Genomic DNA, 71,801 nt, shown 5'->3' with positions numbered 1-71,801 from the left:
CTTGTGGTCCAGAGCCCCAGTGTCACCACAGGACTCTGGGGACAGGATTATCACAGAGACAATAAAACTGCTTGATGAGGTCAGGGCCACTGAGGACGAGAACAAGATGGGCAAATCAAGATGGACATTCTTGAGCCCATATGAGGCCCCAGGAGCTCCAAAGGACAGAAGGAAGGTGTGAGGGGTTGGAATACCCAAAGTTTTTTGTTTTTTTTTTTTTTAAACATCTTTATTGGAGTATAATTGCTTTACAATGGTCCAAAGTTTTGAGGAGAAGATTAAGTCAAAGAAATACTGCTTTGGGACTTCCCTGGTGGCACAGTGGTTAAGAATCTGCCTGCCAATGCAGGGGACACGGGTTCCAGCCCTGGTCTGGGAAGATCCCACATGCCACGGAGCAACTAAGCCCGCGCACCACAGCTACTGAAGCCCATGCGCTCTAGGGCCCACATGCCGCAACTACTGAGCCTGCATGCTGCAACTACTGAAGCCTGAGAGCCTAGAGCCCATGCTCTGCAACAAGAGAAGCCACCGCAACGAGAAGCCCGCGCACCGCAACGAAGAGTAGCTCCCGCTCGCCGCAACTAGAGAAAGCCCACGCGCGGCAATGAAGACCCAAAGTAGCCAAAAAAAAAAAAAGAGAAATACTGCTTTGTTGCAAATAAGATGACTCTACTGTACACACCTAACACCAGATGGTGGTTCTTGGGAAACACAGGTGTGTGTACATGACTGGACTTACTGAGCTTACAAGGAGGACACATTCATATCTGCACAGCTGGAAATCCCAGATGACTGCTCACGTCTTGAGGGGCTTCTTAGAGAGAAGTAGACGGCTGGCTCGTTGTGGGTCTGCTCATCAGCAAGGCTTGGAGAGGCATTTCGTTGCTTTTCCCATCCTGGGGTTTCTGGTCCTGATGGCACCTGGAATAACTAGCCTGATGCAGAAGTGAAAGCAGAACCTTCAGGAAGGCAGAGTAAATGGGTGTTGATGTGATCAGAGATTCTGTGGATTAAGGGAAAGTCCCAGGACTTAAAAACATTTCTTCCACATGAGCCTGTGCCAGATATCTGAGAACCTGCCGTTAGAGCCATGCTCTGTTGGTCTTTAACATTGTTGGTGGCACACTGGCGTATTTTTCTGGGTGAAGGGTTGCTTCTAGATACACTTGAGCTTATTTTTCCATTTAATTATTAAAATAGATACTGCAACCACATGGTGCAGACATTAAATACGTAACTTTTTAGTTCAGTTATATACATAAAATGTCACCCTCCTACTCCTGTCCTTCATCGTTCAGTTGCTGCCTATATCCTTGTACCACCACGTTATTAGTGTTCTGTGTATCCTTCTAGAGTTTCTTTTTGCACAGATGAGCAATATATCGATAAATAAATATTCTCACCTCCCCTTTTCACCCAAAAGTAACATATTATAAAACTTTGCTTTGTCTTCTTTTGGGGGTTTTGTTTGTTTAATTTTTTGTTTTATTTTTGTGTGTTGTTTTTAACTTAAAAATTTTTTACTTAAAAAATGATTGTCTTTGACACCCTTCCATATCAGAAGTTTTCTTATTATTTAAACAGTTGGATGGTATTCGATTGTATGAATATACCATCAGTTTTTTTTTCTTTTCTTTTTTTTCCATCATTTTTAAAGTAGTTCCTTATCACTGTAATTTAGGTTGTATAGAATATTTTGCTATTGCAAATAACTTGGCAAGAATTGAACCAGGAGAAACTTCTCACAAAGTTCACTTTGTACATGTTTAAGTATATCTGGAAAATAAATTCCCAGAAGTGGAAAAGGATATATAGATTCATAATTATGACAGATATTGTGTGTCTGAGTGTGTGTATGTGTGTGACTTTTTTGTTACTTATTTTGGAATCATTTTAGGTTTACAGAAAAGTTGCAAAGGTAACACTGAGTTCCCATTTACGCCTAACAATACTGTATGTTTTTTATACATGCATTAAAATTTTTTATGTAGTCAACTCTGTCCATCTTTTGCTTTGTATTTTCAACTTTTGCAGAAAAATAGTCCCTGATTTTTTAAGGTTATTTTTCGGTTTCTTCTTTTACATTGAATTATTTAATTCATCTGAATTTATTTTGGTATACCATATGGAGAGTGAGGTAGGGATATGATTCAATTTTTTCCTTCTTAAATGAAAATTTCCAAGTAGCCTAGCACCTTTCATTGACTGATTTTTCCCTTATCTCCTGGTATGCAATTTCTGCCTTTATTATATATGAAATTTTTATACACACTTGGGTTTATTTGTGGACTCTCTATTCTGTTACATTGATCTGGCCTTTAAGTACTGGTGCTTTGGGGACAATTTCATATTTTAATTAACTCATTTTTTCTCTTGGCTTTTTAGCTGATTTTGATAGGTAAGCCACTATATTTACATTATTTTTGTTAATAGTGGTAATTTTGTTTCCTTTTCAAAGAATATTTATTGCTCTTGCTTTTGTTCTTTGTTTTACTCCATTGGCTAGAACTGAGGAGGAAAAAGATGAGATCTAGTGCACAAACCAAGGGGCAGTTTGGTTCCTCTCCCCTCAGGAGGAGAGAGGAGCCCCTGTTTCCACTGGGGCAAGAGGGAAGGACAAACCGGCTCAGAAAAGTGGGAAATGGGAAGGTAGGGAGTTGAAGTCCTTCTCTTCTGACAGATGATGTCTCTGTGGATTAGGAGGCAGAGTTGTCTTCTTTTTTTTAATTATTTTTAATAGATCTTTATTGGAGTATAATTGCTTCACGGTACCATGTTAGTTTCTGTTGCACAACAAAGCAAATCAGCCATATGCATACACATGTCCCCATATCCCCTCCCTCTTGAGCCTCCCTCCCATGCTCCCTATCCCGCCTCTCTAGGTGGACACAAAGCACCGAGCTGATCTCCCTGTGCTATGCTGCTTCTTCCCACCAGCCAACTATTTTATATTCGGTAGTGTATATATGTCGATGCTACTCTCACTTCACCCTCCCACCCCATGTCATCAAGTCCATTCTCTATGTCTACCTCTTTATTCCTGCCCTGCAACTAAGTTCATCAGTACCATTTTTTTTGTTGTTTTTTTTTTAGATTCCATATATATGCATTAGCATACGGTATTTGTTTTTCTCTTTCTGACTTACTTCACTCTATATGACAGATTCTAGGTCCATCCACCTCACTACAAATAACTCAGTTTCATTTCTTTTTATGGCTGAGTAATATTCCATTGTATATATGTGGCAAATCTTCTTCATCCATTCATCTGTTGATGGACATCTAGGTTGGTTCCATGTCCTGGCTACTGTAAATAGTGCTGCAATGAACATTGTGGTGCATGCCTCTTTTTGAATTATGGTTTTCTCAGGGTATATGCCCAGCAGTGGGATTGCTGGGTCATATGGTAGTTCTATTTTTAGTTTCTTAAGGAACCTCCATACTGTTTTCCATAGTGGTTGTATCAATTTACATTCCCACCAACAGTGTGGGAGGCTTGGAGAGGCATGTAATATTGTGAAATGTTTGCTAAACATTTCTTGTGTTTTCTCAGTCCGTGCTTCCATTCTATTTCCAAGATTCTGGATTATCTTTACTATCATTACTCTGAATTCTTTTTCAGGTAGATTGCCTATTTCCTCTTCATTTATTTGGTCTTGTAGGTTTTTACCTTGCTCCTTCATCTGTGACATATTTTTTTCCCATCTCTTTTTTTTTTTTTTATGAGTAGGATTGTGTTCCTGTTTTACTGGTTGTTTGGCCTGAAGCTTCCAACACTGGAGTTTATAGGCTATTGGGTAGAGCTGGGTCTTGGTGCTAAGATGAGGAACTCTGTGAGACCTCACTCCAATGAATATTCCCTGGGGTCTGAGGTTCTCTGTTAGTTCAGTGGTTCGGACTCAGAGATCCCACTGTGGGAGCTTCCCCCGGACCCTGGGCTCAAGATCCCACAAGCCGCATGGGGTGGCAAAAAAAAAAAAAAAAAGAGAGAGAGAGAGAAAAATAACAAAGTAAAAAAATAAAATTAGACTAGGAAACTAACAGATATGTTAGAAACAATGTAAAAATAAAAAATATAGATGAATCAACAACTGGAAGGTACATCAGTACCACAATAGTAAAAAAGAGGAGAAGGAAAGGAAAAAAAAGAAAACAATAAAAAGTTGGGGGGGAAGGCCTTGGCTGTGGAGAGCAGGGCCTAAGCAAGGGTGAAATTTGGGTGGTGGGCGGGGCCAATGCTCAGGACCCACAGGGCTGGAAAAGGCCCTGGGGGCTGTGGGGGTGGGATTTAGGCTCAAGGAACAGAAGGGGCCCAGGCGTGCCTCCCACCCCTGGTCTCAGAGGACAGGGGACCTCACCTGGGAGCCTAGCAGGCTTCCTGGGCTCAAGTGGGCAGGGCAAACACCCTCCTCTCCTCTCCTGCTCCTCCGGTCTGGCGTCCCACCTGCCTCTCCTGATCTCTCCCCAGGGTTGTCTTCTTAAAGAGTGTGTATAGTGAAGTGGAGGAGGGAAATGAATGAATGAGCTACTTCCTCTGGGGAGAACTACAGGGGAATAAGTGTCCTCAGGATAACAACCAAGTTTTAGTTAATATGAGAAGGTAAAAGAAACATTGTGAGAAGAGGCTGGGAACTTAGGGTAGTGTGTTTTAAAGGGCACATGGAAATGTTTAGGAGTGAAAGGGGCAGCAGAAGTTTGGATCATGTAGAGAAGGCTCCAAGCATTATGGGCATGAGAGCATTGGTGAGGACAGGTGGTCATGGAAGCTTCCAGTTGGGACCTGACCAAGGATGACAGGGCTGTGAGGCATGGACATACTCGTGGGTACAAAGTATCTGAAAGGAGCCGTGTCAGAGTCCATGGTGCACAGGCAGGTGTGGAGCTGGGGAGAAGTGGCTACAATGGGAATTGATTATTCTTCTAAGGAGGTCCCAATCCAAGAGAGCAGACAAGGAACACGCTCTTCATCACATGTTAAAATTTAGCTGAAGATTTCCATTGCTAGCCAAAATAGAGTGTGCTCACTATAGCCTCTCTCTTCCACTGATTTCAACAAAAATTCTAGACTAAATAGAAAAAGCAAATACCTTAGGGCTCTGTGAAAATAAAGAATAGCAGGTAGATTGGGAAGGGAAGCCCAGACTTAAATGACAAGTATCACAGTGAGTTTCTTAGTTTTTTGTTTGTCTTTTTTTGTTTGTTTTTCTTCTGTATCTCCTGGCTTTGACCCTAGGGGGAGAGGTTGAGTTGCTGAACTGCACAGCAGGTACAGTCAGCAAAAATTCTGAGCAAAACCCCCTTTTTCTGGCCATAAGACTAGGTAAAAGTGCCCTTATGAGCCAGAAAGTGTGAAAGAAACGTCATTGTTTTCTCTATTTTTTCTCTCTTTTCTACACCACTGCAGTGACAGCAGTGGTATGGACACATAAAACTGGAGAAGAAAGCTCCTGTGATCCTAAAATCAGCACAAAAATGGTGGGGACAATTCTCAGTATTTTTTCTCTCTTTTCTCTTGCCACTTTGCCCCTAGGGTGGCCCCATCACATGGAACTGTGTGACAACATGGGGGTATACGAAAACTCTTAGAAAACCTATATTTCTTGTCAAAGGAAACAAGACAAGAAGCGCATCAAATTGGGGGGTGGGGTAATTTTATAGAGAAGAGAGCTGGAGAAGCAGCCACCATAATTCTGTGTAGGAACCAATACAAACCCCAAGCTCACTTTTGAACGGCACACATGTGGAACAGATCCAAAGAAGCATAGTGAAGACTTTGAGTAATGAACTATGATATAAAGACTGACTAAGTCCCAGACTAAACTCTGAGTGGCACATGCCTGGATAGATTCATCAAACTGATGTTGGATCTACCACCCCTAAGTAGGTAAAACGGAACCTGCAGTCTGAACATAATCAGGTTGATTGCCTGCTAAAACAAAAAATAAGTAAGTAAACATTCTCCAGAGGATTTTAACAGGACTCAGACTTTCACAACATACTATTCAAAGTGTTCAGGATACAATCTAAAATTATTCAACATGCCAACAATGAGGAAAATATGGCCAAGGCTCAAGAAAAGGCAATTTGCAGATGCCAACCCTGGGAATACCTAGATATTGGAATGATCAGACAGAGACATTAAAGCAATATTATAACCACACTCCATGAGATATGGATGTATACTTTTGACAAGAATATAAAGACAGACATTCTCATCAGAGAAAAAGAAACTACTTTTTAGTGTAGAACTAAAAGATATGATATCTGAAATAAAAAATTCACTCAATAGCAGAATGAAGATAACAAAGGAAAAAGTGAGTGAATCTGAAGGTAGATCAATAGTGATTTTCCAATCTGAAGAAGAGAGAAAAAACAAATTTTCAAACAAATAAATTTAGCTTTAGGAACTTGTGAGATGATATCAAAAGTTTAACATTCATGTCATTGGAGTCCCAAAATGAGAAGAGAGATATTGGTACAGAAACAATATTTGAAGAAATAAGGGTAAAAACTTTCCAAATTTTGTGGAAAATATAGATTTACAAATCAAAAATATCAGTGAACCTCAATCAAGAGAAACTCAATGAAAACCAGCAAATCATAACCAAATTGATAGAAAACACATGGTAAGAAAAAAATCTTGAAAACAGCCAGAGAAAAATGACATATTACTTACAAGAGACATTAGTCAAATAACTGCAGATTTCTCATCAGGCACCATGGAGGCCAGAAGACAATGGAACAGAACCTCTAACGATCTGAAAGAGCTGTCAACTCAGACTTTAAACCCATTGAATATAACCTTCAAGGCAAATAAAAGACATTTTCAGATTAAGGAAAAGTAAGAATTTGTTAGCAGAGGATCTGCTCTAAAAGAAATGCCAAAGGATGTTCTTCAGCCTAAAAGGAAATGATACTAAAGGGAAACTTAGAACTTCAGGAATGAGGAAAGATAAAGAACAACAGAAATTCTAAAACTCTGGATAAAAATCATGGGCTATTTTTCTTGTCTTAAGTTCTTGAAAATATGTGTTATCATTAAGAGCAAAAATTATTTCATATTGTTTAGTACCACTGGAATTCTCATACATTGCTGGTAAGAATACAAACAATATAGCCATTTTAGAGAGCTATTTGGCAGTTTCTTATAAAGATAAACATACACTTACCATATAATCCAGCAATCCCATTCCTAAATATTTACCTTAGAGAAATGAAAACTTCTGTTTATACAAAAACTTGAATGCAGATGCTTAGAGCAGTTTTATTCATCATCACCAAACTAGAAACAATCCAAATATCCTTCAATTGGTGAATGGATAAACAAACTGAATTACATCCACACAATAGAAAATAGTCTACAATTTGTATGACCTTCTGCAAAAGGCAAAACTATACAGATGGAGAACAGTTTGTCAAGGGTCAGGGGTTGAGGAAAAATTTGACTATAAAAGGGCAGCTCAAGGGAATTTGGGGGAGTGATGGAAATATTCTGTACCTTGATCATGGTGGTGATTACATGACTTTATACGTTTCTCAAAACTCAGAACTGAACACCAAACAAGTTCATTATTCTCGATGTAAATTTATAAATATATTTTTTTTAATTTAGCAGTCTGTTGTTTCTTCAATTTCACATGTCCCTTCCTTAGGTAAACATACATATTTCTAAAAGCTGAATGCAAATGGTACTCTTGTATATTTCAATATTTAAAAATTCACCAAGCAGGCTTACTTTTAAAAAGACTCTTAGTGTGCATTCTTTCGTGAGGTAAACTTAGTGCATCTGATATGCACTATCATCTACGTAAGCCAGAGTTTTGAATTTCATCATCTGCTTAAAGTGAGGTGACTCTGCAACTGTGATGATCTCCCAGGATATTCTTTTTTTCCCTGCAGTTCTAATCAAGAACATGTTGGTTAAGTTATTCTCACAGCCTTTCCAATACCACGACAGGAAGAAAAAAAAAAAGAGTCAGAGCAGTCCTAGGCAGTTCAAGTCCCCAGGACCGGCCACTGGAGAAACCCACATTCTCTGCCTTAGTGAAGAGGACACCAGGAGACAGGGCTCGGGTGCCTTCTTGCGCCAGGACTTGCCCTTTCTTAGACTGTGCTCACAGCTAAAAGTCACTGGGTCCTGAGCCCCTTTGAGCTGGATCACGGCCACATCCCTCCTCTCATCCTGCCAGCCCTGATGTCAAGTGCAAACAGCAACACCATGAGAAGGAGGAAGTCGCCTTTGTCTCAGCCTGGTGCTTAGTGATGTATGACAGAGATGACACCTGTTCAACAAACCAGGTAAACTTTGTGCACCTTGTTCTGGCTCCCTCCTCCTCCACAGTTAGCTCAGGTGCTCTGCTCATCAGTTTGCACATCCTGGTCACATTTCCTCAGGCCCCACTTTCCTGAGCTGTGTTTCAGGTTCAGTAGTCTTTCAAAAAATCACAGACAACTCTGCCTTTGCCCTTCTAGGATGGTGTTCCTCACTTTGCTCAGTAACTTCCTGGAAAAACAACGGATGCAAATATTATCAGTCACAGAGCATAATAGATGCCTAGGAATATAGGCATCCTCTATAACGCAAACCAGTGTGGCTTCTACAAACTGAAGTCTCCTTTTGCAAAGAAGCTAATCCACCCCTCTTGCCACACACACACACACACACACACACACCAGTTTCTCTGGCAACTAAATCCTTATTGGCATAGAGTGGAGGTTTTGTCAGGTGAGCAGTCTGAGCAGTCTAGCAGTCACTCTCCCGGGTTCCTAAAATTCCCTGTGCTTTAATGCAGCGACTCCGGGAGACGGAAGCTTGAACTTAATTGCTGGGTATCAAAACCAGTCCTGGGAGCTCCAAGCTCCTGACGAAGCATTTCCCCCTCTTTCTATAGCATACAGATGCTTCTGCTTATCTCCCAGCCTCATCCAGCACTCCCCACCTTTACAGAAGAAGGTAGTGCCATAACTCAACCCAAGGGAAGGATGTTCTTACATAAAACATGCATTTAGTAAATAAGAGGAAATAGACTGTAATATGAGTGTCCTCTCATATTACCAACATACACCAAGAGTTTTTCTTTTTCTGGGGCTCTCACTGCAACTGGAAAAGATCAATGGATATGGCTAGATTTTTAAAATAAAGTATAAGTCAAATTTAAATTGTTAATTTCCTTATTACTGAGAAGCCAAAGAGTATCCACTAATGAGAAAGGATCCACAGAACCCTTTTTCCAATCCATTCTTCATCCTCTGTCAGGCTCACCCTATGCTATCTGATCTAGCTGTTGAAGGAAAGTAACAGGTCAGAAGGACTGATAAACCCCCAGGCCCTGCCTCATCTGGCTGGCAAGCCAGCTCACCCTTAAGGATTCCACGCCTGCACCAGCCATAGGAGTAGAACTGTTTTAAGAACTTTACAGGCCTGTGTCCCTAAGTCTTCATCCCACATCAAATCAAAAAGCTTTAATTTACTCACATCCCACGTTAAATATAATTTCTACGTGGCTATATAAGAGCTAGAAGCAGTTAACTAACTGATATAATGTTTAATAGACATTTAATTAAATGTTCATTAATTTTGATTTTTCAGTTTTCTTTTCATATTTTGAAATCAATACATTTCTTTTTGGTTTCCAAGCATTCCCACTGTTCCCTGTAAAGCTGGTACTCCTAAGGCACTGAATCTATAGTGCTTAATGGATACAACGGTTTTGCACACGGGAACGCAGGAATGGTGTCTCTGGGCCAAATCCTTGCGACATCCAGCTCAAGATAATTTTACATGTTTGAAAAGAGAAGAAACTCAGGGCCCTAACACCCACTGGAAGTTGGTTTCATTTATATTATTCACTCAATCTTTACAACAGTCTTTTGAGGTTTTAATTATCATCCTCACATAACAGAGAGGAAAAATAGAGCACAAACCATCTTAGTGACTTGTCCAAGGTCCTACTGCTAGCAAGCGGGCTTTAGAACCCAGGTCTCAGGGCCCCAAAGTCCACAGTTTTCAGCTATGACCCCTGCAGGTACTGTGCAAGGTGTTAGAAACACAATGGTGAACCCAATCAGACTTGATCCCTTCCCTCATGGATCTAGAGACCTTACTCATACAAATGGTCTTCAACTTAGCCAACTTGCCTTGGGAGATTTTCCTTCAGGGTTGTTTCATGCATATATCTTGTATAGACCCAGCTTGAAACCTAGATCTTTGAGTAAAGCCTTCTCTGTACTCTCTCACTCCCAAGCAAAACAGCATATGGCATATAATAAGCATATGTCAAAATAGTTCATGCCTCCACTCTTGGGCGTAAGGCAAAGAAACACATGGGAAAAGTTCCCAAACTATGAAGGATCTGCAACACAATTATCAATTTAAAAAATTTAAAATGCTTGAGCATGCCTTGATACAGATCTGACTTACAGATACAAAAGGTTTAGTTCATGACTCCTAGAGGAACCCAAGGTAACTCAATATCCTTTGGAAATGCTGCCATTTGAAAAAATTGTGGTACTCTAAGAGTCCAGAGGCTGAGACAGATGTGGGTTTCCAGTTTGAGTGGTGAGAGATGAAGTGTGTCTCGGATATTAATGAAAATTAGATGCCACCTTGTGGCAAGAAATAGAAATTCAGCAAAATAAAAAAAAATGTGATTGCTCTGAGAATCAAATACTACTATAGAATTGTGTCCATAAGTAAGTGACACAGTCCATCCAAGTGGAGACAGTGTATTCACACATTAATCCTCAAAACACTTTTTTTCTCTAATTTATGACATCCTTACAGACATAATTCTTAATACACACACACACACACACACACACACACACACACACACACGACATTTACAAGCCTCCTGAACACCCCCCTCCTCCACTCTAATCTACAGGGCTGGTTGTCACCTCACCCTAAATCCAGTGCTGATTAACCCCTAAGGCATTCCAAACTCAGTGGGACTCCAGAAGTTTGCTAAAAACAATTAACAATGATAGTTGCTTGAGATGGGAATGCAAAAATAGTAGGAATGCAAAATGGGACAGCCACTTTGGAAAACAGTTTGGCAGCTTCTTACAAAACTAAAATAATCTTACCATATAATTCGGTAATCACTTTTCTTTCAACCCGAAGGAGTTGAAAACTATGTCCTCACAAAAACCTGCACATAGATGTTTATAACAGCTTTATTCATAACTGCCAAAACTTGGAAGCAACCAAGATGTCCTTCAGTAAGTGAATGGACTAAAAAAAAAAAAAAACAAACAAACTGTGGTACAACCAGGCAATGGAATATAATTCAGCGCTAAAAAGAAATGAGCCATCAAGCCATGAAAAGACATAGAGGAAACTTAAAATGCATATTACTATGTGAAAGAAGCCACTCTGAAAAGATGAAATACTGTATGATTCCAAATATATGACATTCTGGAAAAGTCAGAACTATGGAGAGAGCAAATCGATCAATGGTTACAGGGGTTAGGAGGAAGTAGGGATGAATAGCAGAGCACATAGGATTTTTAGAGCAGTGAAATGACCCTGCATGACACTATAATGGTGGACACATGTCATTACACATTTGTTCAAACCCATAAAGTGTACAACACCAAGAGTGAAACCCAAGGTAAACTATGATCTTTGAGTGATTATGATGTGTCAATGTAGGTTCATCAATAGTAACAAATGTACCACCCTGGTCAGGGATGTTGATAATGGAGGAGGCTATGCATGTGTAGGGTCAGAAGGTATATGGGAACTCTCTGTACCTCAATTTTACTGTGAACCAAAAACTGTTCTAAAAATTGAAGTATGTATTTTTTAAAAGTTTAGACATACAGACCCTACAATTTTTTAAAAGGCCACAGAAAAACCTCATTGTGTCTTCCTATAATTATGTACAATGTGAAAATGAGGGCCTTGCTGCTATCACGTTCCCCAAGCTGCAGGCTCTCAATGTGACCTATTTTGTTTCAGGCACTGGACCTGGAGTTCAACACAGACAACAGTCCTCACTCAGAATTTAGAATGACATAGGCAAATTATTTAATTACCATTGCATAGAGATGCAGCAATTAAAAACATGTTAAAGACAAGGATGTGAAATACATTTACATGCATCATTTTCCTATACCGAGTTCCTGGATTTTTATATTTTATTTGTAGAGTAGTTTAGGAAGTGAGAAGTAAATATCAGTAAAGCAAAATGATAATGAATGATTCCTTTTGGCAGGTACGCTAAAAGGCCTGTGAAGATTCTCCTTCTCATCTCATATAAAAGCATGTAATCATACTTTAATTACAGACTTAGAGACTGGATTGAGCCTGTAATAAACGAGCATAGACTATTGCAGTTGGAGTAACTATTACAGGTCATCTGACCCAACCCTTTCATTTTCCAGATGAGGAAACTAGACCAGAGAGATTAAAGGATATGTCCAAGGTCACTCAAGTTTACCCCACTAGTTAGTGACCACCAGGACTAGTGTCCAGGCCTTTGGACTGCACCCATCTGCTATGGTTTAATGGTTAAAATTAACCAGAGCAAATAAATTACTTCATTATATTAACAATAAAAAAATTATTCTCATGTTAGTATTCACTATAAGGTAATTATATGCTTTTCAAATTTGGCTTTTAGAAACTTGCTGATCTTAGAAACAAAAGAATTATAGAGGCCAAGGTGGAAATACAAGATAGCATCAACAAACAAAGATTTTTGACCTAAGTCAAATCAGCAAAAATAATCTCTTCAAAATAGGAAGCAGGATCAAATGAAGCATGACAGTAGGAATCTAAGAACATTTGCGAATGAGTGCTCTTGGCAACCCTAGCTCACTGGAACACCAAGAGGCTTAGAACCCCATGTTCCATGCTGTGTGAAGGGAGTTTGTCTATGATGAATAACAGGATCAGGGTTTGGTCCAGTATTTCCATCTAGAACACTCTTTGTTCCCCGCTGTTCTTCCCGGTACAGTTATCATCTCAGTGTCATTAATCATAATCTTCTTCATGTGTAATTTACCCAGATCTCATTCATATCATGAGTTTGAGGGGAAACATGAGAGGGAGACATACAATTGGTCCTCAGCCCCTGGCCCCTGCCTAAAGACTGTGAACTGACCATAGAGGTTCATTATTATGGACATAAAGTAATCCATAGATAAGACCACTGGAATTGCTAGAAAATAAGCAAGAACCAAAGGAAGCTGCTAGCACTTGGGTCTTATCAGCTTCCAGGCTGGTGATGTTCTTCTAGTCCTGGGCCAAGGACTTTCACTACTGAAAGTGGTTTCTACCAAAAGCAATCTACAGATTCAATGCAATCCCTATCAAATTACCAATGGCATTTTTCACAGAATTAGAACAAAAAGTTTTACAATTTATATGGAAACACAAAAAAACCCAAATAGCCAAAGCAATCTTGAGAAAGAAAAACGGAGCTGGAAGAATCAGGTTCCCTGACTTCAGACTATACTACAAAGCTACAGTAATCAAGACAGTATGGTACTGAAACAAAAACAGAAATATAGATCAATGGAAAAGGATAGAAAGCCCAGAGATAAACCCACACACCTATGGTCACCTAATCTATGACAAAGGAGGCATGAATATACAATGGAGAAAAAACTGTCTCTTCAATAAGTGGTGCTGGGAAAACTGGACAGCTACATGTAAAAGAATGAAGTTCTAACACTCCCTAACACCATACACAAAAATAAACTCAAAATGGATTAAAGACCTAAATATAAAGCCAGACACTATAAAACTCTTAGAGGAAAACATAGGCAGAACACTCTTTGACATAAACCGCAGCAAGATCTTTTTTTGATCCACCTCCCAGAGTAATGAAAATAAAAACAAAAATGAACAAATGGGATCTAATTAAACTTAAAAGCTTTTGCACAGCAAAGGAAACTATAAACAAAACAAAAAGACAGCCTTCAGAATGGGAGAAAATATTAGCAGACAAAGCAACTGACAAGGGATTAATCTCCAAAATATACAAACAGCTCATGCAGCTCAATATCAAAAAACAAATAACCCAATCAAAAAATGGGAGGAAGGGCTTCCCTGGTGACGCAGTGGTTGAGAATCTGCCTGCCAATGCAGGGGATGCGGGTTCGAGCCCTGGTCTGGGAAGATCCCACATGCCGCGGAGCAACTCGGCCCGTGAGCCACAATTACTGAGCCTGCGCGTCTGGAGCCTGTGCTCGGCAACGAGAGGCCGCGATAGTGAGAGGCCCGCGCACCGCGATGAAGAGTGGCCTCCGCACCGCGATGAAGAGTGGCCCCCACTTGCCACAACTAGAGAAAGCCCTCGCACAGAAGCGAAGACCCAACACAGCCATACATACATACATACATACATAAAAAGAATGTAAGCAGACAAGAATAGCATTAAAAAAATAAAAAAATTAAAAATTAAAAAATTTAAAAAAAAAAAAAATGGGAGGAAGATCTAAATAGGCATTTCTCCAAAGAAAACATACAAATAGCCAAGGGGAACATGAAAAGATGCTCAGCATTGTTAATTATTAGAGAAATGCAAATCAAAACTACAATGAGGTTATCACCTCACACCAGTCAGAACGGCCATCACCAAAAAGTCTACAAATAATAAATGCTGGAGAGGGTGTGGAGAAAACGTAACCCTCCTACACTGTTGGTGGGAATGTAAACTGGTACAGCCACTATGGAGAACAATATGAAGGTTCCTTAAAAAACTAAAAATAGACCTACCGTATGACCCAGCAATCCCACTCCTAGGCATATATCCAGAGAAAACCATAATTTGAAAGGATGCATGCACCCCGATGTTCATTGCAGTGCTATTTACAATAGCCAGGACATGGAAGCAACCTAAATGTCCATCGACAGAGGAATGGATAAAGAAGATGTGGTACATATATACAATAGAATATTACTCAGCCATAAAAATGAACAAAATAGTGTCATTTGCAGAGACCTGGGTGGACCTAGAGATTGTCATTCAGAGTGAAGTAAGTCAGAAATAGAAAAACAAATATCGTATAGTATTGCTTATATGTGAAATCTAGAAAAATGGTACAGATGAACTTATTGGCAAAGCAGAAATAGAGTCATAGATGTAGAGAACAAACTTATGGTTACCAAGCAGGGAAAGAGGGGTGGGACGAATTGGGAGATTGGGATTGACATATATACACTACTATATATAAAATAGATAACTAATGAGAACTTACTGTTTAGCACAGGGAACTCTACTCAATGATCTGTGGTGACCAAATGGGAAGGAAATCTAAAAAAGAGTGGCTATATGTATACGTATAACTGATTCACTTTGCTGTGCAGCAGAAACTAACACATTGTAAAGCAACTATACTCCAATTAAAAAAGTGGTTTCTATAAAGCGACACCCATTAAAACTTTGTGAAGCCCAGCACTGCAGAAAAAAAATGGCATATGGGTATCCATAATTATTTTCATTAAAATTTGTACATTATTTTATTCCAAACTTTACACAGATACAATCAGGCAAAGGGAGAAGATTTGCTGCAGTATTTCACTCACCTGATTGCATGAAGCTCAAAATATGAATGTTGAGATATATATTTGTCACCTGTCAACCCAAGCTAGAGGCATCCTCTAAGAGAATATTCTCACTATTCAGCAGAAGCCAGAATCTATATCTACACACCCATAAACAATAGGAGCAAAGGCTCCCAAGACCACTCTTCATTCATTCTTTTTTTTTTTTCCTTCGTTGACTATAGATTTATTGTTTTCCCAGTCCTGGCAAGTTAAATGTCTGAGTTTTAAAATTATGTATGTATGTATTTAAATTTTTATTTTTATTATGAAACAAAACAAAAGTACGCAGAATAATGTAATAGACATCCATGTATTCACTGTCAAAACTGAACGTATGTTAACAGTTTGCCTTATTTGTTTCACACTTTTTTAAAAAGATGAAAAAAATCACAAATATTTGGAAAGACATCCCTCATTCCTTCATTTCAATTTGCTTTTTTAAACTTAATTCTGTCTCTGAGATTTATCCATGTTAATCTACATGGCTCAAATGTTTTCATTTAAACTGTTGTATAGTATCCCAGTGTATGAGTAAATCAGTTTATTATTTATTCTCCCAACAAGCTCAATTTTTTGTGTTATTATCAAGGCTGAAGTGAATGTACTTGTATGTATCGCCTTATGCCCAAAGTGAGTTTCTTTAGTGTAGAACTCTAGGCGTGATATTGTTGGATTTCCAAGATGAAGATCTATACCTTTTCTGTTTGGTTTATTTCTAAATTTCATGTAGTCTTTGTTGCTAGTGTAAATATCTTTTAAAGACTGTATTTTTAGATTGGTAAAAAGGGAATAATAGGAATGTTGGAATAATAACTGATTTCTGTTTATTAATCTTGTATCTAACAACATTTCTCAACTCATTATTTTAACAGTTTATCTAATAGTTCTGACTTTTCTATGTGATTTTCATCTGTAAATAATTTTTATTTCTTAGCTCTATGTATACAGTTTTCTTATACTGTCTAGTACAAGAAACTCTGGTACAGTGTCTAATCGGAACAGTAGTAGAAGCATTCTTGTTTTGTTCCTGACTTTATGAGAATGTTTCTTACATTTAACCATTTGGTAAGATGTTGCTTATCAGTTCTTGGTATATTTCTTATACTGGGTTAAGACAGTCCTATCTTATTTTAAAAATACTTTGTATGATGAATGTTTGTTGAAACTTACCAAAAAGTTGGTACCATTGGGGATTCTTTTGACCATATGTTATTTTTCTCCTTTAATTTAATGTGCAGGAGATAGTTAATATAGCAGGCTTGAAGCTGCTATCTTTAAAAGGACCTGCTTGCAACGATGGCCTCTCGCTAAGGTGTGAGAACTTGACTGCTGAAACATTCTCTAACTGGTATAGATGTTTCACTGTGGCTAGGTTGTTTGTACACTGTGATTTATGGTGAGCACCTGATTTCTTTCTCGGAGGCTAGAATTTTGGTACTTGAGGGCAGAGAATGCCTGTGTGACCAGACCCCCAGTAAAAACCCTAATTTCTGAGTCTCAAATGGGCTTTTCCAAAAGGCTTCATTTTTCTTCCTGGAGAAAGAAGCACACTCAAGTGTGTCTCTTCCTGGGCTGGGAAGGGGAAGCATAGGAAGCCTGTGTATTGATTTCTCCAGACCTCACCTATATCTTTTTCCCTTACTGAACCATCTAGTTGTATATTCTTACTGTGTTGTTTATAATAAATCTTAGCTGTGATTACAACTGCCTCTGATTCCATCATCTCATCTTGGGGGACCCCTGAAACACTCAATAATGCAGTAATAATGTACACTGATAGATATTCTGTGTTAAACTGTTCTTACATTCTTGGAATAAATCCTGTTTCGGCATGATGTATTTTTTTATATCTATTTATTTATTTAAATTTTGGCTGCATTGGGTCTTAGTTGCGGCACGCAGGATCTTTCGTTGGGGCATGCGGGCTCTTCATTGCGGCGCGCGGGCTTCTCTCTAGTTGCTGCTCCCGGGCTTAGTTGCCCCGCCGCATGTGGGATCTTAGTTCTCCCCCCAGCAGTCAAACCTGCGTCCCCTGCATTGAAAAGTGGATTCTTAACCACTGGACCACCAAGGAAGTCCCTGGGCATGATGTATTTTTTAATTGCTTGATTCAGTTTGCTAATTTTCAGGTGAAATTTTGCATCTATATTTATAAGTGAGAACCGTCTGTAATATTCCTTTCTTTCACTTTCCTTCTCTAGTTTTGATATCATGGTCATATTGATCTCAGCACTTTGTAATTCTGGCTTATAAAACCACTTGAGTTGGGACTTCCCTGGTGGCGCAGTGGTTAAGAATCCACCTGGCAATGCAGGGGACACGGGTTCAATCCCTGGTCCGGGAAGATCCCACATGCCGCAGAGCAACTAAGCCTGTGCACCACAACTACTGAGCCTGCGCTCTAGAGCCCACAAGCCACAACTACTGAGCCCACGTGCCACAACTACTGAGGCTGCACGCCTAGAACCTGTGCCCTGCAACAAGAGAAGCCACAGCAATGAGAAGCCCGCGCGCCTCAACCAAGAGTAACCCCCGCTCACCACAACTAGAGAAAGCCTGCATGCAGCAACGAAGACCCAACACAGCCAAAAATAAATAAATAAATTTATTTTTAAAAAAAAGAACACTTGAGTTCGAAGAAAGGAGAAAAAAAGACGAAGAATTACTCTAACCAATATTAAGTTTCATTATATAGCTATAGTAGTAAATAATCTCTTTCTCTTTTTTATGTTTTATTCTTTGATTTATATTTTATGTTTTTATATTATTGTTTTGTTTTTAAATAGTTTTTTTTAATTTTCAATATTCCATTATCTGAATTTCTGGTGGATATATTCCAGTTGTTTGTTATGATTATTGACTTTCGCTTTCATTGGTTTGTAATTGTAGACTGCAAACTCATCTTTGGCAAGGCTTACCTTCCTAAATTGTTTTACCTATTTTACTGCTACTTCATACTTTTAGCTGTTTGTTGCGGGAGGATTTTCAGTTGATCTTAGTCTTCCACATTGCAGAAACCGGAAATCAAACCCAACATTATTTGCTTATCTGCTGTTGATGTTAGAGGTAACTTGGCAAGGCTGCTCACCTGATCGTCTGAGAGAGCACTGCTTGTTCTGCCAGCAGTTTTTGTGGGTTCTGATCCATCTGCTTCCACGTTAGGCCAGACCTTCGAGTCATGCATCCCCTGGCGAAACATGCTGTATTTTCCAAACCGCGAAACGGTTGGTCCTCCCACAGACACTGCCTTTCCTGGCCCAACACATCCCAAATAGTCAGGGCCACTTGGGCATTCCTGGGCAGGTCACAGGCAGCTTTAGCCATTCATTGCAGTTCCATCTCATACTAAATGCCTTGTAGGAGGGTCTCACTGGCAAGGCCAGAGGCTTCCCTTCTGCAAAAACTTGGCAAGTAACGTAGAGGTCAGAACATGTTTCTTGGTACAGTCCTGAAAACTTCAACACTGGGTCTTCTAAAACAGCTTTGTAACTCTTTTGTTCTCTCTTCCCTTCCAAACTTCCTATGTTAAACTGCACATTGATGTCCAGGTCACAACGGTAGATGTAGTGAAACTTCTCTGCTTCCCCCATGCCCCGCTCTACCCACCCCGGGCAACAGCAACACCTAAGGCTGAAAGCAGGGTGCTGGGCAGACTCCGGGACTGAACTCCTTCATTTATTCTTTTTAAACCACCTGTTCTCTTAAAGGAAGCCACCAAAAGCCAGGGTGACAATAACAAAGAACCCAGATGTCCACAATGCCTCTGTCGCTCTGGGTTTCATGTGCGTTCTGCTTTGTAGTAAGTGATTTCAGTAGTAAGTCCTTGATAACAGAAATTCACGAGAACTCTAAGGCAATGCCTGGACTTCAACTGCCTTGGGTCAGAGACCCAAACATCTCCAGTATGATCTTGATTTTATAGTTTTTCTTCTCACATAGGACTTTCAGATGACAGCAGACACAGGCTGGGCTATCCTTCCTAAGATGGCACTTGTGTCCTCTCAGAAGTGGTGCTGGTGGTTCTCCCCAGCTGTCCCACCTGCTATAGAAAGTGAAAGATCACGACTGCCACGTGTAAATAAAAACATGAGCAAAAATTTTCTTAAAGAAGCCATGTCAACAGGAAACTAAAGTGGAATTCTAAACCGTGGATATGCCATCGTATATCCACCCCTTCACAAAAGGGGGCTTACGTGTTCCCCAAAGTAAGGTTACTTTTAGGAGGAAAGGCTAGAGAAATGAGTTAGCTTGGAAGTATTCTCGAATTTTATCAATGTATTGGGGAGTCCACATTTTAAACAATGTATCTGACCCGGGACTCCTGATGAAACTTCCTTGGTTCCCACTAGAACACCAGGGTAGCTCGGATGCTCTATAAATCATTTAACTTCTTGATAGATATCCAGTTTGCTTCCAGATTTGACTTCCGTGAACAAGCCTGGGATGGGCATTTCTGATTACTTGCCTGATTATTACCTTAGGTGGCTACTGGAATATTCTGTCAGGTATATTAGGAATGGCGCTTGGAGGGCAAGCAGCTGAACCTGCGGGAGGTGGGATTTAGCAAGGAATCAGAAGAGGCAAGAGTAAAGGTGAGGGGAGACAAACCAGGGACAAAGAGGGCAAGAGCAGGGAGAGACAATCTGGGAATTTGTAAATGACTGTCACTGCTTTTACATCATACCTACCCCAGTCGAATGGATGACTCCTCCTCCTGAGAAAAAGCCTCACCTCTTGGCTATCTTCATAGTTTTCTGACCACTCCAGTCTCTCCTGGTCCCCATTTCTCTCCTCACTATTAAATGTAAGAATGGCACATGGTTCTTGCCCTCCCCTGTTCAGGAGATTAGACCTCAGGGTCTTATATGTCCATTAGCTGTTCTCTTTCTCTTTATTCCCTAAATCTGGCACTGGCATATGCAGGTTAGCCTATTCTTAAAGTCAATAAGCACTGGGGAGCCCTGGAAGGTTTTGAGCAAGTGAGTAACATGGTGAGTAGCATGGTAAGGGAGTAGCATGGTAAGGGAGTAGCATGGTAAGGGAGTAGCATGGTAAGGGAGTAGCATGGTAAGGGAGTACCATGGTAAGGGCATAGCATGGTAAGGGAGTAGCATGGTAAGGGAGTACCATGGTAAGGGAGTATCATGGTAAGGGAGTACCATGGTACGGGCGTACCATGGTAAGGGCGTATCATGGTAAGGGAGTAGCATGGTAAGGGAGTAGCATGGTAAGGGCATAGCATGGTAAGGGAGTAGCATGGTAAGGGAGTAGCATGGTAAGGGAGTAGCATGGTAAGGGAGTACCATGGTAAGGGAGTAGCATCGTAAGGGAGTAGCATGGTAAGGGAGTACCATGGTAAGGGAGTACCATGGTAAGGGAGTAGCATGGTAAGGGAGTACCATGGTAAGGGAGTATCATGGTAAGTGAGTAGCAGGGTAAGTGAGTAGCACGGTAAGGGGGTAAGGGAGTAATAACGTAAGTAACATGGTAAGCCTCCGGCAGGAGAGACCAAAGTCTCTTGGGGTTAGGAGAACAGTAGTTGAGATCTGGGAGATCTCCAGCCAGCACCTGAACACCTAGATCTGGAGCTCAGGAGAGAAGTGGGAGCGCTATCTCCCACATCTGGGAATCGTCTTTCCAGGGGGACCGGGTGAAGCTGTGAGGGCAGATCAGCACCAAGAGGGGTGGAGAGTCAGGAGTTCCAAAGGCAAAACCTTCCCAAGCAGCCATCCTTAGGAGGCCCGGAAAGCAACAAAGAAGGTAGTCAGGGTGTGGCCTGAAGAAGGGCAGGGAACGAACACCAAGGGGGGGTTGGGGGGTGAAGAGGCAGCTCTGGCCAAGGGCTCAGCCCATGTTGAGCATGCCCAGGGAGGAGGAGGACCGAGGGGAGCCCAGTGGCTCTAGAGACGAGGCACTTCCTCCACCACCTGCTTCTCCTCCCAGCCAGGTCTCCCTCCTGACACGGCCACTGCCCTCAGCCAGCCCATGCTCACCTTGCCCTGCAGCCACGCCCCACCCCAAGCGCCACTGTACACTCTCATCAGCCACGCTCATTCTGTTCCAGTCTCCCCTGCCTTCCCCTCAGTCACCCCTCTTCTGGGCAACTTCACTGTGACACAAATCGACCATCTCCCGGCCTCCTTGGTATCCCACCTCCACTCCATCCTGTTACTTCCGCCAGATGACTCTTCCTAAAGCTGAGCTCCAGTCATGGTGTCCTCCACTCAGAGACCCTTAATGACTCCCCATTAGCCACTGATTCAAGGTCAGATGACAGTCAAAGCTCATATTTGCAGCTCTGTGCCGGGGTTTCTCCTACAAGGCCCTCATGGCTCAACCCAGCTGTTCTCCCGAATGGTAATCTTTACTCTTAGGCCATGCATGCATTCTGCCTTAGACCAGAGCCAAGCCTTTATTTCTCTGTAAGCAGTAATAGCCCCCCTCCACCCCTCCCAGGGGCCATGTCTGTTTCTTGGACAGCCCTGGGCTTCTTATATTCTTCTCTGAGGTGTCTGTTGAATTTAGGTTACTCGGGCGGGCAGAAGTGGAGTCTCTCCCAGAAGAGGTGGGAACTGGAACAGAATGGAGAGCTTGGCCCGGGAGGAAAGGGAAGCCCTTCCCTTCATGGCTTTTCTGGGCTGGAATTTAAAGAGTGTGGATGGGCTGGAAAGGACTCCTAAGTGATGAAGACGGTCTCTGTCGTAGGAGGAGCCAGGAGCTCCAGCACTAGAGGGGACCCTGGGTCGAAGACGAAAAGTGCATCCAGCATCTCTTTCACTCAGTGAAACTTCAGCGAATATCACACACCAAGCCCCGTGCTACGTGCCGACAGTGGTGGATAGGTAAGCTGGCTCTTCAAAAAGAAAGAGCCCTGATTTATAGCACCGGCCTATTTCTGTGGTGTAAACATCCCTACCATTGTTGATTTCAAGCTACCAACGTGACATTACCAAATTCGAAGCTGGGAAAAAATGTGCCCAGTCAGCTCCGGGGAGCTGGTGCAGGACAGAACGGCACCCCACCGGTGGGGACAGAGCTGGGGATTGGATGGCTATTAAGTGCCTCATGGAGCCTGGTCTAAAGGAGTTACTGTTTTACATCCACGGCAGCCTCCACTACCATCTTTGTGGGCCTCGATTTGATGTCTTCCCTTACGTTCTTCTATTAGACTGTATGGCCTGAAAGGGTGGGAACCCCACTGACACTTGGCTCTTGTCCCCAGGGCGCCAGGCACGGTGTTCTGCTCGTGGGAGGCGCTCTGGATTTGCTGGCAGGTGGACTCCATGGGGCAGGGAGAGAAATCTGCTGAATGGGTACATACGCACTGGATGCCCCCCGGCCCGGAGTGGAGGCAATCAACAAGCCACAAGGCAGCTTTGAGAAGCACAGTGTTGGCCTTTGGTAAAAGTGCAAAGCAGGAAGTTTACCTACAGCCTTCTCCGCTCTCTGATCAGCACCGCTGCCCACCTCCTGGCACCACTGCCCATGGCTGGTTCTCAAGCCTGACCTCAACCCTGACTCCCCACCTTCACTAAAGTCTTTGGTGGTTATGCTGAAAGCAGGCGTTGTGACCTCTCAAACTATGATGAGTCAAGAGCTGTCCCTGGCTTTTCAAAGGGGTCCGAGACCCCCCCCCCCAGCCCCACTGTCAACTCCAGAATAGGTCTAGTTCCTGGTTTAAGCTGTGCTCTTTAGGAAGTATGTGTGGATTCTGGTCACCCTCGGGCTCTTCCGTGTAGAGGGACCCTGATTAAGCCTCCATGAGGGATGAGAGAGGGAAAACAGGCATGAGCGTGTCAGGCATCAGGGCTGGGCATCCCAGGTCCCGGCAGCCTCTCACACTCATGGTCCCACAAGGATAGAAGAGCTGCCACCCTCCCCACCAGAGCGAGCAAAGCCATGGAGGCTCCCAGCCCTGCCCCATCATCTCACGTGACCATCCCTGGGTTGGCCGAGGCGGCCACCTGCTTCCATTTTGATAAGGGGGCTGAGGGGCACTTTCCATCGAAGCCATAGATCCTGGTCCTTAATGCACCAGACTGCAGGAGGCACAAGCCCCATGAATTAGGTTCCTTTCCTCCCTCCACTTCCCTCTTATTTCAACATTCCCACCAAAGAGCCCACACCACTTCAAAGATCAAGGCTTTATTTTCTGTAGCTCCAGTGTCACAACTGTAGCAGCATATCAGAAATATCCCCACACATAAACACACATTTCTCTCCTTCTTCCAGGAACTGGTGACAATCAAGAGGCAGAAACCACGATATTTACGACAGGAATTTAAGAAAGGACACCGGCCCACCCTAGTAACATACATCGAGCGTCTCGCAGGTGGGAAGCAGCAGTACGTTTGTATTGAACAGGCACAATCACCCTTAAATAAAGTTAAATAAAACCTTAATGGCATAACGTGTTGCCAGTGCAGCCTTAGGGGGGACTTTGGAGGACAGCTCTTGGAACAAGACATCAGCATTTAAAAAAAAAAGATAAAGAAACCACACAAAAGGATGCAGGCCAGTATCTAGCGAGTTTCGATCCAAAGTTAAGAAAAAAATAGTCATGGATTGAAGATTTATCCCATTTGGAAAAAAATCAATTTTTTAATTCTAAAAAGTAAAACTCAGATGTATGAGAGGGGTTGGATCTCAAATCATGGTCTGGACAGAGGTTACTGTTATTGAGTATTGTACTCAAGTGGCATTGCTGGGCAGCAGATGACACCCCAATGACACCAAAGACACCAGTGACCAAGTTTGTGCCGTGACTGACTACATTAGGTTGGTCATCGCCAGGGGTCGGGGATGGGGAGAACATGTTCCTATTTCGTTCTTGGCCAAGTCGAAGTCACAGTCAACTGGGCTGCAGTCTGCATGGGGCAGCAAGACAAGCTTTGGAGCTCGGGGTGAGGCGGGGGGCGGTGGTTACCTCCCACAAAATTCATGACCACTTCTATTTGTTCAGCGCTTCACAACTTTCAAAGCTTTTTCAGATACATCTCTCGTTCAGCCTCTGGAAGACCCAGTGGGGAAGGCAAGACAGGTGGCATCACCCCCATTTCCCAGCCGATCCCTACACACTGGGAAAGGAAAGCCAGGATCAGACCTTCCGACTCTGAAATCTGGAGACTCTATCTCTCCTGACCCAAAGGAGTTCTCCCAGAGAAGTGAGCCGTTTCTTTCCTCAATACCATTGAAAACAAAATCCCATAAGAAATAAGGAATATTTTGCAGCAGTGTGGTGTATGTGAAGTGGACAAAAAGGAGTGGTTAGATAATTATTTTAGAATTCGATCTAGCTTTTCTTCCATTTGCAAAATGTAACACTGACGGGGTGTATGTTTAGAGAGGTGTCAACACTTCCCCCAGCAGTTTGGTCTCCATGGGCTTTTGGCATCTCTGAGTGGGGATGCAACTGCAACTGAGTGGGGAAGCTCGCTGCAACTGATTTCCACCGGGGGATGGGGGTGGGCTAACTCCGAGGTAGGACAGGTCAGCAGGCACGCCCCCCAGCCCAGAAGACCCTGCTCATCGGGGCACGTGTGGGAGCTGCCTGACGTGGGTCTCTGCTGTCCCTGACCTGCAAACTACTCCCAGAAGCACAGCACGCGAGGTTCTGAGATGCAAAAGTCCCAGCACCACCTGAGTTCATCCCAGGAGTCATGGCATCCAAAGGAGCCGGGTCTGAGCCTCGGTGAGAATGCACAACATGGACCGTGCCTAAGGCGAAGGCCGAAAGGCGAAGGGCAAATGGTCAAGGTCAGGACCAGGCCGGCCAGAATGAAAACACACACGTGCTTCCTGCTCATTTTGAAAGACAGCTCTAAAGGAAACTGTGAAGCCACTGGGTCTTCCCTCGGAGAGAGGCCTGGGAAGGCTTGGCTGTAGGAAACACGCTTGCATTTGCTCTCAGGGATAATCTGGCTCAGATAGGCCATTTCAGGAAACAAGGCATCGTGTTCTCAGCTGGCGCGGACCAAGCAAGGCCGAAGATGGTTCGAGAGGCATCCTGACTGAGCACGAGGGCCCGGGTCCCTTGCGCTGTGGGGCTGGGGAGCCTGGCCTGTCCCTGCGCGGTGAGAGGCTCTTAAGGGGGAAATTTGTGCCGGGCAGGTGTACAGACAAATGCCGTAGATATGCTTGCTGTGTTTTTTAAAACCCCTAAAACTGCACAGGGAAACATAGGAGATCAGGAGATTTAGTCAAACACACACACAGACAAGAATACCTGAAGTGCCTGGGTTAAAAGACTGTTGGAGAATTAAGTCCAAGGATCAAGGTAGGATTTATCACACTTGCCCGCCCAACAAGTGGCCAAGCGTTGGCATTTCAAGGGCTTTTAAGTGCTGGCCCCGCGAGGCATACATTCACGTCACCCACAAGGGAAGGAAATGGTTTCAGTAAGTGTTAAGACCAGCCACCCTAATTCCACTGGTGGCCACTGTGCTCCAGTGTGAGCCGTGCTGCCGCCCAGTACGTGTGTGCGCGCGCGGGCGAGCACACAGCAAGAAGAAAAGCCCCAGGGCCAGATCTTCGGTCCTGGAATTTCTAGGAAAAGACAAAGGGAAAAGGCACATGAAGGTGACTGATTAAGAAAAAAAAAAAAAAAGTAGCTAAAAGTATTACATCATTATTTTGACTTTTTTTGCAACGTACCATTTTCCCCTATGAAAAGAAAATTCAAAATATAAACCTTATATTTATTATTTTACATTCAAGTGGAACTTCCATCTGGGGGGGGGGGGGCTCAACACAATTTTAGACCACGTGGAGCGATGTATTACTTTGGTGCCTTTTGACTTAACCGGATGGAAGAATTCAGCTATTTTTTGTTTTTTTTTAAACAGCTTTATATTCCCAGCTGTAACACTTGCTTGTACACACACAGAGGCACACACGCAAATCCAAAAACTTCTACATAGAAAAATAAAGGATAAACATTATCCATCTATTTGATACTGTGTACTGGAACTTCTATATACATAATTTTTTTTTTCCTCTTTAATGTTTTCAGTCACTGCACATTTTCTTCCCTCCTGGGTGATCTACGTACGATTCTAGGGGAGGAGATGCTATACTGAAGCAGAAAAGCTACATCGCTCTCGGAGGCGGGGGGAGGAAGAGAGAAAGCACTTTCTCGCTCCCCTGCCAGTCTTTCAACACTTTCTACCACCTGGGATATCCCTGCGGACGGACGGCCATCGTGTAAGCGGCTGTCCCGTCCTCTCCTCTCTCTAAGGCGTCAGGGAGCAGATCCTGCCAACAGCCTGCCCTGATAATCTTGGTGTGAGGGCAGGGGAAGGGGAACAGTCAGGGAAAGCCTTTGCACAATCAAAGATTCTGGCATCACTTCCCACAGCCCGTTCCTTTAGTACGGAGTTCGATTCTCCAGCTTGTGCTTGGTGAGGAAGTACTTGAAGAACTCATAGACGGACCAGGAGATGGCAGTGGACGGCATCTGGTAGATGACGCGGGCCTGCACGCCCTTGAAGTAGCCGGGCAGGCCGTTGAGCTGGTACACCGTCCGGAAGGCGTTGGCCATGCCCGACAGCCGGCCGCTGACGTTGGCCAGGTGGAGGGCCACGTTCTCCTGAGTGTTGAGGAGGGTTTTACAAACGTCCAGAGGGGTGGTGGCGGCTGCAGCCAGGGCCCCGGCCAGCCCGCCTGAGATGATGTGGGACTGCGGGTTGTAGCCCCGGTACGGGTTGATCTGCTCCTGCAGGAGCTCGTAGGTGATGAAGTGGATAGACTGGAATGGAACGTTCATGGTCAGCTGCGTGGTGTAACTCCGGTAGAAGGCCCCCAAGCCCTCCGTCCCCCACACGGTCCGGATGCAGCTGAGGGCCGACCGGTGCGGCGAGTCGTACATCTGCAAGCGCTGCTTCACAACTGTGGGCGGGTCCCGGGTGGTTGGGCTTAGCCCCACCCCAGGTCGGAGTGAGATGGGAAGCCAAGCCATAAAGAGAAACAAGCAAGTTTAGACACATGGGTAACAGGGCACAGAGAGCTAGCACACACCCAGCCCCAGCCCGAGAAACCACCGAGGGCCAGCTCCAGGGCATCCCGTTTATAGACACATGCCTCCGGGATCCAGGGCCAGGAGGTGGCTGTTTCCTGACGTTTCTCCTGCCTGACTCTTGGTTGACGTGGCCCCCAAACCAGGCAGCCACTTCAGACGAGATTCCCCGAGCTGATCCCCCAGGCCCTAGCTGCCTCGGGCTTCACGCACGCTGAGGAATCTAGAGCCTGCTCCTGGCTCCTCTGCCCTCTTCCGTCCCAGTACGTCTATTGGACACGTGTCCCGTCTTTCATTCTCAGTGGTCTGTACCTCTGACAGTGTTTTTAGCTTCTGGGTCTCAGTGCTCTTGGAAGAGACACTAGAATGATATCGGCCCAAGTTCAATGGCAAACTCCAGTGAGGACCCTGGCTTTATTAATACAAAAGTAACTGGTGGGTCAAAGGACATGGGGCAAATACTTAGAATTGTAATTGTCCCCACGCATTGCAAGATAAACACAAACAGCGTGCTTTACTTTTACAGAAATAAAGTCCTTAAAACGACATAATGTCAAGGAGAAGAGGGTGGAGTTGAACCTCATTTTTCTCTCCTTCAAAAAAAGTAGAAATAAAATTCTTGCCTCGTTGACATGCGCTAACTTACTGCTCATTGACTATGAATTGCCTTAAACACACAGAAAAAGCAGCCCACCTCCCAATCTGACCCATACATCCCTGAAAGTCAGAACAAGTTTCCTATCTGCTAAGGCATGGGAGGCAGCTGAGAGCAAATAAATTGTAACCTTAAAAGACAAAACCAGACAAACTTATAACACAAGATTTAAAATGCTGTACTTTTTAACCTCTGATTCTCCCTTCTGGCAAGGGACCATTTTCAGAGAGAGGAGGAAAAGGGAGAGAGTCCTACATCTCACACAGAGAATAACCCAGCTGAAGGTATGCCCAGCACCGGGTCCAAAAGCTCCTCACTATTCAGACCCAGGTTGGCTGAGGACACGAGGATATTGAAAAAGCTGACAGAACTCGTCTGCACAGCTAAGAATTGCTTTATAATGCTCCCAAAATTCAAAAGGAAAAAAAAAAAAAGAAGGTTATGTGGGAGGAGACAGCTACAACAAAATGGTCAAATACTAATTTATGAAGTAGAGCGATACACACATGGGGGTTCACCATACTCTTCCCCCTACATTCGCCTGTTTGAAATTTTCCATAATAATTTCAAATTTCTTTTAAAAAAGCAAATTGAACATAAGCCCATAAGCCTCTGACAGGTTCCTTCTAAATTCGTCTATGGTTGATAATGGTGAACAAGGGCCCAGTGGGGTGTGTGTGTGTGCACATGTGTATGCATGCGAGCACACACAGGTTTCAGAGTAGTGCAAAAGCACACAAAAGAATTGCCAGGAGAGCCTGTTAAGCAGATATCCTGTCTCTACCCCCAGAGATTCTGGTTTAGTAGGTCTGGGGTGGAACCTGAGAGTCACCATGTTTAACATGCTCCCAGGAGACACTGATGCTACCGGTCTGTGGATCACACCCTGAGTAGCTCTGTTTAAGCGAACAGGAATCCCAGAGCTCAAATGCTCACGTGCCTTCTCGAGGCCTTTGAGAACATGGTACGAATTCTCCTGCTTATTCTGACTGGGGACCAGGAGTTCCCTTGCCCGACCTTCTGTCCCCACCCCCCAACTTTGCTCCTGCCCCTCTGCGCATCCCCTACTGCCACGCCCTGGGACCATGAAACATTACCTTCTGCTGGATTCATTACCGCATCGTGGAGCAGGGTGGCCATACTCCCAGCTATCCCTGCAAAACAAACTCCAGAAAATTACCCTCTGGGACCAGGGGTTCTGAGGAAGTTCCTGGAACCCTGGACCTTGCTTTCTAAGAAGCAAAACTCACTACCAACTCCACCCAGGTGAGCATTGACTCTTAAAACCCTAAAGTGATCATGGAAAATACTGGATAAAAATGAGGAAGGTAACACAGGCACCGTTACTCACATTTCAATCCTGCAGAAACTCATTTTCCCTAGGAAAAGGCTAGACCTGCCAACATTGGATGCTACCAGAAAACACACTTGGTGGCTTTTTCCACTATAGAGATTTTAATTCTCTCTCATCTCTGGCCTTTGCCTACAGATTAATCCACTCTGCCTTTAAGCTGGGGGCAATGGAAGGGGATGATATCATGTATACAGGCAGAGAAGGGGCAAGAAGAAGAGAAATCTTTAAGAAAATTCCTTAATAAAATCCAGGCATTTTTAAAAAGCAAATGGCCAAGGGAAAAGGGCGTCAGGGAGATCTGCATATGGCAGATTTCCAGGGTGAGTTTGCAAAGTGATGACGTGTCTCAGAAATGGCCGAGCCCATCTGAGGGTCTCCTCTGGCCTGGCTTCAAGAACCAGGAACTTCAAAAGCCAGATTCCAGCCTGGAATTTTGCTTTTGGCTCTGGGTTTCCTCCCTCTGTAGGTGACACTGCCCAGTAATTAAGATAACTGCTAAAAGGTGGGAAGAAAGAGGGACACAGGCTAATGCTTCAGAAATGCATATAAATCCCCCTTCCCTCCCTCCCTCCCACACGCTTAGGATCATCCCCAGAAAGGTCAAAACGCGACCAAAGCACACACCACAGTGAAGCAATAACAGTGCTGGGCAGAACTTGACATAAACTGGGCTCCGTTCAAACCGCCTTCAAGGGGCTCAGAGACCAAGGAGCTAAAAAGGCAGTTTCAGCAAAAGGAGGGCCCTGAGGCCACGAACTTGAGGACAGCATCAAGAGTGCAGATCTTGGTGACGGTCCGGACAAATGCAACTAGGGGCCGATTTTTAAAAAGCAAAACCAATGTCTGCAAACCAGCCAGGTCGGAGTCATTATTACCAGGGTTTGCTGGTGGGAGGGATGCTTTCTGGTTCTGAGTAGAACAAAAAAGAGAAGGGGTAGAAAGTTGTTGCCAGTCACATCTACCTCTCTGTTGCTGAAAAATAAATTTGTTAAAGTAAGTTCTCCTTATGCCACTAGCCAGAGTCTCACTCCAAACCCAAACAGAAACCAACAAAAGCCAAACCCACAGGAGGCGAAAATAACCACTTGGCAGGGCCCAGTAAGACAAGCCTATATAACAGTTGCCTGCGGCCAGCTCAGGCCACCCCCCACCCTCCTGGTTCCCTCAAAACAACAAAAGAAAACGATTTCAGCCCTTGCTTGCAGAGAGATGCAACAGACGGAAGAGAATGGGGGCGAAATTCCCAAATCCCAGAAGCTTAGGTGGGAAAGGTCCTCTGCGCAGGAGCAAATCCTTTGTCAGCCATAAAACTTCTTGACCTTTTAAAGCTTAGTTAGATCTTGACGTTGTAGAGACCTGTTGGGCCAGTTTTTAAATAGTCTCAAAGAAGCTGTCCACATAACTTTTTTTTTTTTTTTGGAATCCAGCATTCAAAAGTTTTGTTTCTATTCAGGGTTGTTTGTTTTTTTTGTTTTGTTTTGTTTTGTTTCTCCCCTAGATCTGATCATTAATTGCTTTTGAATTTTTTTTTTTTTTTTTTTTTTTAAAAAGCAAAAAGGCAAAACCCACTCAACAATGAAACACCTCTGTCACTGATTCTCCCTGGGCTTCAGAGAGCGAAGGAGGGGAATGAAAAAAAGCGCGTGCGCGTGTGTGTGTGCGTGTGTTTGGGTGTGTGTGCACACACAAATCTAGAGTCCTTGATTCATGAGCAAGCGTGGCGGAGATGAGGCATCAGGCTGCTGGGTCACAGGGAGGAGAACCCTGGGGAAGGGTCTGTTGAAGGAGAGACCTTTCTAACTCCAGACAAATGCTTGCAAATACCATTGGCTAGGTGGCTGTTCCCTTGGTGGTGGAAAACGGCATTTAAAGTCCTTTTCATGTTTTCATAGCAGGCAAAATACAGGGCATGGGCCGGCCCTGCGCCCATCATCATCACGTTGAGGCCTCGCAAGGGTCTCCAGAAGCCTTCAGTCCGTATGATTTTCTTGAGGGCTCCGTAGACACTTGTGTAATGGGCTTTGGGATCTGGATTCAAACTCTGCATTCGTGTCTGGGGGAGGGCGAGAAAAGAAAAGAGTGGGGTTAATGAGGCTGGTCAGGAGGGAAAGGAAGACCCAGGGAGAGAGTGAGAAAAAAACAGGCCATGTTTACAGATTCACAGGATTTCTGGGTGAAGAAAACTTTTATTCTTCTCCTTTCTGGAGTAATCCCCCATCCCTACACACACACACACACACACACACACACACACACACACACACGTTCACATGGATTTCATTATGCCCAGCAAAGGCGGTAAAAGATGAGGGGCAGGATTTGGAGTAGGAGCACCTGCCCGGCCACTGGCAAGCTGTGTGACTTCTGATGAATCCCTTAACCTCTCTGGGCCTCGGGATTTGGCACCAGAGACCAGTTTCCACGGATCGGGGGTAGAGGGGTGGGGGGGATGGTTTCGGGATGATTCAAGGGCATTACATTTATTGTGCACTTTATTTCTATTATTATTACATTGTAATATATAATGAAATAATTCTACAACTCACCATAATGCAGAGTCAGTGGGAGCCCTGAGCTTGTTTTCCTGTAACTAGATGGTCCCGTCTGGGGGGGATGAGACCGCCTCAGCTCCACCTCAGATCATCAGGCATTAGATTCTCATAAGGAGCGCACAACCTAGATCCCTCACACGTGCAGTTCACACATAGGGGGTCGCGCTCTTATGAGAATCTAATGCCACTGCTTATCTGACAGGAGGTGGAGCTCAGGTGGTAATGCGAGCGATGGGAAGTGGCTGTAAATACAGATGGAGCTTCACTCACTCACCTGCTGCTCACCTCCTGCTGTGTGGCCCAGGGGGAGGGGACCCCTGAAATAGAAGCATCATTATTATCCAGGGGTTCCCACTCCGGTTCTAAAGTCTTCTGTGCCCTCACTTATCTGAGACCTCTGTGTTGTGAAAGCTCCATTCAGCCCCAACCATAAATCTCCCTGGAATCCTCCAACCCCCACCCCCTCATCTCCTCTAAATACTTTTTACATTTCATCTATACAAGTTAGCACTGAAATATATGGTCTTGTTCTTAATTTCTTCCTATGTATAGTCTTGCCCCCTGGAGGCAAAGACCAGCTTTCCCCATCTCTGTCATCCCCATCACACTCCCCAGGCACTTGAGTAGGTGTGAAGGTGAATCTTATATGCCAACAACCCGGCGAGGCCACGGTACCCATGCTGGCTCCAATTATGGCCAAACACTAGTCTACATGTGGCTGTGAATGTATTTTATAGATGAGATTACCATTTAAAGCCAGTAGACTTTGAGTAAAGCAGATTACCCTCCATTGTGTGGGTGGGCCTCGTCTAATCAGGTGAAGGCCTGAAGAGGAAAAAAAACTAGTGTCCCCCGAGGAAGAAAGAATTCTGCCTCCAGTCTTTGGTTGTAACATAAACTCTTCCCTGGGTCTCCAGCTGGCCTGGCCTGCAGATTTTGTACTTGCCAGTCTCCACAATCATGTGAACCAATTCTCTCTCTCTCTCTCTCTCTCTCTCTCACACACACACACACACACACACACAAACATATACACATTATTGGCTCTGTTTCTCTGAAGAGCCCTGACCAGTACAGTAGATAAGAAATATTTGTGGGTAAAAGTACCACACTGGCTCAGTCCTGCAAAAGCAGCATTCCCTCCTCCACTCCCCTCCACCCAACACACAAATAGTCTAGAGCAGAGGGTCTCCAAACTTTGGTAGGAATACCCTTTTACCTCTAAACAAAATCATAAAGAAACTAATATATAAAATAAAAGAGCTTCTCTGACTGGAAATGGGACAAAAAGTTCTGTGCCCTCCTCTCACTCCTCAAGGCAGAAATCTCCCCCACCAGGAACCCCAGGGCTCAGAGGAACAGCATGAAAACCAAATTAGTGGTGGTTTTCAGACTTAGGATTTTACCAGTCAGTAAAACCACACAGAAAATGGGCACACCGTTGACAAATTTTCACTTTGCCAAGAAAGGACATAAAAATAATAACAATATAAGCAACAAGCACCACTGCCCTTTATTATAATCATCATTTCGTAAAAGAAAGAACTTTTTTTTTATTTTTTGGCCCTGCGGCGCGGCACGCGGAATCTTAGTTCCTTGACCAGGGATCGAACCCATGCCTCCTGAAGTGGAAACGTGGAGCCTTAACCACTGGACCCCCAGGGAAGTCCCAGGACACCTTTAATGCCTTAAAAAAAAAAAAAAAGGAAAGACTACTTCTGACTACAAAATTGGTCTTTAAGTTCAATTTAGCTTTATTAAATACTACTTTCCCCTCTTTTCTTCTACCACAGACTGGTGAAAATGCCCCCTGACTCAGCCAGAGGAAGCCGCCAGACACTTGGGTCCCACATTCCCAGGGGGGAATGGACAGGGTCAGTGTCCCTGTACCTTTTTGCTTAAGTGTTTTCTATTCTAACCCGTTTCAAAAGGATTTTAGGCAACTTGATAATGCAGGACACATTATAAGCAAACAAGACCAAAGGAAGAAGTGGGTGAGTGTGCCAAGCAGGAAGGTCGCTGACTCATGGCTACAAAACCTGTGCTTTGCTCCTAGGTGCACTGCTGGCCAGAGAAAATAAAGTACACGAAATGCAAAGTGCTCCCTTTGGAAGAGGCAAAACTGGTGCTCCAGGGACGGCAGAGGTTCTCTAGCACTAAATTCTAACGGATATTTGAAATTGCTCAAGCTTTAGAGCAAATGAAGCTTCATATTTCGCCTGGCTTTTTCTTATCACTGCCCCTGATAAAAATCAGGAGCCTGACGCAGGAGGTGGTACAACCAGGTGGCCCAGAAGGAAAGTTCTGCTATCAGACAGAACTGATTCCATCACTTACGGTGTGACCCTGGACAAGGCAGTTAACCTCTCTAAGCTTCAGCTTCCTCTTTTGAGAGAAGGAGTGAGAAAATTAAATGTCTATTACTATCCTTGCTGTTAATAACAATAAAGGATTCATCAAGAGGCTAAGTAATATGGTTCTAGCACATGGCCTTCCAGACCGTTCTAAGCTCCGTGGAGCAGGGGCTGTGTCTGTCTGAGTCACAGCACATCTCCAATGCCTATTACAGTGTCTAACTCACAGTGGGGGACCAATAAATATTTGTTGAATGAATGGATACGCAAACAAACACACATGCAACTTAGGATGCCGACTAGGGTGAAGCGGTACTATGTCCCTTATTCACCTCCCCTAAATATAAGCATGCTTTCCTGGAATTACCTGTCCCTCCCAGCACCCTTTATATCTAGAGCTTTCCTTATTGATGAAAAGTTCACATTTGGCTGCATTTCTCAAGCCCAGAGTGTGAGTCTCTGAGCCACAAGAGGAGCAGAGGCAGTCTGTCCCTGGGGGCCTACCTGGGGCCTGTCACTAAGAAGTGGCTCCTGCCAGGCCCATTCCCGGAGGAGAGACCCGCCTTGGGGAAGGTCTGCAGCAACTGCCTATGCTGCCTCCTCCCGGTTTCTGGCCTGGGGTGGCAAGACCAGCCTATGGAGGACAGCCTTCCTCGGTCCCAGCAGCCCCTTGCAAGCAGGGGTGTGGCAGTGCAAGAAAACACACAGGACTGGAGTGAGGAGCCGTGACACTGGATCCTGGCCCTCACTGGCTCTGACAGGGCCAAGTGGCCTTGGCCATGGCATCTCACCTCTCTGGTCCCCAGTGCCCTCAACTGTAAAGCAAAGGGGGGGATCAAAACAGCGGCTAATTATCAGAATCACTTGGGAAATGTCTAAAAATACCTGTCTGGGCACCACCCCAACACATATGGATTCAAAACTTTTTTTTTAATTGAAGTATAGTTGATTTACAATGTCGTGTTAGTTTCAGGTGTACAGCAAGGTGATTCAGTTCTCTCTATATATATATACACACACACATACACACATATATGTATATACGTGTATATGTATGTGTGTATCTATATCAATATATATATATATATATTCTTTTTCAGATTCTTTTCCCTTACAGGGAAAAGAATTTTATTTTCCTTATTACAAAATACTGGGTATAGTTCCCTGTGTTATACAGGAGGTCCCTGTTGGTTACCTATTTTATACATGGTAGTGTGTATATGTTACTCCCAAACTCCTAATTTACCCCACCTTTCCCCTTTGGTAACCATAACTTTTCTATGTCTGTGGGTCTATTACTGTTTTGTAAATAAGTTCATTGGTATCTTTTGTTAAAAATTTTTAGATTTCACATATAAGTGATATCATATGATTATTTGTCTTTCTCTGTCTGGCTTAGTTTTCTTTTTTAATTCCCCAGATGATCCTTATCTTCACTCACACTTTTGGAGAACTGCTAAATAAAGGCCCCTTCTAGGCCCTAACGCTTTCTAATGACGTTCTTCACCCGGCCTCGGCAGTAATCGATTCACCTTTGGTCACTTGAGGAGTGGTGAGGGCTGGCTGGGAGCGTGGTGTATGTGGAGAGGCAAAGGCAGGGAGTAGTGGGCACACGGTGCCAAGGCTTTAGAGCCGGCCAAGCCGACATCACTGGTCTGCATCATCCCAGCTCAGGGACCTCAAGCAGGTTCCTTAGTCTTGGGGTACGGAAAAACCCCCCAGAGAGCTGTTGGCAGACTGAGTGAGGTGACTTCAGGAAATGCCTGGCTTGGAGTGCAGTCAACGATAATCGTCCCCCCTTCCTACCTGCCCCCTATATATGTGAAGGCACGGCGGGCGGGGGGCGGAGGGCACGGGTGGTCTCTGCCTTACAAAGCTGCTCATGTCAGCCGGCTCACGGAGACTTACAAGGGAAATTTGGGGTTGATTTCTCACCTCCCCCCTCTTTATATGAGGGGTGAGGCAGTTGGAATAAATAAATTTTGAACCAAAACAGATCATCCTGTGGAAAAGGACAGCTGGACTTCAGTGGACTTCTCTGTCCTCGGGGAGGTGGGTTACTCAGTGGCAGGCCATAGTCAATGACCCACGCCCAGAACAGCAGCAAGTGGTCCATGAGCGCTGAGGACCCAGGAAGCCCCCTCTCAGCCCACGTCAACCACCACGGCCAGGCTTGGGGCCAGCGCCTCCTTGGTCCTGCAGCACCTTCATTTCCCCAATCTGCCTGCAGGGGGCACCCACTCGGGGTCGGGAGCCAGGAGACCAAGAGGAAATAAACAAGGAAAGTGTGAAGTAAGAGGAGAATGATACGGATTGTCAGAAGGGGCTCAGAAAAGGGAGCAGGAGTGACCCATCTGTACCATCATGTGAGGTCATGAAAGCATCCTCAGAAGGGAGCCTGAGAGAAGCTGAAGGTGGGCAGGTGAGAGTGAGGCTGCAGGGACCAGGGCTGGAGAGGAGATAATCAATATAGTCTCTTGTTTTTTTCTTTTTCTGTGACTCTGCCCATAAAATGTACAACTGAGGGCTGGGCATTTTCTATCTACCTGTGGACTAGAGAAGGAGAAAAAGTTAGGGGTGAGTGGGAACCACCCAAGTGTCCATCAATAGATGAACGGATAAGCAGAATGTGGTCCACCCGCACAGTGGAATATTATTCACCTTAAAAGAGAAGGAAATTCTGACTTGTGCTATGACGTGGGTGAACCCTGAGGACATGATGCTAAGTGAAATAAGCCAATCACAGAAAGACAAATAGTGTATGATTCCACTTATAAGAGGTCCTAGAGACCTCTAATTCAGAGAGACAGAAAGCAGAATGATGGTTGCCAGGAGCTGGGGGGAGCGGATATGGGGAGTTATTGTTTAAAGGGTAGGATTTGGGGTTTGCAAGATGTAGAGTTCTGGGACTTCCCTGGTGGTCCAGTGGTTAAGACTCTGTGCTTCCACTGCAGGGGGCACAATCCCTGGGCCTGGTCAGGGAACTAAAATCCTGCAAGCCACGCGGCCACAAAATTTTTTTTAAATTAAAAAAAAAAAAGATGTAGAGTTTTGTGGATGGATGGTGGTGATGGTTGCACAACAATATAAACATACTTAACGCCACTTAACAGGACATTTAAAAATGGTTAAGATGGTACATTTGATGTTATGTTTTTTTTACCACAATTTAAAAAAAAAGGTGTGAGGGTGGAGAGAAGGAAAAGAAAATGAATGAATGAAGATGCACAGAGAAAGAGCAGAAATTAAAATAAAAATAAAAAAACAAGAAAACGGAGACAGAATTTCACCAACTGCCATTTATGTCCTGAGTTTCAGTTCATACCTAGCTGTCCAGCTCCCATGTTTATAATAAATTCCTATTCTTTGCACTTTAATTCTCCCCTCTTGGAAATTCATAATGTACATTAGCACAATAAAGACTCAGGGGAGTCCTTCAGGAAAGCAGGCTGTTGAGCTTTGTTTCAAGGCACTTCTTCAGGGTTTGTCTTTGGCCATGGAAGCCTCATCTCCCTGAATAATCGGTTACGCCTCGCAGAACTCACTTGAGAAAACACAGCTGCAGCCAATGGCACGGACCCTGGAAGCAGGAAGTGCAGAGATCAGCTCTAGGAGTCAGAGGGACCCCCGGGGCAGCCCCTGCAGAGCATGGGCAGCAGGGAACAGCCTGGAAGACTAGGCCTGGTGGGGGGGCCGTGCGGGGGACAAATGAGCAGGACAAGCCCTGTGTGGCACGTGATGGAGCCTTTTACTCCACATCAACTCGCATAACTGCCGTTGTTCTCAAAGGGACGGGATGGAGGATAGTGCATGGGCCCCGAGATCAGGAGACCTGGGTCTCTGGCCTGGTTCTGCCACTCACTGCATCACCTAAGCAATCCTTCCCCCCCCAGCTCTAGAACAGTCATTCTACAGGAGGAATCCAAATTTTATTTTATTTTTTTTTAACATCTTTATTGGAGTATAATTGCTTTACAATGGTCTGTTAGTTTCTGCTTTATAACAAAGTGAATCAGTTATACATATACATATGTTCCCATATCTCTTCCCTCTTGCATCTCCCTCCCTCCCACCCTCCCTATCCCACCCCTCTAGGTGGTCACAAAGCACCGAGCTGATCTCCCTGTGCCATGCGGCTGCTTCCCACTAGCTATCTATTTTACGTTTGGTAGTGTATGTATGTCCATGCCACTCTCTCACTTTGTCCCAGCTTACCCTTCCCCCTCCCCATAACCTCAAGTCCATTCTCTACATCTGTGTCTTTAGTCCCGTCTTACCACTAGGTTCTTCATGACTTTTTTTTTTTCTTTAGATTCCATATATCTGAGTTAGCATACGGTATTTGTTTTTCTCTTTCTGACTTACTTCACTCCGTATGACAGACTCTAACTCCATCCACCTCACTTAAACCAACTCCATCAACTGCCAGCAAGACCAGAATGGAGGGGTCAAGCCCCTTCCTCAAATTCTCCCCTAAGAAGACAAAACAGGACAAGCCTACCTTGTAGGCCTGTACTCTCTCTTTCTTTTTTTCTTTCTTTTTTTTTTTTTTTTTGCCACGCCTGCAGTGGAAGCACAGACTCTCAACCACTAGACCACCAGGGAAGTCCTGGCCTGTTCTCTCTCACTGAGAGGGCGGGGAGGGAGTGGAAAATGTGTGTTCCGCCCCAGGTAAGCTCGAAGGATCGTATAACAGGAGCTGCAAGGGCTGGGCAGAGAGCACATCTAGCTTATTAGCACCTGCCTTTTCTGCTGGGAAACTGGAGCCCAGAATGGAAAAGGGACTTGCCCAAGGGCACATGGATAAGGAGTCACGGATCTGGGCCCACCAGAAAGAAGAGGGCAAGCTGAGTCTGGCAGGGAGTCCTCGGACCTCCCCGGGGATCCCGCAGAGGCCAAGCCAGCCTGGCCCCAGCCGCTGCAGCGTCACTTGGCCACTGTCCTCCCACTTGACCTGGACACGGCTGGGGATTCCCAATCTTTCTTTCCGAATTTCTCAAAAATAAAAACCAAGTAATAAGATAAAAAAAAAAAAAAAAAACTTCCCAGGACAAGTGGCACTTTCAAGACCAGAAAAAGATAATGTGAAATCTACTCATCCATCCATTCAAATGCATTTGCCACGCTCCTCCCCTGAGGCAGGTGTGATGCGGAGGGAGACGAGGGGGGGGGGCGTGCACGGGGCTCCCAGTTCACGGTGTGAATGAACAAACATCACAGCACGATGGGCAGCCACGGCTCCCACAGAGGGACCAAGGCTGCGCTGCAGAAGGTCGCCCAGGAATCTCTGCTCCAGCCTTCCTCCCAGAGAAAGGAAATAAGGTTCAAGCACCGAGAAAGTGCTAGGAAGATGCCAAACAATGTTAGCATCTGCCGCCCAGTGGCTGCTTCAGAATTAGAAGTCAAGTTGGCGAGTTTAATTCCCTCCCATCTGCCAACTGTTTCCAAGGAGCATGGACATCACTAAGTCGAACCACAGTAAAATGCCTGGGCTGGACTGCAGGGCCTGCCCCCAGCCCCCTCCCTATTTTCCAAACCCCATGGCCACCCACCCATGCGTGCAAGGCCTCCCCTGGCAGCCCATCCACGACACTGTGTGAAGCTGCACCGGGGTCTGTCTGCGATGATGCTGCAGCTCCCGTGCACAGCCGCCCAGAGGAGAGACGGCCGCCCAAGAGCCGGTGCACACGCAGGCCAGGAGGGAGAGGCTTTTTTTGGCACAGTGCTTTGTGGGGAAAGGATCGCCTTCCGGAGCAAAGCCACAGACCTCATCGAGGGCTTGGAAAGCCCTCATCGCACCTTCCAGAATCCTTAGGAGGGACATGCAACAGACGAAGAAACCCAAACCACATCAAGGGAGCCAACGCACAGTAAAACTTTCAGCACTCTGAGTTCAAAACGGCCAGCGTCCTGACTCAGACAGAACTTGCATCCTCATCGTGCTCATGACAGGGGATGGACTCCTGATGGTGCTTCCAACAATCACGCCCTGGCCCTTTGAAAGCACGTGCAGAAATCATAAAAAATGAGGCATGAGGCCAGCATCCAGCATCACCCCCGCACCACATTAACCAGGAACGGAGCAATGCAGAAAATCCTCCACGGGGAACCGGGCCGTTCGCAGGCACTCTGAGGCACATCAAAGTGTATTCCCAGGTTCAAAATTCCAAATCGTGTCTTTTTACATCTCCCAAGTTGGCAAAAGTATATCCATAAGGAGAATATACTGTGTCTCTGATTTTTAATCAAAAGGAAAATTTAAGAGCCAGCAAGAGAAAATGAGTCCTCAAAAGCAGTCCTTGCCTCTCCCCACCCTCAAAAAAGGGGGGTCTGTTGGGAGAATGACTGTACTTCAGGAGCAGGCAGCGGGGTGGTGCACGGGAGGACCAGGCATTTGCATTCTGAAAGCCCCTGTTGAGAACCCCTATATGAAAGCAGCCAAAGGGCCAGATCTTGGAAAACCAGGCCAGAAAAGGTGAACAGAAAAGAGATGAGAGGGGTGGGAACACACCTCCAGGTAAATCAGGCCTGTGTCAATGTCCCTGCCTTGCCTACAGAAAGCCCCAGACCTCCCAGCGTTTTCAGGTGGCCCCGATGTTGGGGGAGGGTGGGAGGAAGTGGGTTCACACATGGGAGAGCAAACCTTCAAGCCCGCTCTGCCTTTTCATTTATTTCCCATGGGGTCCAATGTTCACAAAAGTCAAATTTGCTCTTCTCATCAGACCAGCCACCCTCAGACATTCCTGATTACCTGCTGCCTCTGTGGTCTTGGGCCTGGACTGCAGAGGATCCCTGCCATCTGTCATTCACGCTCTCCGGATGCAATCCTGAAACCTTCAGGCCCATTAAGGGTGTGCTTAGGGGGCATTGCTATTTCTAGGGACAAAAGGACTAAGTGATGACATCACTTATATGTGGAATCTAAGAAACAGTACAAATGAACTTATTTACAAAACAGAAACAGACTCACAGACATAGAAAACAAACTTATGGTTACCAGAGGGGAAAGGGGAAAAGAGGGATAAATAAGCAGTATGGGATTAACAGATACACACTACTATATATCAAATAGATAAACAACAAGGACCTACTGTATAGCCCAGGGAACTATATTCAATATCTTGTAATAACCTATATAATGGAAAAGAATCTGAAAAAATATATATAAATATGTATATATATTGCTGTACACCTGAAACTAACACAATATTGTAAATCAACTATACTTCAATTTTTTTTTTTTTTTTAAAAAAAGGACTAAGTGAAGAGCTTCCACGATGTATTCAGTAGAAAACACATATTCCACCAAGACAACCCAAACCAAGTTCCTCGGCCTCCCAGGGAAGAAGCCACAGCACCAAACACCACTTCTCCTGGACACAGGCCACAGACCCCAGAGCATATCCAACCCAGAAAGGGTGGCAGAAGAGGGCCATTTGAGCTGCACCTGGAAAGGGGGACGGTATTTCAATTGGCAAGAAATGCAGCTGTCATTACAGTCCCTTCCACACTATTTGACTTTTTGACTAGGTGCACGCGTGACTTTGATTGAAAAAAAAAAAGCAAACCGAGCAGAGAAAGGAAGAGAACATTCGGGCTGAGGAGGATGTGAATGTGCTGGTGGGTCTGGGAAACAGAGGAGGGTCTGGCTGGAGGGCGTGTGTGCAGGGGATGCGGTAAGGTGTGGATGGAGGGGGAGGGCGGCTGAACTCCAGGAGGCCCCGTCTGAATAGGTTGCTAAGGTGTTTGGAATTTACTTTACAGTCAAGTGTTCTCCATGGTTACGCCCCGCACTTGACAAAGCAGCTACAAGCAAGCAAGACGGTAAGCAAGACGGCTGGGATCTCCTGCATCTGGGAGGAGGGACCAGGCCTGTGCAACAGAAGCCCTCCCCATGGGGTCCCATTGCGGGCCGGCGGCTGGCTCCCAAGCTGCAAGGTCACTGTAACAGCACAGCCACGGCGTCTGCCTTCCCACCCACAGGCAGGAGCTCATGGCCTTGCCTGTGGCTCCAAGGATGCCATTCCCACATTCCTTTATCATAGGAGCCAAACCTGCTCACTCCTCCCCTTCTCTAGAAAATTCTATAGCAGGAGGGAGGGATGAAAGAGTCTGTACCTGGCTCAGGCCCCAGGTACCTAGGACACAGAGTACCTGGTTGGTGGCCCGCCCAAAGGATTAAATTATCTCTGCTCTACAGGTGGGCAAATGCCCAAGATTCCAGGTAACAGGGTTGGAATGTCATAGGTGGGATTGGAGACCTCACTGGGAGACAGAGAGGGCGGGGAGAGCATGGGTGGAGGGGAAGCCTGGACCACTGGTCACTCTCCAGCAAGAGGAGCCAGGGCTGGACTCCTATGTTCAAGCCCCACATTTGGCATGAAGGACTATGTGGCCTTAGGCAAACCGCCTTACTTCTCTGAGCCCCAATGCCAATACTCACAAAATAAATATCATAAATAAATAAATATAATAAAATATTTATAATAATAATGTATTATATATAATATAATAAATAAAATAATTATAATAAAGTTAGAGAGCAGCTAACTATCCCCGTTTTACAAACAAGGAAACGGAGGCACAGGGGGATAAGCGACTTGCCCCAAGGTGACAGAGTACAGACAGGACCGGAAGCCACACGGTCTGGCTCCAGGACTGCGCCCTTAACCACCAGGTTACAGGACCTCTCATGAAAAGGTAGACTGGAAGGGTCACCTATGACCTCCAGCTTCTCCCTGGTCTCTGATGTGCCCTGCTTCTATGACTGTGCTAAGTCACGTGTACACCACCTCCTGTGCCGGACCTTTTAAAGAGGGAGTAGCCCTGATGCGTCAAAGTCACATAAATCCTTGCTGCTTAAGTCCATGCAGGTCCTGGGGAGGGGGGCGGGGGTGTCTATGTCCAGGTGGTACTTAGAGGCAGTCAGAGACCGGTCCCCTGGAGGTCACACAGCATCACTGTTTCCCAACTCTGGCCGTCAGCCTGGACGCTGGGCTCAAACAGAGCTGGGTAATAGAACCCGGTTCAATACCAACCCATCTCTGTCCTGGAAAAGAGCTTGAACCACTTGCCCACCCAGGTTGTGGGCAGGAAGGGCATCCTGACCAACGAACACCCCCGGCACTCCATCAGTATGCAAAGGCTGAGACTGAATACTCCAATGGTCAGGCTGCTTTCAAAGCAGAACTTCACTCACCTGGCCTCCCCGGGGCCTCCCCTGACTCAGCAGCTTTGTCTATGGCATTGGCTTAAAAACACCCCACCTACAAGTAAGGACAAGGCATCAGAGGCAGAACTGGAGAAACACCTCACTCTCCAAAGTGTTCTGTTTTCCTGGCATCTGGGGAAACTCGCTGAAGCATCACAGAACCGCACTGAAGAACAAGCTTAATACAAGGGTCCACATGGAAGCGCCCAGGGAACACACGAGGTCCCCCACCCCAGAGCACCAGCGCATCTCCTGCATGCAGGAGAAGCACAGTCCAGACAGCCCTGCTACCTACTTCAGCCCCCCAAGCTCCAGCAACATCTGTTTTGTTTTGCATGGGGTGGAGGGGCTCCTCCCTCTGGGCTTCTGTTTGATTTCAGAGTTTTCCCACCCATCCAGCCCTCCCCCAACTCTGCTTGGCTGATGAGGAAATGGTCGTATGACTTGCCCAAGCTCCCAGAGTTAGTCACCACTGCACTAAGACTGGACAGCACTCCGACTCCCGGACCCCGCCCACTTGACCATCCTTCAACCGCACTTTGTTAAAACTCCCAATCATGGAATCTCAAAGAAACCTCGTTCAATCACCCACCCACCCAATGCTCAGAGAGTCCCTGGGGCTTGAAGTTCATCCATTCACTCAACCATCCCATACTGAGCTCCTACAACATGCCAGACGCTGTTATTAGGACCTGGGGACACAAAGATGGCCCCGTCCTCAACCACGTCACTATTTTTGAGCTGTACACATTAAGTTACTAAAATTCTCTGCCCTTCAGTTCCCTCATCAGTGAAAACCCCTACCTCACGTGCTTCCTGCAATGAATAAGTGAGAAAACACAAGCACATCGACCACCTATCACCGTAGAGGAGGTGCTCGGTAAATGTTAGCATCACTGCAATATTTTGTAGAAGGGCTCCAGCAAGTATGACCCCTAAACTGCCACCTGTGTTAATACAAATGGCTTTGAAATATCATGAAGAACTACCACCAAAACTAGCTTAATCTTGCCTAGAAGGTGAGGGTATTTTTCCCTGCTTGCTCATAAATGGCTGTTTGGCACAAAGGATCTCATTACATGTTTGGACTGAATCATTAGACTACAGAATAGGATAGGCCATAAACCACACAACAGAGCTCAGGGTCCTGGGAGGAAGCTACCAGCCACAGGGCACTGGGGACTCCAGGCCACAATTCCTACAATCTCATAATAAAGGGACAGGAATGGAACCCCAGCCTGTTTCCTTACCTGGAAATGGGGCTCATCATAGCAGCCACCTCCTAGCCTCTGTGACGATTAAAGGAAATAATGAATGAAAAGCCCTTTGCCTTGGGTCTGGCATCCAGCTGCTGGTGCTTCTATTGATCCTTTTTATGGGGGTGAGGGGGAGATAAATAGTAAATTCCTAGGAAGATGTCATGTCATTTTATCTTAATTCGTTCATAAGACGCTCATTTCCTTGAGGAGGATGCCCCCAGGATCCACCCTGGTTGGCAGCAAGGCCCCTGCAATCACTGCATATTTGGACTAGACGACCTGAGTGATTGTCAGCACTGCCCAGCAGCCCTTTAGTTCGCTGACCCTCTTAAGAGAAGAGAAACTGAGGCCCAGGGAGGTGAGGGATCTGCACAAAACAGCCCCTGAGGGTCTCCATCCCTCCCACCCACCCCACTTCCACAGTCACCTTTCTCTGCTCCCCATTTCTAAATGAATGGAGCCGGCTGCTTACATTAATCCTGATTATGTAACCATCAGGGGAGCTAGAGAGGTGGGGGGGAAAATCTAGTGTCAATTTACACTGGTGCAAAGGGTCCAGATGAAAGCGCTGCAGAAAGTTCACTAAGAGTTCAGGGCACTTCTGGAGACTTTTACCTGGTGCTTAAGTCCAGGGCCAGGGCCAGGCAGAGCCCTTAAGTGCCAAGGTTCCCTGAAACGGCTGATTGGCACCCATTCCCGTGCAGTCACCACAGTGGTAGCGAAGGCCCTCCCCAACTCTCAGGGAACCACCACACTCGGAACTGCAGGGAAACAGCCAGCTGGGGCCAAACTGAGCTACAGGCCCAGGCACGGGGCGCCCTGCATGGGGTCTGCTCCCTCTCCCGCGTTCCACCCGTGGGTGTGGGCCGGCTCGCAGGTCCCTCGGATTCTGGGGATAAATCCAAGTGTGTCTCACTTTCCCAAACGGGGGATCTGGGGGATCCCCCCAAGATGTGCACCTAAATGTGAGCATGACAGAACAGAGAAAGCCCTGTTCCAAGCGTCAGAAGACCTCAACTCCCATCCAGCTTGGCTACCAAATCCCTGAGGAACTCCTAGCAATCGGTTCGCCTAGCTGGGCATCAACATGAATTTCCACCAGCAGGTAAACCGAGAGGCGGAAGATTTCCTGCGTTTTGTTCACCCATCTATTACAATTGCAAATATTTGTCCAATGAATAAATGGAGTTAATAGATTATCTCTAAGGAGGTCCTTTTTGGCCTCTAACATTCTAAATCTATAAAACCAGTAAAGAGTCTTTTAAAAAACAAAACGCATGGAGGGGAGTGTTTTATTTGGGGGGGGGGAGGTGAATCTACATTACTAAGCATTAGGACTACCCGCAGCTTAAAAACACCTGTATTAAAAAAAAAAAAAAGAATTCCAGCAGAGATTAGAACCCTTGTGTGTTGCTGGTATGCGTGTAAAATGGTGCAGCCCCTATGGAAAACAGTATGGAAGTTCCAAAAAAAATTAAAAATAGAATTATTACACGATCCAGCAATCCCACTGCTGGGTATACATCCAAAAGAACTGAAAGCAGAGTCCCAAAGAGATATTTGTACACCCATGTTCACAGCAGCATTCGTCACAATAGCCAAGGGGTGGAAGCAACCCAAGTGTCCATCCATGGATGAATGAATAAACAAAAGGTGCTATTATCCATGCAATGGAATATTATTCTGCCTCAACAAGGAAGGAAATTCTGACACATGCTACAACATGGACGAACCTTGAAGACATTAAGCTAAGTGAAATAAGCCGATCACAAAAAGACAAATACTGTATGATTCCACTTACATGAGGTATCTGAAATAGTCAAATGCAAAGTGACAGAAAGTAGAATGGTGGTTGCTAGGGGACTGGGGACAATGGGGAGATGCTGTTTAATGGGGACAGAGTTTCAGTTTGCAAAGATGAGAAAAGTTCTGGAGATGGATGGTGGTGACGGTTATATTATACAATAATGTCGATATACCACACTACCGAACTGTACACTGAAAAAAGGGTAAGATGGCAAGTTTTATGTTACGTGTATTTTAACCACAATTCTTAAACAATCCTCAATCTAATCAACAGCTCACTCCATACGTACTTCTGAAATCATAGTCTGAAATCCTGTCACAATCCAATGGTTCCCTGAGGTTTCTTTGCACAGCTGGGAGAGCAATTTTTGTTTTTCTTGTCTGTTTTTGGCGAAGGCGACCAGAGGCTCAAATGCACAGCATAATCGCCTGGACATAGCAACATCCCTGGCTCCAGGGCCTGCCTTGGAAGGAAGTACCTGGAAGTTCAGCCCAGGGGCTCTTGGACGGAAGGCAAAGCTTTGATGTAAGGCAGAAGGGCTTAAGATGCAGAGCTGGGATGCTTACCCTTTTCCACATGCTGGCCCCCGGCCCCAATGATGCAGTGTGTCCCTGTCTAATACACCCTTGGCCTGTGTCAGCCCAAAAGAGATCATGCCAGGAAGCAGTACCCCACCTGCTCAGGTGTGGAGGTAGCTGTCGAAAACCAGCCAAATGTTTGTATGTGAGAGACTGGGTGACGATGCCGGTGTTTCCAAGGCCCTACCTTGCCATCAGAGCCAGGGAGCTGAGGGTGACAGCCCTCCTGGATCCACCCTGGACAGGCTCAGGGAGCCAGGCACCTCGCAAGTCCCGTGCACGGTTCCCAAGTCAAGTGCGGTCCTGCCAGCTTCTGCAAGACTGGCTTCCACGCCCTCCAGAGAAGCCACACCTTCTAAAGCAAGCCCCACTATTAGCCTGTTATCCACAGGAAAAAAAGCCTTTTCAAAGCTGCCCTGTCACCAGCCTTCTCTGGCTCATTCCTCTACTTATAATTATATCAGGTGATGCGTCTGCATGCCTGTCTCCCATTAAAGTCTGACAGAAACATGAAGGAAGGGGCAGCCTCATCTGTTGTGATCTCAGCGCCCCAGCACTGTGCTTTGACACTCCATAACGATAGTCAAGGACTCAGAGTACGCTGCATTTCATCCACAGACGTACACAAAGCAGGCACGTTAAGCCCCAGATGTACTCTCCTCCCCAAACAGCTATCTGCTTACTGAGGATCTATGTCCCACAGTGTGATGCATCTCACATTTTCTGGGGTCTAACACACAGGATAAGAGCCCAGGATATAAGCCCTAGGACAGCCAGGCTCCAGAGTTCAGGGAACACTAGAGGGCTAAGCATGGGCCCCGGGTAAATTTCCCAGATGTTCCCGAAGCCAGATTTCCCACAAATGCTGCTGTCAAATCATCTCCAAAATGCTGGGTGATTTACGTGTAGGCGGGGCCAGGTCACAGCTGGAGGGGATGTTCTCCTGCTTTCTTCATAGACCAGACAATAACAGAGAAAGATGACAAAATACCAGAAACACCAGGCTTGATGTTCTAAGGGTCTCAGGGGAAAGACACCAAAGGTAACATCCTGAAGACTCGCCTTTCAGCCTCCAAAATCCACTTACACGTATAATACAACTTTTTGCATGTACAAATTATTTCCTAAGTTTTGGGGGAGCTATCTGTAAGTTTCCCTGGATGCCTAAGAGAATGGCAGGAACCTTCAATCCTGGGTGAGATTTCATGCGGATGAAAACCCTTATCCTGGAAACAGAGCTCAAGTGTATGATTTAAACCAAAGTCAACTGATGAGAAGGGTTTCCAGGGGGAGAGAAGGAGATGGGTGCCGGGGATGAGAGTGAGTGGCCAGACCGCAGGAGTCTCATGTTGGTAAAACAGGGTCATTCTACCAACAAATTCTCCCTACGACAAAAACAGGGCACTGCTAGGGGCGCTGGGGATGATGGGGCAGGCAGCGAGTCTTTGCCTTCAAGGAGGTTACAGTCTAGTAGGGGAGGGGAAGAGCAAACCAAAACTCATACAAATAGGGACTTCCCTGGTGGTCCAGCGGTGAAAATTCCGTACTTCCAATGCAGGGGGCCCGGGTTCGATCCCTGATCAGGGAACTAGATCCCGCATGCCGCAACTAAGAGCCCACATGTCGCAACTAAAGATACTGCATGTTGCAACTAAAAAACAAAAAAAAGATCCCGCACGCCTCAATGAAGATCCCACGAAGATCCCACATGCTGCAACTAAAGACCCAGTGCAGCCAAATAAATAAATAAATATATAATTTTTTTTTTTTTAAAGTCATACAAATAAAAAATTCCAAACTCTAAATGTCCTGACGCAAGGGAGAAGGCGAAGATGCTGAGACGGTAAAGGCAGGGGACCTAGTTTAGATCTGGGGCGGGGTTCTGGAAGTGACTTTGAAGCAGGGACCGGAAGCCTGGGGGGAGCCACGCAGGTGAAGCACGGGAGAAGGGGGCCACCTGGGGGCACGGGTAGTGGCAGGTGGGATGTGAACAGAGGCCCCGAGAAAGGTGTTGTCATTGCAGCCAGCTGGGTACCAGGAGCACAGCACAGAGCCCATGTGGAGCCCTGAAAAGAGGACAGTGCTTTGACCCTCCATGGGACGTTTCAGTCTCTTTGGTCCTGACCTCAGCACAAGCCACGGGGAGTGATGGGGCTCCCATCACCGTGCGGGGAATGGCTGTAGCAAGCCTCTCAATGTGGCAATGCTGGGTGACCGTGGCCGTGCCGGCTGACCCCTCGATGACTCAGCTTCCTGGTAGTGAGCTCATGAAAGGTCCTCGGCAGGAAGGACTCAGAGAGCTATAAACAGAGCCTTCCAGAAGCATCTGCTACACGGCTCTCCTTGATTCTAGGGTGGGGCTGTGGCCATCCAGCATTTCTGGAATTGTGTGAATGAATCGTTTGCAGTCTTTCAGTGCTGTAGTTGGAGGTTTCAAGTAATTTAAATAAATGATCATTTCTCGGCAGGTACTCTGGGAAACGGGGGCCCCAAATGGTAGTTGGGCATCTAGCTCTTTTCCTCCTTGGGCATTCTAGCCCTGGGAGAATTCCAGGGCTGGGGGCCGTGGGCAGGGGTGGTCTTCCTAGCTTCTTCCTTCAAGTAGAAGTGCTTCCAAGTCTATAGGTTACATTCCAAGTCAAAAGACAGTGCCCAGAGTTATAGAGCCCATGCAAATAAGGAGTGGAAATATTAGAACTGGAAGCTTCCTAAGAAACTATATAGTTTTAGTTCCATCTTGCCATTCCACAGATGAAGAAACTGAGACTCAGATTAAGTGAAGTGTTTTCCCAGGGTCACTCAGTTGGTGGGCTTTTGGTCGTCAGGAGCTAATTGTAACTCACCCTGAAATGCAAATTAAATGTTCTGTGTGTGTATCCAGAGAAAGGATCCGTTTTGCCTTGTTTCTCCTCATTTCATCCCCTGCCCTCCACGTTCAAGTTCTGGGTTGACAAAGCTTCTTCCTGTCTCTTAAACTCAGAGAGGATCAGAAATCTGTTTCCAACTTAAAAGCAACTTCTAGTAAAAGCCCAGCTTTGTAGTTAACTTTCATTTTTTAGGGTCAGAAAGAGAATTTCAGAAACTTTCTTGTGATTAGATTATCAGAAAATTCAAAAGAACCTTGGAAGAGACATTCACGGGAAGGTTAAAATGAGAATTCTTACCCCAGGTCAGGGGAAGCATCAACTGGCCGGCCCAATCTCAGGAGCCTGTGGAGGGAACAGTGCTAATTCCAAGGATAAACAGAACCACCTACAACTGTACCCACACAGACCCCATTGTGACAAACTGCAGTGTTAACTCCTTCTCTACCTCCTTCTGAAACTTGAAAGACTTTTCTGGAGGCAAAGAAGGAACTAGGAGTCACTCCAATTTGTCCATGTATTCCTCATTGTTAGTCTATTGTTTTTACAATGAAAAGTCATTTCTAAAGCTGATTTAAATCATCTTGCTTTATGTATTTTTAAAAATTGAACTATAGTTGATTTACAACTTTGTGTTAGTTTCAGGTGTACAGCAAAGTGATTCAGATAGATAGATAGATATATACACACCCACAATTCTTTTTTTCAGATTCTTTTCCATTATAGGTTATTACAAGATATTGACTATAGTTCCCTGTGCTATATAGTAGGTCCCTGTTGTTTATCTGTTTTATATACAGCAGTGTGCAGCTGTTAATCCCAAACTCCTAATTTATCCCTCCCCCACCCCGTTTCCCCTTTGGTAACCGTGAGATTGTTTTCTACATCTATGAGTCTGTTTCTGTTTTGTAAATAAGTTCATTTGTGTCCTTTTTTTAGATTCCACATGTAAGTGACATCATATGATACATGTCTTTCTCTGTCTGACTTAATGATGGTGATATTCTCAGTGCTCTAAGGACTAACTATAAATCTTTAGTCATTTTTGAAATAAATTTAACGCTTCACATTTCCTGGCATAAATACACGTTCATTAATTCAATGATTGTCTGAGAAGCCAAGATTTAAGGAAAAACAATTTTTAAACACAATTACACTAAAAGAGAACTCTCTAGTCTCTCTTTCATATTTTAGATTTTTAACCCTTTCACTGACAACTCCTATCCCAACAGGGCATTTTCTATGGCGTAACGTCCACCAGATCAATCCTTTGCTTCTATCCCGACTGTTTCTCCTGGGAAACAGTTCAGCATTGTCTATCGACACTGAAAAAGGCCCACACACGTCCTCCTTCAAAACACCCAGAAGATTTAGTAACAAAGACCTCCTGTGCCAGGGGAATCCGCAGACACAGAAAGGGAGGGCTGGCCTTGGGGTCGGTTGGTTCTTGCCCATGTCCACTGGACCAGCGTTTTGGAGAAACAGGACTCAGTTTTTAGAAGCTGTGAAATCCAGGAGCTTCTGTCTAAACCTGAACTAGTACAGGTACCAGGAGGAAAACCCTCAAGAGCCCAGCTTCCAGCCTTTATCAGAATCACTGGAGGTTGATGGATAAGCCCCGGGAACTGAACCCTCTGCATTTATAGGAGGATCCACCGGACAGAGAAGGGCTCAAAGGAAAGAGAGGGCAGGAAAAAAATGTCCAGCTATTCAGCTGCCTTTAAAAAGCAACAAGGAATGAGACAGGAATCTGAGTGTCAAGAACAGGGGGCCCTGTATGGGGCTCCAGGTCAACCTCTGTCCTTCAGAAAGCAAAGTGGTCATCTACACTGTTTGTCATGTCTCTCAGGTCACCCTACAAACTGTGACCTGGGCTGAAAAGGTTACTCAGGCAAACCCTAAACCTCGACAAGTCACGTGACTATTTAATTTTTAGCCACTTGTCCGGCCGCTGCTCCAGCTGGCATTTGCCAGTCATGTCGCCCATCAATTACAAACCAATTATGAGCAGAAATGCCTTTGACGTGACAGCTTTCCTCCCTTCTTCTGTGTTTTCACCCTCCTCTGGTCCTCAGCTCTGCAGTGAAAGTTCTCATCCAGGGACGAGGCTGGGCTTCCTGGATGCCACCAGGCAGTCACTCGGAGGCCAAACGGTGAATTAAAACTTCAGAACAGGGTGGGGAGAGAAGAAGAATTTCAGAATGCGGGGCAGGTCCCACGTGGAGGCCCCAGTGTGACCCCAAACCACAAAAACTTTCTCAGCTGATTCTGTGATCAGAAGCCTCAGAGCAGAAGCCCGAAACCAGAGTGTCAGGGGAGGGGTACAGGTGTCCTGCTGATGGCCGGGCACCTTGGGGACAGGCCATGACATTCTAGGGGACAGGGGATCGTACAGCCCTGTTCTAACATCTACTTCTCCTTCAGTCTAGATACAGATATGTTGAGACATTATTTCTTCGAGGGACCCTTTCCTGACTGCTCCTGAGGTTCGCTTTCCATGAGAAAAGGCTCATCGCCCCCTCCGGAAATGATTCATTGATAGCTCTGTCCTCCTGGCAGACAGGGGACTGCTGTGGGGCGACCTCAGAGGTGTCGAGCCCCCCAGCTCCCAGTGCCCAGCACATGTGGTCACACCCACATGCTCCCACGCCTGAATTAATTTAATTATTCAATGAAGTCCAGGGGATGAAGCTGCACTTTTACAAATGCCTTTTAACTCTTTCTCGGTAGAGATGTTTCTATGAATCATGCTAATGCAAGCCAACATTTAGCAAACAAGCCGTGGAAACAGTGACTAAGGAAGGAGACTTGGTTCTATAGTCAATGACACACCCCAGGTTCGTCCTTCCACCCTCACACTCATGTACACACACACCAGCATCCTCTTTCCTTTAGAAAGGCTTCCCGGGACTTCCCCGGCAGCCCAGTGGGTAAGACTCCACACTCCCAGTGCAGGGGGCCTGGGTTCGATCCCTGGTCGGGGAACTAGATCCTGCATGCATGCCACAACTAAGAGTCCGCACGCTGCAACTACAAGATCCAGCATGCCGCAAGGAAGATCCTGTGTGCCGCAAGGAAGAGACGGTGCAGCATGAATGAATGAATGAATAAATAAATACTTAAAAAAAAGAAAGGCTTCCCCCCGTTTCTCCACTCTGACTTCTTAGATCTGATCATCTGCCAACCACCCACTCCTTTAATCCAGGCTGGAGACAGCCCCAGGACACCCATGGGACCGCCTCTATTCCAGGGGAGCAGAGTACCCCGCTGCAAGCCAGAGGCAGGGCCCTGCATGTTCCCATCCCCAGCAAGCCAGCCAGCAAGCTTCCTGCAGGCTGCCAGCGCCCACTCTCCACCTCCACCTTCCACACTGGCTGCCAGGCCCAGGGCAAAGCAACGAGCAAGCAAAACCCTCCGTGTCGGCAGCGCGAGTAAAGGAGGACCAGGGACCCCGAGACAAAGGCATCTGTGTCCTACCTCCTTCCCCTCTTACTTTTCACAGTCAGTGGCCATGAACAGCCAAGGCAAACAAAGATGGGAGGGACCAAGGTAGGTAAGAGCATCAGCAGATACACAGAGACACACTTCAGGATGACCAGCCACCTTCCTTGGTCCCCAGCCTCACATGCCTGCCACTCAAAGAGGCAGACTCACCTGAAAAGTGAAATGGAGCCTCTAAGGTGATAACCCCATGGAGATGAACGGGGCCCTCACTCCCTGAGGTGATAACCCCATGGAGATGAATGGGGCCCTCACTCCCCGAAGTCGGCCTTAATCACTAACCTTAATCACGGTAGCCAGCCGTATGCGGCCCCGCTCGTCACTGGTCCTACATCATCAATTTTAAATGTATTTCTGAGCACGCCCAAGAGTATAATTGGCTCTTCGTCATTACCCAGCTAAAGAGGCGGCAGCAGCCAGCCACCCTGGTCTTTATTCAACAGATGGGAGACACTGTGTGTAAGGAGAGAGGTTAAGTGCCCAAGGCCATGCAGCTGTAGCAAATCCTGCAGTGGCTGGAACCAGAGCCTGTATTTTCCATTCCAACGAGCTAACCCTACCCCTTTAACAGGATCCCAGTTTGATAATAAATACCACAACCTGGCACCTGCAGAGAGCTTTATACTTTTTAAATGGTATAAAGGTTTGTTCACTGCAAACCGGGCTGTATTTTCTTACTAGATGTATTAAGTAGACCTGAAACGGAGGCACGACAGGCATTGTTACTCTGCCCTATTTAAGATGAGAAAACTGCAGCCCTAGCAGACCGAGGAACTATGAGGTAGTGCTCTTCCCAACAAGTCATTTTCCGGCTGTGTTCTGGAAAGGAATACTCAGGCCAGTCCAAATTCAAATTACTATATTGAGTCCAACGTTGGCACACTGCTGAAATGAGAGCTGCAACTTGCTCCAGAGAGAGATGCCAGACAGAGCCAAAAATATCCTATGGCAATAACCATTTGTCATCATCCGCTTGCCCTGCATACTAGAGTAGTTGACCCAGGAACTCCTACCTATACGTTAGAGCCCCGTGTTCCATGCCACACTTTGATTTCCTGCTGGTGCTCCCTCAACTCCAATTCCTCCCTCCCAAGAATGCAGCTGAGGCCCCATCATCTCCTCTCAGAACCCAGCTCAAGGGCTCTGCCATTATTAACATCTGAGTCTGCACCCCAGCACCTCACTTGCTTGCTCCTACCTGATTCCTTTCCTCAACTCTGGTACAGCAGAAAAAGGCCCAAGTTTCAGGGCATATTATTGTTCTGAAGCTCAGTTTTCTCATCTATGAAATGAGAAACTGCACATGCCTTTTCCTATCTTCAAAGGAGAGCTAAGAGGATCAAGGGACAGAATATAGGTTGAAACAATACAAAAATACTGCAATATACAATTACAATAGCAACATACAAGCACAACCAGGCATTCAAGAAATAACACTTTCAGAAATATTACGAGCTAATATTAAGGGAGTGCTTTCCATGTCCGTGATGCTATTCTTAACACTCTAGGTGTATCATAATTAATTCTCATAGCAACACGCTGAGGTGCATACTATTTTATCCCCATTTCACAGATGAGAAAAATAAGGCACAGAGTTTTCAGTAATTTGTCCAGGCACCAGCCTAGGGAGTCTAGCCCCAGAGCCCATGCTGTTAACTTGAATGGCTCTTAATCATTAAGCATATTGCCTCTGATACGATCTGTCATTAGCTGGGCCTGTCAAGGTTTACAAAAGCCGCCCGCAAACATGATCCCACCTGAGCTTCTCAACAGCCCTGTCAAGTAGGTAAACAGATGATATTAGTCTAGGTGACTAATAACAGTCTATGAGACAAGGAGACACTGGCCCAGAGAAATAACTCGTCCAGGTTTCAAAGCTGGTGAATGGCAGGACTGAGACTTAAATACATGGGCCAGCCCCACCCCCTCCTAGTTCAGTGCCCTTTCTAGGGGCTTCAACACCAGCACCAGTCTGACAGACACGCCCCCCTTCCCAGCCCCTGCCCAAGGCAGCATCTCCAGGGAACAAAGGCTGTCGCTACAATGAGAGATCCATCAGGGGCTTTTGCCACCAGACCTCAGGGTACCGTGGCTTTCTGGGTCTCTCACAGGATGTGTGTGATGGCTCTGGAGGCTGGTGGCCTCAGAGGACGTCCTCTCCATGACACGAAGCGGCAGTCCCTCCACCTGATCCACGGTGGCCAGACATTTCCTAAACCTGTTATGCAACTCTTGCTTCAACCAAGCTGCTGCTGGGATTTCTCTCTATTTCAACATGTTTTGTTTTCTCTTCAGAGAAAGCACGAATGTGAAACCAAAACGCCTCTAAGTGACCAGACAACGGCCCTTCCCGGCAGTCTGGGATTACTGGGAAGGTACAGTGAGGGGGTTCTCAAAGGTACCTTCTGTGAGCCAATTTCAGCTTCCAGAATGACTAACAACCGCAGGGGTGAGGAAGAGGATGGTGGGGGGTGGGTGGGCAAGGAGGAACAGTACAACTGAAGGCCAGTGTCTCCCACGGGGACAGGAGCCAATGCAAGAATGCCAGGCAAAGACATCCCAGCGACACTCCCAATCTGGCTCCAGACCTTCAAGATGGCAGCCTGAGCCCTCCAGACTCCACACCCCAGCCCTCATGCCCATCTGAAAGCAAATATCAAGTTGGGCCATTCATCTCCTCAAAGGCAGCCAGCTGGTCCCATCACCTAAGCTCAGGGTCTAATTATAGGGAGCAGGCTTGGAAATAGGGGCCAGGACTTATTTTTGTTGCCCGGGGTAGGAGGGGCCCTCAGTTAAGTGTGGAATGAATGAAGTGGGTGGCCAGATGAATTAATAGCCTCATCAGGTTTTAACTGAGGCTTATGGGTTCTACCTCAAGAAAGGGACAGGCAAAAGGGCTGAGAAAGTCTCTTTGTGACCAAGATACAGTAGAGATTGCAAACAACGCTAAGCAAAACAAAATAAAAACTAGCATTTGTTTCATAGCAGGTTTTAAAGCACGTTTTCCCCCACATCTTTTTTAAAACAACTGATTCATTCAACCAAGAGTCACGGAAAACCTCTACGTATCCCCGGTGGCTAAGTCAGAGCGGGGAGAAGGTCTAGGTCTTTGCATGCCATGCGAGGTAGTCCAGGTTTTATTCTGAAGGCAACGGGGACAGCTAGGGGAGTGTCAGGTGCGGGGAGACACCAATGGATGTGAACTGAGACAATGGGCTGCCCCTCTACCCCCTCAGGCCCCTTGCAGGCTCTGCAGCACCGTGGAGAACCGGCTGGACTTTCCATTCCAATCAGCTAACCTTACCGCTTTAACACGATCCTGGTTTGATAGTAAATACCATGGCCTGGCACCTGCAGAGAGCTTCATGCTTTTTAAACTGTGTTCACTGCAAACCTAGCTGCACTTTCTTCCAAGATCCAGTAAATAGATCTGAAAGGTGGGCAGGATGGGTATTGCTACTCTTCCCTATTTAAGGAGAGAAAACTGGGAGTGTGCAGGACTAGCTAGGAAGGATTTGTGGGAATTCATTCAACAAATATCAATACTTAACTGAGCACCTACTGTGTGCCGGGTACTGTTTCTGGCAATGGGAACACACCAGAGAACAAAGGAGTCAAACACTCCTGCCCGCTGGGAGCTGACATTCCAATGAAGGGAGACCATAAACAATGTAAATAACATTACAAATATGAAGAAAATAGTAAACAATGTAAATAATAAATATGAGGGAATTCCTTGGCAGTCCAGTGGTTGAGACTCTGCATTTCCATTGCAGGGGGCACAGGTTCGATCCCTGGTCAGGGAACTAAGATCCCACAAGCTGGGTGGCACGGCCAGAAAAATAAACAAATAAATAAGTATGAATTAACAGTATTGTGTGTTATAAGGTAACACATGCTGTGGAGAAAAAGCAGGGCCGGGCAATAGGGAAGTGTGGGTGAGTGGAGGGGAGGGTTTATTCAACTGTGACTCTGTGATCAGGGAAGTCTGCAATGTAAAGGCGCCAGCTGCTGAGTCCCCTGAACCAAGGTAGAAGCAGTAGGAGGGAGAAGAAAACAAATTAAGAGGTATTACAGATGCAGGAGTGGACAGGTCTTGGAAGCATACGGGGAGAGGGGGGAGGGCGGCAGAGGTGGGGGAAAAGCTGAAGACCATCCCCAATTTTCCGAGGGAGGGGGCCCAGGCCAAAGGGCAGGCCAGAGGGGAGGGCAGGATGTCCATGATGGACACCAAGGCAGCCAAATGGACATGTCTTCAAGGCAACTGTTTATCTAGCTCCTAGCGAGTCTGGACCAGAGACACAGAGATGCAACCTGCGAGTTATCAGGACCCAGGCAGAAATGGAGACGTGTCCTGAGGGAAGAAAAGAAGGTAGAGGGCAGAATTCTGAGGAAGACCAGCAGGCTGCCTGCCATCAGAGGGGCCAGGAAAACGATGGCTGCATTTATTAGCCAGGAGATCGCTGGCACCCTAGTGGGCTTGCAGCAGAGTGATGGGCACAAAAACCCAGAGGCCTGGGGGGTGACAAGGGGAGGAGGGAGAGACTGACTGTCAACCATCCTTCCCTAACATTTGTTATTTTAAGGGCACGTGGGCTCAAGGTGAGCTGCCTGGGGTTGGTTCGTTATTTAAGATGGGAGAAGTATGGACTGGACGTAGAAATGCTCCTAAGAAGGGACCAATGGTGGGGCGGGGGTGGGCGGTGGTGTGCTAAGGATACTGGAACTGGGTTACCCATGAGACAGCCGACCAAAATAACTACCCCCATGACCTTTATTGAGAACTTAGGTGCCAGGCACTGCAGCAAGAGCTTCACGTACGTCACCCCACTTAATTCTTTCAACAACCCTATAAGGTAGGTCTTGGGATTCACATCCACACTCTGCACACAAGGAAACTGAGCTTAGAGAGGCCAAGTAAGGTGGCCCAGGTGGAGAGCCAGGATTCAAATCCAGGTGTATGGGGTGGTCCCTACACGTCACCCTTCCCCCGCTGAGTCCCCTTAGAGGAAGGAAGGCCCCTCTTACCTTACGATAGGAGGACGGAGGGGCGGGGGACGGCAGGCTAGTTGGAAGGACAGTCACAGGAGAGTCTGACTGGGGTCCTGCTTCCTCTATAAACAGGCAGCAAGATGCCACACTGAGGCTGAGAGAAGTGGGGGGGTGGGGGTCTGAGAAGCAAGATGGTCTGAAGCAGCTGTTGAGGAGGACAAAAGCAGACTGACCAGAACACGGGAAAGGACAGGCTGGGGGCCCCAGAGGCCTGGCACACGGGGCAGCAGTGTGGGTTTCTCCCGAAGGGCTCGGCTGCCCGGCGGGTGGTGGGTTGTTAGGGATCAGGTGTGGGCAGGCCAGCGTTGGAAGAACCACAGGCAGAGAAACTGCGGGCCCGGGAGTGGCTGCAGTGATGGGCTGAGGAAGCCAGGGATGTGCCGAGAGGAGAGAGAGAAGAGACAGGAGCCCTAGCACCGTGTGACCATGAGAAAGCTGTGGCCAGGCTATAAGACGTCTGAATGCACGATTTCAGAGGCGGAAAGGTTCTGGGTCAGGACAAGGCCCCATGGAGGTAACGGCCCTCGACCTGAGCAACGTAAAGAATGGAGGGATTTGGGTGTTAGTTGGGTGGTGGCCAAGAGGGGACAGTCTCAGGACGATGATGGGATTCAGGGTAGAGGAGCCGTCTATGAGCCAGACGCCAACATCCAGAGGACGAGGGAGAGTGACTGGATCACGTCATTGATGATGATCACGATGAAGCTGAGAGCTCACACCTAGAGGACACTCATACACAGCAGGCTCTGATAAGTGCTGTAAGGACTTAACCCTCACAGCCACCTGGGACATCAGTACCATCTTGTCTTTTTTTTTACAGGTGGGGAAACTGGGCAGAGAGGTGAATGAAGAAACTTGCCCCAGGTCACACCCAAGTGGGAAGCAGGCCCTAGTCCATGCAGTCTGGCTGAAGGGCCCCTGCCCCTACCCATCCTGCCATCCCAGCAGAGTAGGAGGTGAGTGGGGACAGAGAGAGAAGAGGGATGGACACTGGTGGAAGTGGATGGCGGGAGCCTCAAAGGGGAAGGAGCAGTTGATAAGGTGGGTGATTAACAGCCAGAGAGAGGGGAGCAGCCCCAAGGCATGTGGTTTGAGGCAATGGGAACCATCTTTTCTTGAGAGGCTTCAGGGAAGTGGGGGTCTCAGGAGAAGAGCTGGATTTCCATCAGCACCGGCAGGAGGAAGGAAAGCTCAGTGAAGATGTAAGGGAGCCTGTTACAGGGAACTTCCATGGGTTCCGACGGGAAAACAAGGGAAGAAGGAAGCAATGGAAAGTTGGTTCAGGTGAGAAAAAGCAGGAAGAAAATTTGTGTCTGCATTTCACAGATAAGGAAACTAGACCTCAGAAAAGCTAAGTGTCCCGCCCAACCGGTAAGTCCAAGACTGGGATCTGAATTGCCCCAAGATAGTTCTCTGAGGGTGAGAAACTGCAGCTCAGAAGGAGCTTGAGGGCAGGTTTGCAGTTAAAGAGACAGCGATCGGATGCAAGCCTCCTATGAACAACGGCGGCAGCAAACATTCCAGGTGGAGGCCGGGAGGGGAGGGCAGGCTTTGGGAGAAGCACAACTCAATGAAGATTAAAAACAAAAAGAAAACTCTCTGAGAAGGAAAGGTTGGGTACCAGGGGAGATGTGAAAAGAGCCAGTTCTGGGGTTCAAGAGGGACTACCAAAGGCTTCCTTGAACACAAGCAAGCCCCAGTTCATCCAGTGGGTCAGGGAAAGCCAGAAGGGGTCCAGAACCCAAGCCTGTAAAAGAAGGAAAGTGGGACTCAAGTCTGGAGATTGGTCACCGCCCCAAAGAGCGGTGGGACAAAAGCCCTCTTCAATGAAAGGGCCACAGATGGCTAAAAGGTGCCCAACGGAAACCAGGAAACTATGGAAGGCCTACTCCACAGAGCCACGCCCTCCCTTCCACATGACACGCCCCCCCCACTTCATGTGCACACCCGTGCTCCATGTGCACACCCCCTACCCCATGTGCACACCCCTGTATGGTTTAAACAATGTAAGTGAATCCCCCCAATTAGCCCCAAGTGCCTCCCGCTGTTAAAGAGCTGAGGCCGCCTTGGCTGCCCACTATAATCCTAGGGGCTCCCCTCCAAGCCCTTTGCCCCAGCCTCACCCTCCCCCACTTCTGGGCAGAGGGGGCCAGCAGCCGGCAGGAAAGTGGCCACATGGGGGCCAAGTGCTGATCTGGGACCACCTGAGATCCTCCAGCAGACCCCAGCCCTGGGCATCAGCACGCGGCCTGGGTGTTCAAGAAACAAACAACCGGATGGAAGTTCAAGAGGACTCCTCGCTGGACCCCACGCCACTCCGAAATCCACCTCTTAGAAAACGCCTCTCGCTGAAGGAGGACAGAAAAGAAGGGAGGGGCGGGATCTCTAGCAGACAGGAAAGATCACTGTAATTTTGTTGCAAGAACGAGAGCAATTTGGGATTTCACGCCCTTTCGAAGCAGAATGGCATCTACTGGAAGGTACTTGGTTTCGAAAGCACTGGAGTGGGTGGGAGGGACACCGGCAGCTGCCTTCGCCCCCTGCCCCCCAGCTCCCCAGAGGACCCTAGCAGTCAGCTTGCACTGCTGGGACCAGGAAGGATGAGCAAAGTCAGAAGTGGAGGAATGCAGAGCTCAGCAGGGCCAGCGACAGAAACCCCCAAGGCCAAGCGAGGTTTCTAACTGGCTCGGCCGCCACCAGCTCCTAGAGAGAAGGCTGAGCCTTAACCCACTCGGCCGGCTGTCAGTGCCCTGCCATCCGGCTGCACCCTGGCGGGGAAGGAGGGTCTCCCCCAGCAGAGTTTGAGGACTGAGTTTCCCTGACAAGCAAAACAAGAGAAGGGCTGTGAAAGGGTCAGCGGAAGTTCCCTCGCTTCAAATCTTTCCTGTTTCCTTCTGCCCCTGCTTTCGCCACCGCCACCGCAGGACTCAGCATGGTCTGCGAGCGGTGTGCCTAATCTGGTTGGAATTTCCTCCTCCACCCACCTGGCATTCTCCCCACAGTCCTCAGCGCTCCCGACCAGGGGTTCTCACATCCATCCCAAGTGCTGGTCTAGGCGACCACACCACTGGCCCCTCTGGAGCACCAGCGCGAGACTCACGGTAGAGGGGCTGCAAAGCCCCAGTTGGAAAGGAGCAAGTCGTGGCTACCCTTTGGTGAGAGCCCTACAGAGCCCCCTCGCTCCCTCCCCTGGGACCACTACGGGGTCCCAGCAGCCTGGCCCTTTATGGATGAGTGAGTGCTCATATGCCACCAGCGCGGGGACAAGCGACAGAGGAAGACACAGGAAAGAGGAGAAAAGTTGCCGAAAGTCTTCCAAATACCCACTTAATAATCACAGGCTGTTGACTGCTGGAGCTCGAGAGGCACTAGTGATTATGAGGTTCAGTGTTTTTCAGACGTTTTTGCCCATAATCCCCAGCCAGAAGTGCACTTTACACAGCCACTCAGGGAACACACACACACACACACAACCCAAGCAGAATTTCATGGAGCGACACTGCTCCTTACCACATGCCACACATGCCTGTACTTTGTACTCACACCAATCTGGCTTTTTAAAAATGTTGCTCCCGGGACTTCCCTGGTGGCACAGTGGTTAAGAATCCGCCTGCCAATGCAGGGGACACCAGTTCGAGCCCTGGTCCGGGAAGATCCCACATGCCGCAGAGCAACTAAGCCCCTGCGCCACAACTACTGAGCCTGCGCTCTAGAGCCTGCAAGCCACAACTACTGAGCCCATGTGCCGCAACGACTGAAGCCCGCGTGCCTAGAGCCCGTGCTCCGCAACAAGAGAAGCCACCGCAATGAGAAGCCCACGCACCGCAACGAAGAGTATCCCCCGCTCACCGCAACTAGAGAAAGCCTGTGCGCAGCAACGAAGACCCAACGCAGCCAAAAATTAATTAATTAATTAATTTTTTAAAAATGTTGCTCCCACTAATGGGTCACCACCCAGTTTGAAAAATGCAGATCATTAAGGTGACATTGTTGGGGGGATGGGACTTCATGGGGAAATGTATGTAATGTTACAATGGGAAGCATTAGCAAGGCTGACCATCTGCACTTAATGACTCAACCTAACAGCTCGCTGGGCTCAGAAATGAAAGTGACCATCCCTGAGCACCATGGTTCACACTATCTAGGAGAGAAAAACTGGAAAAAGCAGGCCCATCCAACACTCTCAGTGAACTTTACAAGAACAGCTTAAAACTGTATGCCTTATAAAATCAAAGAAAACTTTTTTTTTTTCCCTTTCAAGATACAATTTACATTGATTTGGCTTCAGGTGTAATAATTATTTGAAATTTCAAGAAAGTAAAAAGGACAATGAGTGTTCTGTGTTCGTAGAAAGGGGGACAGGTTAAAAATGGGAAATACTGAACTGGTCCACAGCCTCCATTTTACTAGTGACAAACCTAAGGCACAGAACAGTGCCTAAGGCATGAAACAAGTTAGGGGCCGGGCTTGAACCCCAGCCCAGGGCTCCTGATTCAATTACCCACAGTCTTCATCTTCCCAAATATTTAAGAAGAACACAGTGAAGGTCTCCCCAAGTAGAGCATTTCCATGACTGAAGCATATCTCATGTTGGACACAGACAACCATGCTGGTCTTGGCACACGTTGGCACTCTGCCACAGCCTCACTGGGGTCACACAGAGGGGCTCATACCACTTAACTCTGTGCCTTTTATCCCTGCTGCAAAAAGAAAAGAGTAATCCAAGAATGTTGTAGCCAAAAAACAAGAGGGGCTTTAAAGCCAAACCTGCATGCTCAAAACCAGAAGAATCCCTAAGGGTCGTTATTCAGAGCTAGGATTATAATCGCAGAAACTAGAAAACCTTCCTGGTTAGTTAACCCAAGCCTTCATTTTACAGTCAAGCCCCATAGAATGACTTGCCTAGGACGGTGAGACCAGCTCCTTCGACCATACACACCACGTTAACCTGGCCACAGGTGAAAACCGCTAGGTAAAGTAACGCTAAGTACACAGTGACAAATGGATCAAAAGAGACTAGCATTGGGCTTCCCTGGTGGCACAGTGGTTGAGAGTCTGCCTGCCAATGCAGGGGACACGGGTTCGAGCCCTGGTCTGGGAAGATCCCACATGCCGCAGAGCAGCTGGGCCCGTGAGCCACAAGTACTGAGCCTGCGCGTCTGAAGCTTGTGCTCCGCAACAAGAGAGGCCACGATAGTGAGAGGCCCGCGCACCGCGATGAAGAGTGGCCCCCACTTGCCGCAACTAGAGAAAGCCCTCACACAGAAACGAAGATCCAACACAGCCATAAATAAATAAATAAACAAATACTTTAAAAAAACAAAAACAAAAAAACAGACCAGCATCCACGCGGCAGAAGGAGGGGCAGGGAGGAAACTAAACACAGACCACAAAATTTAAACACGTGAGAGTAATACCTCTTCAGAGTGTCACAGGGAGCTCAAAAGGCATGACTGACTGTTCCTAATCCTAAAGATAAGCTAAAATGATGCCCTGAACCAAACTCACAGCAGAGGCCAAGGGCCTCGGAAGTGGTACAGGTCCTTGACGGGACATTCATCTCCACGACCCAGTGGGTCTGGTGCCTGCTCAAATAACATCTCCCTGCTCCTAACTTTCCCACACTCTGTCCAAGGCACCTGAGACAACAACTTCAAACATGGGGAATTTTATTACATGTGAGGGATTCTTTCCTATACAAATGCCACCTGGTATCTGTCCAGGGTCTTTCCTGGAGCAGCTTCGAAAACCTAAGAGACAAGATCTCCCTGTGGCCTCTGTAACCCTGGCAGGCAAAGACCATTCCCTTAATTCCCCACTGGGATGCCGGAGGGACAGAAGGGGTGATGGCTCAGTCCCAGCAGCACAATATAAGACTTGGGCTCACCTTACTGCCAATGCCCATGGCCTCCTCTCTGGACCCGTGTCTGTCCAGCCACTGACTGCCAGCTCTGAGAGCTGCCCAGGGCAGGGAAAACCCTCTGCATTAGACATTGTGGCCTTCACACCACTCACGTGGGGCCAGCATCAGCAACAAGATACAGATGCTAGCTGGGGAACTCTGCTGGGCCTGCCTTCCAAGATAACTGCCACCCGGAGAGGTCCCCAAATCTCCCAAAGCACACTGGGGCTGAAGTCGGAGGATACAGGTGGCTCATGAGCCCGGGCAGGCTAATCTGTTCACCTCTCTATGCCACGGTTTCTTCATCTGTTAATCCCCAGGGTTGCTGTATGTTTTAGATGAGTTCTGCCCACAAAAGTGCAATGTGTCAATACTAGTATTACTCGCCCTCAGCACTCTATCCCCTAGCCATTCGGTATCCTGAACAAGCTGACTGAGGGCAACTCAGGCAAAATCCGCCTGGCTAAAGCTGCCTCCTTACAGAAATGCATTTAAAACTACCCGGGAAGTACCGGGCCAACTGAACGTCTATTACACAAACCGTAAGAAAGGCTGTACAGCACACGCTCTCCCTGCCTGCCCGCCTCCCTGCAACAAAATGAGAAGGCAAATGTCATTGCAAGTCTTACTGCTTCTCAGCGGCTCGACAGCCGGAGGGCGGGTGGCCGGGCCGGCCGACCGGGGACACGTTCCTCGGCGCGAGCGTGGTTAGCGCTCCCGGCGGTGGGTCCCTCGGGGTCAGCGCACGTGTGGGCAGCCTCGGCCACCCGGCACCGGCCGGCGGACGCCACTCGCCGCGGCTCGGACACCGGGCGCGCCAGCGGGAGCCGCAACGACCCGGGACCGCAAACTCTCCGATCGCGTGGCCGGACAGTGGTAAGACTGTGCAAAGCTGCACCGGACGCCTCCCTCGGGAACCCCGCCGCCACCACCGAGGCCAGCGGCGCTCGCCACTCCTCCTCGCCGGCCGCAGCGCCGCCAGCAGCCCGGGCAGGGAACTCGGTGGGAGCGGCGGAGCGGGGCGCCGGCTGGGACACCCTCGTGGGCGCGGGGGGTGCCCCCAGGGCCCAGGCGCACAGCGGAAGGAGCTGCGCAGCGCGCTCCCCGGCGCCCCGGCTGCGCGCGCCAGCTCCCGGTGAGACCCAGGAGACCCGGGGCGCCGCGGCCCCGAGGAGAGCGCGGTTTCGGAGAGCTGCATCCAGGCTGCTCCTGCGCGGGATGCAAACGCACGCGCGCGCGCTCTCCTCTCCGCTCGCTCCGTCCCTAAAGTCCCCTCGCGCCTCACCTTCACTGAGTCTACCGGGTACATGACCGAGTGCTCCAGGATCCCGGCCATCGCTCCGGCTGTCATGTGGATGGATAAGGAGACGCTGGTCGGCAGGTTCTCATAGTCCTCCGACCCGGCGTCCTTGCAGCCGCCGCCGCCGCCATCTCGGCTGTCCCCATCCATCCTGCGCCCTCCAGCCTGGCTCCCTACGCCGCCGCAGCGTAGCTCCATCCGCCGGCTCCGCTGGGCGCGGGAGGCTGCAGGAGGCGGGCGGGGAGGGGGAGGGGACGAAAAACTTCACTTCTTTAAAGTGGGAACCACCTCCCGGGTGCTGCGGCGCCTGACGCCATGGCGGGCTGGGGTGGAGCAGAGGGGCACCAATCACTGGGAAAGGAGAGGCCGGCCGCGGCCGCGCCATTGGTGTGCGGGACAGTAGGGGCCCGCCTCCCAGTGTGACGTCACTGCCCAGTGCAAATTTCCAAGCTACCGGATGGGGGCGAAAGGAGACGTTGGGGTGTCCCGGGAAGTTGTCTTACCCGCTGGTGGGGTGGTGCTGCCTGGTTTGGGGCAGACCAGGGGGCAGTCGCTGGGGAGGGTCAGCCGGACCGTAGGGATTGGGCAATGCTTGAGGCTGGAGGGAGATTCGGAGCAGCGGAAAATCTGCCCCCAGAGCCCGGGATTTTGCAAACAGTATTGCTCAGCAAGCTTTGGCCTTCCTCAGGCCCGGAGGGGGGAAGTTGCTGCGAACGTCATTTATGGAGCAGTTATGGTGGCTGCAGGAGGGGAGGGGTGGAGGCACACGTGGGGGTGGAGTGGAGTTCTAGAATTGAGGACCCACTGCGCGATATGAGGGGTGCACCTCCTTTTGTGCAGCACGAGAGCACGTCCCGTGGAGGGGACAAAGTGAAAACTCAAGATGCTGTGCCAGGCTGCTTCGTTGGGGAGAATGGCCACTTATTCGAATTTTTCTCTCTCACTGGAAACACATAATACATATAGCAAAACTTGTGCCTCCTTATTCTCAGCAAGGGGCTAAATCCACCCTGCCCTGGACTGGGCAATAAGTAGTCACCAGGATGGAGCCCTTCTGAGTAGGCGCCTTCAGCACGTTTTCCTGGGGCTGGATGGGCTTTAGCAGCCTGGTCTCACAGTCCGGTGCAAAGTGGCCAAGAGAGTAAACTCCTGCAATATTGCATCTGCCTATCTTTAAAGACTCTGGTCTTCTAGATCTTAAACTCATCCCAAGCTATCTTCTTAAATAAAGTGTAACCCAGACTGCTTTATTTTAACCTAAATAATATTGTCTTTCTCCATCTGGGGGAAAGGGAAGGAATCAAAAAGTAGGGGAGTAACCTGCCTGTTTATCTAAGGCTCCCTGAAAGCATGGCATCTGCACATCTAAATGTGCATGTTCTGGGCTTAAGACTTGGCTGGAGCTGATCAACTTTTACTGCACCTTATCCAAAGAAGGCTTCTCTGGTCAGGAAAGCTGTGCCTTGAGATATGAAAAGGTGCAGGAGACCCTGAAGATGCTGCACACCCTCTTTGGCCTCACCCTGGTCCCAAGATTTGGGTCATAACAACCCAGGCAGCTCTCCGGGATTTGAGATTCAGTGATGTGAGCGATGTCAATAGAGTCTTCATGGCCAAGGGCACCATTTCCCCAATTTTGGTAGCTGCCAAAAGTTGCTCCCGAGACCAGTGCTAAGGATGGGCTAGGTAGAAACACGCTCTGTATTTAGTAATTGCTGGAGAAAAATTTAGTAATTGCTTTTGCCAGAGGTGATTTTGAAGAAACGTTGGTCAAAATCTGTAGATACTCATGTAAAAATGGATACCCTTTAACCAGTACATATTAACTCATCGTCCCACTTCAGGGAATGTGACACAACTGTCTGAATATGCATGACGCGCTTCAAAGCATTATTCATAGTAATAAATAATTGGAAACAACCAAAATGTTCAACTAGAGAACATTGGCTGAGCAAATTACGATACCTGTATTCATGAAATATTATGGGGCCATTAAAATTGTGGCTATGCAACGGCATGGGAAATAATTATGATGCAATGTTATGTGAAAAAACAAAACAAAATTCTATGAACATTACATTCACAAAGATGTAAATATGCATAGGAAAAGAGTGAAGTGGTTATTGTGATAGTGACGTAGGATTATAGGTATTTTTACTATATTTTTCAGACAAACAATGCTTGTGTTGTTTCTATAATTGAAAAAATGGAAAGAATGAAAATGGATCATTCTTTTTAGGATCTAATCTTCCAACGGATGAGAAACCCCCTGAACTCTGCAATGGTGATATTGGTGGAGGAAAGTAAGCTTGTGGATGTTTAAGAGGACTCTTGGCACTTGTGAACATGCCCATAGTCTTAAGATACCTAAGATTTTTTTAAAATTTCATTAAACAAACGTTAAGCCAGAAGCACTTAGAAAATCTTTGGAATATTTGTTTTGAATATTCAATATTTTTTCTCACCAACTGTGGTATATATGGTGGTTTGGCCCTCAGCATCCATCTTAAACTTCTCCTTGTACTGTAGTGGCCAGAAAATTTTAAACCACATTTCTCAGACTCCTTTGCAACTAGGAGTCTAGATATAATTTATATTCTGCCAGTTAGATGAACTAGGGAGATCTGGGAAGTGGAAGGCAGATAGAGACCACCTTCCTGCTGCTTTGAAGTTATACGCTGCCTAGTGAAATCATAGACTCTTGGGTTAGGAGCAGTTGGGGTGGGCAGTGGCTTGCCTGTTACAATAGCATTGCAGGGTCTGGACACCAAGTTCATGAATGTTGAGACGCAACTGTGGCAGTGGGAGTGGCAGCAGGGATGGTGGCAGTACCATAGCTTCCAGAGGTGGCCTTCACCTTTGAGGATGTGGTGGAGGTTCCCTTGGGAAGCCAGTTTGGAGGTGTGGGTCTGAGAATCATCTCTGGAGACCCCGCCTAGGTTTCAGCTCCTCCTTCCCATCCAACAATATTCTGTATAGTAGCAAATGGGCATCATAATGAAGGAGGCTTCCCTAGATGTCAGAATACAGCAGCCAGACGTGGTCTTAGACCTCTGAGGAAGGCCTGCTTGCAAGGAGGGGTGAGATCCCAGACACCATAACCCGGTGCTTTGGCCACACTGCCAACAAGGAGGCAGCAGTGGAAGGACCCAGGAGCAGAGCGGAGATCCTGCCCTGTGGGGTAAACCAGGAGACTCAGAATGACTTGCTGGCTCCAGCCGAGTCTTACATAAAGTTCCTGAATGTTGAAGTTCTGAAGATGTCATCATGATGCTTTAGCCCAGCTGGGAGTCAAGCTCCACTTAGAAACGGGAAGCTACAGAGGGTGTAGGGGGAAGAGCATTTGAGTTGGAGCCACGGACCTGTTCAAGCCCAGATTCCACCATTTACCAGCTATGTGGCTCTGGCCCTTTTGGTTGGCATGCTTCCTCACCTGCTTACCATGGGCACTGCCACTTAACACGTGGTGAATGAAATACAGAAAAAAATAGAATAAAAGCTCGTGGTGAAGTATATATAATTTGGGGGTGTTGGGAGGAAAGAGGACAGAAAGGAGAAGAGTATAGAGTTAAGAGGTCCCGGCTTCCTCCAAAATCCTACCTTTTTCACAATAATTACTTAAACCCTGGCATCCACCTGCCCACCCACGCAACACACAGATATATTAACACCCTACCCAGAATTTAGCCAATGCTGTGTCTCCCCCTGGAGCCCCAGAATTCCTCTAACAGAGGGGAGGCCCGGACCATGGAGGGACTGCAGCTGGTGTGGTGTCTCCTAGATCATCGTGTGCTGAGTACCAGGTGGGGTGTGCATTTTGCCTTTGTTTTTCACAATGTGCGCTCCTCCACATCTCCATTATTTTTAAGTCAAGTGTATACGTTAGAAGGGCTGAGCGGGCCTCTAGACATGCAGGGTGTCTCCCTCATTTACACATCTGACCCTGTAATCCTGGAACCCCTTGCTTTCCTAAGGACAGCACTGTGTTCCCTAAAAGCTCTATCTGTGATTCATCCTTAGGGATGAGTCTCCCCTTGAGACAGAAGAAATGGAGGCCAAAAGCTAGCCTCCCTCCAGAGCCCCCCATCAAATAAGGAGGGGATGGGGTGCGAGCCACCAGGCACAGAGAACGCAGAGCTGCCTCAGTTTACAGGGCTTCCTTTTATGAAAGGTGGTGACAAGAGAGGGTCAGAGCTGGCAGTTTAATCAGCGGGTTGAGAGAGGAGTGTTGCCCAGCTCTGCCTCCCAGAAGCCTGCCGGGCTTGCACTGTTGCAGGCTCTGCTGCTGAGTCCCTTGTGATAGGGCTGGGCCCCCCTGCTGTGCGACAGCCACCCCCCGCCCCCGACTCCTGTCCTGTGGATGCGTGTGCCATCCTCCGTGGCAGCTGCCCCCTGCACTTTCACGGATGAGACCCAACGATGCCAGCCGTACCCTCCTCACATCAGGGTCTCGGCACTGCGGTCATTCCCACTCTCACTCAAGAACCCATCACCTAGCAGACGTCTCAAGGCCCCAGAGGTGGATGGAATGGGTAGCAGAGGAGCCCTGAGGCCCCAGTGGAAGCAAAGCATTGGCTGAATTGTGGGCAGGTGTGCCACGTCTGTGTGTTTGCATGGGTGACCTTGGGCCATCCGTAGCCACTCACCAAAAGAGCTTGCGTCTGTCATCTTTCCCTTTCCTCACCTTTTTCCACAAATATACTCAATCCTCCATAGCCTAATAAAATCCCTCTTCCCTGTTCCACGCCTTAAGCTATTGCCCTATTTCTCTCCTCCATTCTGAAGCCCCAGAAAGAATGATCGCCCCTGGCCATCCCTCCTTACAAGGCACTCACTCCTGAAGCCTTCCCGTGGTTTCTAACTCCTGCACTTTTCGAAAGGAGCTCTTGAAAAGGTCACCAATGACCTCACTGCCAGATCAGCCCGCCTCTCCGAGCGGGAACCTCTCAACCCCGCCTCCTCAGGAATTCCTCCCTCACTTCCGCTCTCTTCCTGCCCTTCAGACAGCACCCTCTGCCTCCTCGGCCTCTCCTTCCTCCTGACAGTCTGTCCTCAGAGCTCTTTTCTTCTCTTCCCTTTGGTCCTCGCTTCCATTCCCACGTTCCCGTTCCCAGCCCTGGCTCTGTTTTCAGTTCTGACCACTCCTCTGCACTCCAGCCCCATATTTTCTCATGCCTCTCAGACAGGTCCATCTGAAGCTCAGATGGTAGAGCAGTGTCCTAGGGCTGCCGTCACAAAACACCACAAACGGGCAGCTTGAAACAACAGCAGTATATTCTCTCATGGCTCTGGAGGCTAGAAGTTCAAGATCAAGGTGTTGGCAGGGCCACGCCCCCTCCAAAGGCTCTAAGGGAGGATCCTTCCTTGCCTCTTCCTAGCTTCTGGCGGCTCCCCTGCAATCCTCGACTTTCCTTGGCACCTGTCATTGGATTAGAGGCCCACGCTACGCCAGGATGACTTCATCTTAGCTTGATTATATTTGCAAAGATATTTCTAAATAAAGGCACAGGTTCCGAGCAGACATGAACATTGGAGGAAAACTGTTGAGCTCGAGACAGGGAGGTTGAGAGGCTAGAGCTGCAGGCTGTCGGGGGAGAAGCCCGGGTTCCAGTTCTGACTCATATCCTTTGCCCCCGTCCCTTTATCTTCAGAAGGAGGAGTTGGACCCAGTGGTGTGCCAATCCCCTTCCAGCTCTATCTTTCCAATCTAAAACTGAATTCATAATCTTTCCTCCTAGTTGACAACTCCTTCTCATGCTACTTTTTCCTGTATCTTACCTCTGTTTTACCAGGCAACCGACTGGCAAGTTTAGAGTCATTCCTGACTTCTCTCT

The 71,801-nt window shown here is 47.1% G+C and overlaps 1 protein-coding gene across 4 annotated transcripts; it reads right to left on the bottom strand.

The window, feature by feature from the left end:
• Positions 1–26,250: 26,250 nt before the first annotated feature.
• Positions 26,251–66,270, bottom strand: SLC25A37 (solute carrier family 25 member 37). 4 transcript variants are annotated; one of them, XM_061200712.1, is made up of 5 exons: positions 65,953–66,023; positions 32,414–32,456; positions 31,412–31,640; positions 29,331–29,387; positions 26,251–27,451 (listed from the first exon to the last, which is right to left on the bottom strand). In XM_061200712.1, exons 3-5 carry the CDS (start codon positions 31,632–31,634, stop codon positions 26,931–26,933), a joined length of 801 nt encoding a protein of 266 aa, XP_061056695.1. In that variant the 5' UTR covers positions 31,635–31,640; positions 32,414–32,456; positions 65,953–66,023; the 3' UTR covers positions 26,251–26,930. The 4 variants fall into 4 exon arrangements, with proteins under 4 accessions (XP_061056695.1, XP_061056694.1, XP_061056696.1 ...); XM_061200711.1 differs by lacking the exon at positions 32,414–32,456 and having other exon boundaries at positions 65,953–66,270; XM_061200713.1 differs by lacking the exons at positions 31,412–31,640; positions 32,414–32,456; positions 65,953–66,023 and adding an exon at positions 30,212–31,328.
• Positions 66,271–71,801: the final 5,531 nt, after the last annotated feature.

Source organism: Eubalaena glacialis, chromosome 9 (assembly GCF_028564815.1).
Source record: "Eubalaena glacialis isolate mEubGla1 chromosome 9, mEubGla1.1.hap2.+ XY, whole genome shotgun sequence".
Lineage (NCBI taxonomy): Eukaryota > Metazoa > Chordata > Mammalia > Artiodactyla > Balaenidae > Eubalaena > Eubalaena glacialis.
Note: the sequence above shows the minus strand (reverse complement) of the source record. Positions and strands in the feature narration are given on the sequence as shown.

Bases quoted from the DNA above. Each gene is read 5' to 3' on its own strand.
- SLC25A37 (XM_061200711.1), bottom strand. From the start codon at position 66,165: ATGGAGCTACGCTGCGGCGGCGTAGGGAGCCAGGCTGGAGGGCGCAGG. The intron at 31,641-65,952 runs GTGAGGCGCGAG...GCCCTCCCCCAG, and splicing joins ACCCGGTAGACTCAGTGAAG to ACACGAATGCAGAGTTTGAA. The intron at 27,452-29,330 runs GTAATGTTTCAT...ACCCGCCCACAG, and splicing joins GGTAATGAATCCAGCAGAAG to TTGTGAAGCAGCGCTTGCAG.